Source organism: Notothenia rossii (assembly GCF_949606895.1).
Source record: "Notothenia rossii genome assembly, chromosome: 3".
NCBI classification, from domain to species: Eukaryota; Metazoa; Chordata; class Actinopteri; order Perciformes; family Nototheniidae; genus Notothenia; species Notothenia rossii.
In genome coordinates, this window is record NC_136901.1 from 89911372 (window position 1) to 89983460 (window position 72089).

The window sequence follows — 72089 nt, forward strand, 5'->3', positions numbered from 1 at the left end:
CTGCTTTACGCAAATCCCAGCGTCTGTTTGTACATTATAGAGAGCGCTCATTAGGGCAGCCTCTATCTACACAGCACCTGTCACACTGGCTATGTGAGGCGGTGTCACAGGCGTATGTCTCCGCTGGGTTGGATCCCCCGGAGAACATTAAAGCGCACAGCACCTGGGGAGTTTCAACCTCTACGGCGTTGCACGGAGGAATGACAGTGGAAGACATTTGCACTGCTGCATCTTGGTCTTCACCCTGTTCTTTTATTCGTTTTTATTTGAGGGATGTCTCCCATTCCTCTCTGACACATTCAGTACTGAATAGCCTGTCAGAATGAGTAATGTCGGGGTTTTTAATTGCGTGCCCTCTCTCCTGCCTGTAGGCACTTAGAGAGCTGCCCTTTTTCCCCTCTCTTGATCGTTTTATTTAAGGAGACTCTATCTTTTATAAACGACAGGTAGCCTACCCTCGTTCCCTGATGGAGAATATTCATTTTTTAAATGCTATATTCCCTGGGAATGTGATGCTCCATTTACGCAGGACGAAATGGACATGGGTTATTAACTGAGTAGGTGTGTTTTATGCTTCTGGTAACGGACGGAACCAGTGGGGCGTAGACTACATCCTGCTTCGCCCTTAACCCAATAGCGAAAGCCTGAGAGGGCGAAGCCTTATACGATATAGAACTGGGGTTACGTAATGTAACCCAGCTTCTATGAGTATAGGCGCAGCCCTCTAAGGTTCGGGCCCCACTGGCTCCGCGAATAGCTGAAGAAAAGCTGTTTGTGTGGGAGTAGATGGTAGGGCCTACTTCCTATTTATACGGAAGTGAGCCCGGAGGTGGGGCCCACGTCATAGGTGGGCGTGGATTAAATCTGTCAGTGCTGCACACGTGCAGGAGGGATTATCCAATAGCGATAGCCTTAGAGGGCTGCGCCTATACTCATAGAAGCTGGGTTACATTACGTAACCCCAGTTGTGAAAGAAGCTTTTGGGGGACACTAAAAATAACAGCATTTCAACAGGTTTTTGATATAATAAAAACTCATTTTAGATACCGTTATTAATCAGCTGTAAGTTTTATTTTGTTTGAACTTATTCATTATAATTATTGTAAACAATGCAAACTTAAATTGATTGTAGTCTATTATCAATTCAGGTTAAGAAACTAGTGTTGCTTGCATCCTTTTTTAAAAAAGGCATTTATTTTTATACTCTACTAAAATGCAACAAAAAAAGGGTTTGATTCTATTAATTTTGTCTTTTTTATTGCACTTTGGCAGCAGATTCCTGTGTAGCTTCAGATCTGAGTCGTCTTATTAGTAAGCCTAATTTATACTTTTGTAGCAACACTATTTTTATATAATGGCAAAGAAAGGGTTCAGAGTCTTTTTCTTTTTTTCCTGTGTCATATGTGGCAGCACTGTTCATTGTTTCTTGAAAACATTACCCACTGTAGTATGTGACGTGTGAATAAACTCCAACTCTGTATCAACAACACTGTTGTGTAACTTCAGTTAAATACTTGTATGTGTGTAGATTAGAAAGAGGTAAGATAAATGATCTGCAGTATTTTATGAAGTATTAATCGTACAAAGGTCAGTTTTATACAAGTAGAAGTGTCTTTACCTGGTAGTAGGCTGCCAGTAATGGCTACGCCCAGTGGCGGCTGGTGGAAATGATTTTAGGTAGGGCTATTGTTCATTTCATTTCATTTCAAACCTTTATTTAGACAGATTAGTCCCTTGAGATCATCGATCTCATTTACAAGGGAGACCTGCATCATTTAGTTCCACATGAAACATAAAAACAACAGAGGATATCATATTTACATATTCAACATTTACAAATACCCAGAGTGTCAGAAAGCATTTCATTTAGATGTGCCTTAAATACATTCAAAGAAATAAAAATGCTCAATTTCAATTTTGCCTGTAGACTGTTCCAAGCAAGTGGAGCTGCGCACATAAAAGCTGTCTTACCTAAGACAGTCCTTACTCTTGGCACATCTAACAAGACTATATCCTGTGATCGCAGACAAATGCTTGCAACTTTCTGCTTTATCAATGAACAGATATAATACGGGAGTTTGCCCAACATAGCTTTATAGATAAAAGTGTACCAGTGACTGAGCCTCCGTACAGTGAGTGATGGTAAACCTGCCTTGGTATACAATGTACAGTGATGAGTAAGTGCTTTACAGTTTGTGACAAATCTCAGAGCACTATGATACGCAGCATCTAGTTTGCTTAGGTAGTTGGCAGGTGCATTCATATACAGCAGATCACCATAGTCCAGCACAGGTAAAAAGGTCACAGTGACTAGCCTTTTCCTGGCCTCAAGCGAGAAACAGGACTTATTCCTGAAAAAGAAACCTAGCCTAACCCTCAGTTTTTTAAGCAGGTTATTGACATGAAGTTTAAAAGAGAGACAGTCATCAAGCAAGATACCAAGGTATTTGTAACAGGCAACAACTTCAAGTTTTGTTCCTTGCGTTGATACAATATCTAAAACAGGCTCTGGTGTCTTTTTAGCTTTTGAAAAGAGCATTATCTTGGTTTTATCCACATTTAAAAGAAGCTTTAGTTCAGAGAGCTGAGTCTGAATAATGTTAAAAACAGCCTGTAATTTAACAACCGCCTCCTGAATGGAGGGACCTGCACAATACATCACGGTATCGTCCGCATAAAAATGTAAAGTAGCTTCATCCACATTTTCACCTAAACTGTTGATATATATGGAGAATAAAAGTGGACCTAAAACAGAACCTTGAGGAACACCATTAGCAATGTTTAACCACTCAGAAGACAGCCCATCAAAGTGAACACATTGGGACCTTTCAGAGAGGTAGTTCACAAACCACCCCACTGCATGGCTGGATATGCCAGTACTGAGTAGCCTCTGTTTTAAGACGCGATGATCAACGGTGTCAAACGCTTTGGAAAGGTCAATAAACAGAGCTGCACAACTCTGTTTATTATCTAGCATACTAGTAATATCATTTACCACTTTCATTGTTGCAGTGATGGTGCTATGTTTCTTCCTGAAGCCTGACTGATGTTTAGACAGGATATCATTTATACATAAAAACTCCTTTACTTGTTCACTCACAAGTCGTTCGAGCACCTTAGCCAAAACTGACAATTTAGAGATTGGCCTATAGTTATTTAAAATAGTTGCCTCCCCTCCTTTCAGTAGAGGCAGGACATAAGCAGACTTCCATACTTTAGGAATTGTATTTGTGCTGAGGGAGAGGTTAAAAAGAGAAGTAAGAGGTGGAGCAATAAAATCTGCAGCTATCTTTAAAAAGAAAGGTTCTACGTTGTCCGGGCCAGCCGGTTTCTTAGGATCTAACTTGGATAAAGCTTCATGGACAATACCAACAGTTAAAGGAGTAAAACTGAAAGGGTTTTCCAGACCACATTGTTCAGAGTCAAGGACTGGAGCGTTCACAGAAGCAGAAGCACAGTCAGTGACAGAATCAAACAGAGAGCCACAAGAGACAAAATGCTTATTAAAGCAATTTAGCATGGTGGCCCTGTCTGATATAATGCCAGATGCTGTGGTGAGGTACGGAGGTAGCTCATTTGGGATATCACCAGTGGAAATCGATTTTATGGCTTTCCAAAATTTACTAGGATTATTCAGGTTTTCTGTGGTAACTGACAAATAGTACTTTGACTTAGCACTTTTGACATTTGAAGTAAAGCTATTCCTTAGCTGCTTAAAGCGTAGCCATTCTACCTCTGAGCCTGATTTCCTAGCCTTTGCCCAGGCATTGTTTCTCTCATGAAGGAGACTGGACATTTCAGCAGAAAACCAGGGATTGTTTCGTCCCTTCACTCTAAATTTACGCAGAGGTGCATGTTTATCTATAATTTTTATAAAACCAAGATAAAAAATTGTAATGGTGAATAAACCACACGGGGAACATTTTGAGAAATTACCCCTTACATTAAATTGGCTACACTATTTCATCGTTGCTGTTGAATGGTTGGTGTTTAGCTACGGTATTTAGCATCTACAGCACCTCCGCTTTTAGGGTTGACGTAGACCCAAACGTCACCCGAAGGTCCCCCGGTGTTGTTGCGGGAGCTGCTGCACTAGCTAACGCTCCACTAGCAAAACAAACGCTTATTTCTTTTGCGAATGGTGCGGCGGGCTTCAAACACGTTCCCCTCCACTGGTTTCAACCAAGCACGGTTGAACTGACACTTCCCCATATTAATTTGTAAGTAGATTCGAAGATACATGAGTTTCTGACTGCCGCAAGCTGAAGCTTGGTTGCTAGGTTACTAGCTGGGTGTTCCCCAATAAGGGGCCGGGGGCAACAAAGTTAGTGATTACTGGTTCCATGTTGATTTAATTCAATACAAATTGTTGGGGGGAACTGAAAGGCTATTACCGTACTGGTTACTTTGCAGCCCGGACATTTCCCCCAAAACACATTTAGATGCTATCGCAACACAGAAGTACCTTTCAAATCCGATCATATTTAAGACCTTACATTCAGATTATCAAATGTAAGACTTTTTAAGACCCCGTGGGAACCCTGAGGAGACTAAATACGAACATTATATGCAGACACAGACGTGGTTCAGAAACACAGAAATATTAGAAAATAGACCATTAAGGCTCTATCATCAGCCGACATGGAGTATCATTCCATTGTTACGCTGATGACACCGAATTGTACCTCAGGATCAACCCTACCTCCTCTGCAGCCCTGCCTTCACCCACACTCACTACCTGCCTGGAGGAGATACAGGCGTGGTTGAAGCTAAACTTCCTGAAACTCAACAGCTCCAAAACCGAAGCCATTATAGTTGGCACCCCACATCAGGTTCGGTCATCCACCATCACGACCATCACCTTCTCCGGCCAGGACATTACCCTCTCCTCAACAGTCACCAACCTGGGTGTGAAAATGGATGCCCATCTGACCTTTGAGGCCCACATTAAACAGCTGTGCAAAAACTCCTATCACCTCAGGAACATCGCCAAACTCCGCCCCTCACTCACTCTGTTTGACGTGGAAAAGCTAGTCCACGCCTTTGTCTCCTCAAGGCTGGACTACTGCAATGCACTCCTCATCGGGATCCCTAAGAAAAGCATTCAGAGGCTCCAGTACATCCAGAACAGCGCTGCTAGGATCCTGATGAGGGTGCGCAAATATGATCATATCACCCCCATCCTGAAATCACTACACTGGCTCCCCGTCGAATTGAGGATCGAATTCAAGGTCTCCGTCCTCACACACCAGTGTATCTATGGAACAGCCCCTCCATACCTCAAGGAACTCCTCACCCCCCTTACCTCCGTGCGGACCACCCACTCCAGCAACTCAAACCTCCTCAAACCCCCGAGGACTAAGCTCCGTACCATGGGAGACCGGGCCTTCTGCTCGGCTGCCCCCAGTCTGTGGAACGCTCTCCCCGACCACATGAGAGCATCACAGACCGTGGAGGTTTTTAAAAAAGGCCTCAAAACCCACCTCTTCAATAGAGCCTTTCCCTAGACCTTTTATTTATTTATTATCACCCTTTTATCTTATTTTATTCTTTTTACTTATTTATTTTTATTTATTGCTTTTTATTCTTTTTACGATGTTAGCACTTCGGGATTTGAATGCAAATATGAAGTGCTTTATAAATTAAAGCCATTATTATTATTATTAAAACATCTAGTTTGATGGATGCTGTCAAAACTCAACTACAATAGTGTGTGTGTGTGTGTGTGTGTGTGTGTGTGTGTGTGTGTGTGTGTGTGTGTGTGTGTGTGTGTGTGTAGCACGGGCAAATAGTATCTGTCCTCAGGTGTTTGAAGAGCAAGCATGGGAAACAAAAGACAGTGTTTACCTCTTTGCATCCAGCTAGTCACACACACAGTTACAATCACACTCCCTGTAATTGACATAATTAATAGATAGTTTAGCTTCTCACCATCATTTGCTGTGGCCCACTGATGTTAACGATCGTAACTGAAAGGCTGCCTGTCAAACGTAAACATTCAGCCACGTGACTCACAAACTCTCGCGAGAGTTTTACACAAGACGGATCCTTTCTAGCCATAACCCTGCACCGGGCGCTGATATTGGCGCCCGGTGATCATCAGATTTGACGACGCTGATTGGTTGAAATTATGTTTCGGAGCCATAGCTTACAGATAGCAACAGTCAGCTGCTAGTGGCTGCTGCTACACTGGTTGAGGGCTCCTCTCTTAGCGCCCAGACGAGAAAGGGTAATGATACACAGGCAAGGCCAGGCAGGAAACATGTGACTTATCAGTAACTTTAGACATCGTAACACCATTTTAAACGAGATTTTATTGTAGATTATACATTTTACTGATACCAATTATATAATATTTACCTTGTTCATTAAATCTTTTTTTTTTTTTTTTTTTCTTTAAAAAATATATATATTTTAATTTGTAATGTGGGAAGGGGTGGGGCGGCGCCCCTAGCGCCCCTATGGGCCGGCCTCCACTGGCTACGCCTCTCTATTTGGACTGATAGATCTCGGCAGACTGGCAACTTTAAAAGTAGCTCGGGCACCCCTGGCCTTGTGGTTAAAGCACGTTATTGAATTATTTTTGTTGAATAATGTTATTTGATGAAAAAAATATTAAGAGTACGTACTTTCATAGGGGGAAAGTAGAAGGTCAATGATAGAAATATAGAATCTAAAAAAATCATGAAGATACTGTAAGTGATCTCTACAATAAAACAGTTTAGTGACGGATGTACAAAGATATTAATATGAGGATGTGCAAAACAGACAAACTAATTAACCTTTATTAACTCAAGGTCTTCTTTCAAATAAGAAAAAAGCTTTGGGGGTATCTATCTACAGATAAATATTAAGCCTGACAAAGTACTTAACGTCTAATATATTGCTTCCCTGCGATGTTAAGGGTTAGGGTATATATATATTGTTTGCAGTGAGCTCCGGTGGTGGGTAAGTGGGACACAGCCCTGTTAGACTGCCTCCCCATGGCTGGCATCTGACCACTCCCCTTTTTCCCTCATTGATTTTAGTCATTTTCTATATAAAGTGTTTTTACCAAGAATAAAGAAAATACATGTGATTGAAATAAACTGTTTCATTATAATTGAACCACGTCTCTGTCTTGTGTCAGTCACGAACTTGTAGAGCCTTCTTAGTTCTGAGGTGTAAATTAAATATCCCCTTCTTTTATAGATTTGAGAGAATGGAAGGATAAAAGCATTATTCGGATTTCCAGAAAATCTCCAGGGCGATGTTTAAGTTGCTTTGTATATACCACAACTGGGGTCCGATCAAAAGAGCCATGGTGGGGAATGCCCCACTTCCAAAAAGAATCTCCTAGACCAGGGATTGGCTTGTGGACTCCCTCAGACCCGTTCTTCCTAAGGGGTACTTTAGATCTCCTGGTGGGAAATGCCACCAACTGGTTGAAGACAGGGCTCCAGATTTTGGATGAGCATTATCAGGGCATCCCTGCGGAGGAGGACCAAAACATTAAACCCATTTGATGAGGCATTTTATTATGCACGGAGTCCAGTGCACCAACCTCATCGGCATCAGCCATTGGACTACCAGGGAAAAGCAACATGAAGAGAGGGTTTGGATCCAAAAATTGGGTACATTACATAAAGCTTTGTGTATGATTCACGTGGGAAGGTGGCTTATGTAGGACAAAGCAAATAAATAAGCACAAAAATATTCCAATTAATAAAACACTGCGCACGCACGTCCTACGCCAGTTTCCCTTTATTAATCACAATCAACTCGAAATGCGGCGCAGCTTTTGCAGGCTTCGAATAACGCCAATATATAGTCAAGGAAACGCCCCGTATTAATATTCATTTTCACTGACAGCATGAAGAAGGTCGCAGGAGATGACGACAGAACAGGTAAAAAAGAAATATCACAATGTGTCAGATTTTGGTTCTTTTGGGGAGGTGGAGATATTGTTTGGTGGATGCAGTTTGAACCGGAGTAGCAGCATTAAGGTTGGATCGTCACCAAAATAAATAAACAAGGTATCCGAAAAAAGTTAATAGGCTACACATAACCTTCCTCAGGCAGTGTGTCTGTGCCGTGGACAGGAGACCCCCCCCCCCCCGTTGATGAGAAACTGTAAGAAATTATCAGGGAATCCCCTGAGAATACATTTCTTAACAAGAGAACATAATCGAGGGGTGATCAATAACATTTCCGTATTTATTTATTTACCCAAGTTATGTTTTTGTGTGCACTGAGGAGTCTCAAACAGGTGTTTTGTTAAATCATTTTAAGATTGGCTTTAATACATTTTTGAAAATTAATTCTTTATATGACACATGAGGTAATATTTAAATTTCTGGTATTTTCACATATTTCTCTCCATTCTTCCAGCAGTTTCTCGTCTCTCCCGTTTTTGTGCGTACCGTGCACGTAGAGGACTGCACATTTTCCCGTCAAGTTTGTTTTTTATAAACCGCCAAGATTGCTTAGAAATTGGCGTACGCTATCTTTTCAGCATACGCCACGTTTATAAATGAGGCCCCAGAACATTGATTATAGGATTATCGCTCATGCACATCAATTAAATGAATGCACAGGGAGCTGCCCGGTGTAACATAAGCTCTGTCAGGGTTGAGCGAAGCAGGCAGGACCCAAATGCAGGAACGGATACGAGGTTAACAGAAAATACCTTTATTTTAAGGCTACAAGTAAAAATACAGAGCAGAACTCTCTCTCCCCCCACAGTCAACAACAACAAGGAACTCACAAAGACTAACAGAAAAAGCAGAACCTAAATGCACACAGGACTAATCAAACAAACAAGACACATGTGAGGAGGGAGGAGAAAACACAGGGGCACAAGGTGAACACAATCTGGTAATCAGGAAGCAACAGACAAGACAGGGGGTGAACACCTTTCAAACTAAAACAGGAAACCAAAAAGACAGATCTACACAGGACAAAAATAAAACCGACAGATCGTGACAAGCTCTGTATTATGTCAGTAGTAACAACTTATCCAACAACATTTAGCCTGCAGCAGTAATTTAAATATGATATTGGATTGTTCCATGAAGCTTCCTTCACTTCCTTATTGAAAAAACATGTCAACAGTATTCTTAATCACTTTGACATAAATGTTCTCTACCCAGCTCCCTGCATTTCAAGGATAAACAAATATATTTTATATTAAACACATTTGCTTCTCTCTCCTTTAAGACCCTGATATTTAGGAAGTTTTTTTGAAGGTAGCCAAATTATCTGCAGAGGTCTCCAATAAAAAAAAAAACCTACCTGAATAAAGCAGTTTAACACCAAAGGTCACTGTTTCCCTGGTTGACAAAGGAGGGGCATTGGCTCAATGTTTAGTTAAGAAGATCTGCTAATTCAAAAACTTAGGGTTAAAACTGGATATAAAGTCAAATGTATGATAATGTTAAGGGATACTGAGCCCTAACCAAAACCTAACATCATCCTAAAAAAAACGCTGGTTATATTTTTCAAGGTTTGAAATTGCTCGAAACTTTCTACAGCCCAACAAAGTGCAGTACCACCACAGAAATAACCGAGGTTGAAGTTAACCTTAAATGTTTCCATCTTAAGCTATGTTAGTGAGTTAGTTAGTTATTTAGTTAGTTTCATAACGGACGTAACGTAACAGTTGTAGCTTTTCTCAGACGTTGAAGGATACTGACTTGTGAAAAGTAACTACAATTCTACCCGTGATATACGGTCATTATACCACGGCTAAGAACCAGAATCAGATTGCTTGATTTGACAGTTTTATAATAAGCCTTAAAGTTTCTTTGCCAGTAGCGCCGTTAGCCCTGTTAGCTCCATTTTGGTGAGTAAAGGAATCTGTGGAACAGGAAAATGGATCCTCTAATTATCAGCGAACTCAGTGGGACGGCTTTCTTCATGCTGGTTGACATTTTGATTTGAGAGGAATAATGTGAGCAATCAGGCCTTCCCCTGCTGGGCTCACAACCTGTTTGTGACATGTTTACCCTCGGCTGAGAAGACCTCCACGCTTCTGTTTGGCTCTTTGTGTGCTCCGAGGCTCCGTCACCATTATTGACATACAAAAGCATGTAAACTAAGCATGAATGGTCCTATTAGCAGTGACTCAGCATGTGTCTATTGATGGTGTTGTAACAGTGTTGAATTAATCAGTAAGCTAACTGTCAGCCAGTTACTGACCTGGAGTCAGTGTTTTTTCCTCGTGCTTTTTATTTGTCTTCATTTGAGCAACACTATTGACTCGTCAAGTTTGTACAGGTCGAAATAATTATTATTGATGAGGGTTTTTAACAGAGGCAAAATGAGCTATGAGTTATTTTCCCCCCTAACTTAAACCAGAAGAGGAAAATACATTTCTTTCTGAGCAGAATTAACTTTTCTTTTGAACAACCCGAAAAAATACCCGAAAGGCGCATCAGTGGCCTTTTGATCTCAGGTTTGTTTGATCTGGAGTATTAAAGAATAGCCGCACCACGTTTGTTCCCGTTCTCTTTCTTTTGATGTGTCAGATTTGTTGATGTTTTTCTAAATTCTTTTAGGGGTTTTTCCCTTTCCTGTGGTGTGATATATAGGTTTTTCAAGGCCCCCACACACTCCCCCAACAGCCGGAAATGCCTCCATTAGACTCCTTTGTTTACGTCTGTAACATAGAGTAACTCAGGCATTTATTGGAGAGCGCTCAAACACATTGTACGTGATAAGACTTCTTTAAGTGTTTAACCATCACAACAGAGTCCCATGCATCTCTACCATGGTCGTTGACAGGATTTTGAAATAAATCTTGTGCATCTCCTCACTGCAAACATGTGCTGCTGTGTGATTGTTAGATACAAAAGATTAAAAAAAACCGAAATGTTCCTATTCCTAATTCAAAGTCCTTGAATAGCGCTAAACACAGACTGCAAGTGATACATGCACAGCAGAGTGACCGATCAATCACTTGCACACACGCCAAAAGAGGTGTTTCCTAGCATGTGCATGCAGAAGCAACAAAATAAATATATAGATAAACTCTAATGGGAATTTCCTCGAGACAGAGATAGCTGTCCAGATGAAAAAGAAGCCAATCACTCTGAGCAGATGACCTGTCAGATAGCTCGGTTGTGATTATTTTCTTGTGCCGCCGCTGCTCAGCTTTCTTCAGGGAAAAAGATGCATCAGCTGATAGGAAATATGTTTGAGAGAAGATTGATGTGGACAGACGGAGGTGTCTCTGTTTGGCATACGGGAAATCTGGGTCTTTGAGATACTTGTTATGCAGATAACATCATGTTGCACTGGGTGTCAGCTTGGTTTCATTTCTAAGGTGATGTATTTTATTGATAGTATGAATTCTGGATCCTGATTGGACAAGGCAATCTACACCTCTGTAGAAAGGTTTTAGCACTCAGATCAGATCTGAAAATGTTATCATAAAAATGCTTCATCTTGCAATATACTAATTTAATTTATATAGATATTCTACAACAGACACAGCGTTGGGAGTAGGAGAGGTCGATGAGAGACAGGGCAGAGGGACTGCATGGCTGCAGCTGAAATACTCCTGTCTCTTCAGGTGGACCAATCAGAATGTCGAAGACAGCCAATCAGCTAACGGGCACCACCTGCTCGCTCACTCACACACACAGGCTGCATCTCACTTCTCTTATCTTTTATTTCCTCGCTCCTCGGTCTCGGTATGACCGGAAGTTGATTTGTCTGAGCCATCTTGAGTAGCGTCCCGGTGGCCTTATTTGTGTGTGTTTCAATTAATGTATCATTTAGTTACAAATATATATTTGAACAACAAAGTGGTCATAAATCATTTTATTCATTTATTGGAAACATTTTCATGATCGCTTTTTTCATTTTCATTTATTTTCATTTCCACTCAGTCAGTCATTAAGTGATATTTAAAATGTTAATGTGCTACATATCCACACGAACAAATAAAGTGTGCAGTCCAATGAATGTTAATCTAACTGGGTTTTGAAAGATAACATTTCTATTTTTCTTCTCTCAATTATTTTGTTTATATTGTGCACTCTAATCAATATTAATAACTATTATTCGTTTATACATTTTAAGAATGTCGTTTATCTTTTTTGAGAATTAGTTCTTATTTTATTTTATTTATTTGGGTCTACAACAGATGATACACATGTTTATGTCAGTAAATGTGTACCAATAGAGGCGGGGGTGTTTGTGAAAATAACGGGGACAGAGCTGGCTGCTGTCAGACGATCAGCTGTCCGGCCTATCATATTCTATAGACATGTATATAGACATTTAGCACTACTTTTTATGTTGTATTTTATTGTATATGTTGCATTGTTGGAGGAGCTCAGGTCAAAATATTTTTTTAATTTCTACACTGAAAACATTTGAATGTTTTGAATCATAAAACTGGACAAAAAGGTAATTTATGACAAGGATACAACTCTCTTTCAGAGGACCAAATGAAACCAGAAAGCAAATTCAATATTGTGCCGAAACACCACCGAAATAACCAGACAAATACTCTACCTCGCTCTCAGAGGACGATTCACAACCCCCCTGATGCTATCACCAAATTGTTAAAGGATTAAATGTTCAGATTAATGTGTGCTGGGTTAGTCTCTGCTGTAATTACACCATATCTCCGTGTGTGTTCAGCCACAGAAGGACTTGGAGTGCAGCCCGCAGATCACAAAATGTGGTTTTTCTCTGAATCCTTCGTTAGGGCGGCAGGGAAGACTTAAAAAGGCTCTTGAGTGCCGAACGAGGGGAACACGAGAGAGAATGGACCTGTCAAGTGGAACTAAGCTACCAAAACATGATCCATAGCCACGTCAGAAATCTTGTATATTACAGCCAATTCAATTATGATCGAGAAGCCAGCGTCATTAGTTTGAATCCGTGTGGGAGCGGGTGATTAATGTGCAGCCATGTTGGGTTTGTTTATCCTGGGGCGCACATTCAGTGGGAGTACCTACAATCACTTTAATTTTTATGAGGATATTATTGGCGTAATCTACTTTAATTTAATAATGGAGTCTTGGCATTTTATGTGTTATTGTTGAGAGAACAAAATAGAAAAGTGTTGCAACTCACAGTGTCGAGGAAAAGTCAAATACTGTCCGACAGACTCCAATGTAAAATCTTTGATATGTTTTTGGCATTTCATTTTGGTTCAGTTGTTTTCTTGATGTCCATTGCTGTGATGTTTGTGCCATGCCATTGTTTCCAAAGTCCATTGAGGTAGCAGACTGCCAGACGAATATGCTCTCATGGGACGTTTTCCGGACACATTATTTTTGGGGATAAAGCCGTTGAACAATGGGCCGTCCTCGTGATGTTTTCCCATTAATGTTCACAGTTTTTGCTCATGCTTACCATTGAGCTTTAGACCCAATCAGTTTTGCTGTTTCCCCCCTTGTACAGAGTTTGTTCAAAGCTAATCTAAGTACCTTCTGGCACCAAGTCTAGTCAAAAATATCACCTACCGTAATTTTCGGACTCTAAGGCGCACCTGAATATAAGCCGCAGCAGCTAAATTGAATGATGTGTACATATATAAGCCGCACTGGACTATAAGCCGCAGGTGTTTTAATGTTTAATTACCATATGTAAGGGTTCGTGCACAGAGGGGATTGTCGGGAAAGAGAGGGCTGTTTGAGGAAGCTCCCATTTATTAACATTTCAACAAACAAGTTGCATATTTGCATAACGTATTCAAGTGTTAGCATTTAGTGCAATAGTAGCTACAGGACATGTGCTGTGTAAACTGTACTGTATCACATAGCGTTTCAGACACACAAACTTTTCAACTTTCAAACTTAAACGGTGCGCTCCCAGCGCACGTACCGGCAGTGATCTACAGCAGTGGTTTTCAACCAGTGGTACGGGGACAAACTGTCTCGCTCTCGTAATGTCTGTCTGTCTTGCTCTCGTTCTGTCTCTCGTACCACTCTCGGTTCCACTTTTACTTTTGCGCGCTACCTGTCTCACTCTTTTCCGGCCTCCAGCTTTTCCTGCTGGAGCCCGCCGCTTAAAGGTGGGGGTCCGCGGACCGGCCATAGAGCCCATAGAGTTAAAGGTGGTGGACTGTAACCTGTCAAATCCATAGATTTAGGAGGTCCCCTAGTGGCCGTTAGCTGTAAAAATCCATAGATTAGCCGCACCGTTATATAAGCCGCAGCGTCGAAAAATGGGAAAAAAGGCGCGGCTTATAGTCTGAAAATTACGGTAGTTTTTTTTCTCCCAAGCCCTGTCCAAACTGTTAAAGAAGCCCTATCATGCTTTTTGGGGTCTCTTCTCTGTTTTCCCTCCAGAAGGAGTTTCTCTCCTACACACTTCCCCCCCTGCCTGAAACGCCTCCATTGGACAATGGATTGTTTACTTCCAGAACATAGTGACATCACTATGTAACACTCGCGCTTCTATTGGCTAGCACTCCAACAGAATGTATGTGATGTACGCTTAGGGGCGGGACATCTCTAAGCTGTTGACCAATCACAATAGAGCCAGCCAGCTAACCAATCAGAGTTTTGGGGTTAGTTAGGATTAGGGTTAGCGTAGATGAAAACAGTTTATATTAACGTTTGTACTAGTGTAACTCTGAAACACCTCCATTGGACTCCTTTGTTTTCTTTCAGAACATATTGACATTGGTTTCAGACTGAGGTCAGCCATCTTTAACTTTAACTTCAGTAAGTAGATTAGCCCAACACAGGACAGGAACTTGATGCATTGAAAAAAGAAAAGCATTACAAAAAGTGTTTTAAATAAGACAGAGCTTTTATTATATACTACACGTACTACATTTAAGTCTCTTTTTTTTTTGTGTGCCATCTTGTCATGAAAAAAAGGCATGTACGAAAACAGTTATAGATTTTGTTTATCATTTTAACACATGTGCTACAGTGTAAGTCTGTAGGTTGAGCTAAGAAGAAAGAAACTCTACAGAACACCAAACTATGAGACGAAGACAATCGAGAAGCTTCTGTTGTGTTGTTTCGCTGCAGAACGACAGCTGCTGAGGTGCGGCTGCTCAGCGTCCGGCAGCTGGAGTCTGCTGGGCAGCTCCCTGTGAAGGAGGTTAATTATGTGAATGTGCAGCAGGGCCATAAAAGAGCCGCTTAGATCACGCTCAGCAAACCCTCGTAAAAAAAATGATGTCTGGTAATAACGGTTTGTAATATTATTCAAACACGGTTATTCTTCCATGCTTCTCTGCAGTAGTATGTGTCCCTTCTATCTGTTCCGGAAAACCAAATGCTCAGGATGTAAATAAGAGCTCTTATTTTAATACGATCTGTTTTATCTAAGCAGCCGGAGCAATAACGGTATCAGAGGAGAGCCGTCCTACTGGAATCCACTTCGAGCGATAGAATGACTAACAAAGCACTTACTGTATATACTAACAACGGACTGGCTTATCTAAAGCCAGTTGAGTAGCACTTGAAATATTTGGCTCTATGAAACCTGATAATAATAATAATAATAATAATACATTTTATTTGTATTGCACTTTACATTTGAAACAAACCTCAAAGTGCTACAGTACATAATAAAAAAAGATAAAGAAAACCATTTGCAAGAGTCAAAATATATAAACAGGTTAAAAAACAAGTTTAAAAACACGTTTTAAAAAGGAGAGGCAGGGTTATTAAAACCGGCTTAAAAAGTACTTATTTGATTCGGTTTTCTTCAAGTTTGTATCTTGTTGGTTGAATGCACTTATTGTAAGTCGCTTTGCATAAAAGCGTCAGCTAAATGCAATGTCCACTCTTCTTCTTCTTCTTGTGTTCTTTTGTGCTTATTTGGCATTTTAAAGGCACAGTATGTTTCTGTTCATCCATGCATCAATTTCACAATTAGATTTATTTTTGTTGTATGTTGTATCATAGTATACAGTATTTCATATTATTATATTAAGTTAAATATCACATGTCACAGATGATTTGTAAGGAAAATACATAAAATATTTGTATTGTACTTTCATTTTACGTTTAAATACTTTGTGTTATTATTTGCCTTATATCTCTTAATTGTATCACAGTCTTTGATTTTTAACACATCTTCTTTCAATTCTTATTTGTTGATCTGTAAATTCCCCTTAGACAAATGTGTTTTGTGAAATCTAAATTGATGTGATTTTGATCCCCTTAGGGAACAAGTGTTGCAGAAGTATCTGACACAAGAATAAAACAAGCATTGGACAGGTAAGAGTTCAAATAAGGAGAATAAGAAAAACTATATTTTATATACTAACAGTACAAAATAATGTAAGTTACAGTATATAAAAAAATATATACGATATTACTTTAATTGTCAGATCAAGTCTGAAATTTGACTTGCATCACAGCAGCTCCATGTGTAACATCAACATAGACCAATATCAGGACATAGTACATAAAAAACAAACATTTAACATGACATCACGATCACTGAGAAAAAACATGCTCAAAGAGCTTTCAGCTTGCATTTGATTTGGGATTCAGCTCTGTATTTACAGATATTAATACTTGTGAATATGTTTAAATGTCTATGTGCATGGGCAAATCTAAAGTAGGTACATACTGTACGGTGCAGGTTGTTACGTTTTTAATTGGTAGCATGTCTACGGTAAGCAAACACCGTAGTAGGTATGGTCTCCACCCAGGAGCCAGAATAAATTGAGGCCATTTGTTTTTATCCCCATCACGCGGAGGAGCTGGATAATTAGCAGCTATAATTCAGGAACAACGACCTGGGATCCAGGCAGGACGATATTGAACGGCTCCTCACTCAACAGCACCCATGGGTGAAGTCCACCTCCCCCCCTGAGACAGATTCCGTTTGTTATGAAGTGGCAGCGAGTAATGGCACATCGTTACTCATAAAGGTAAGGGGTGGTAACTAATGAATATGCAGGAACATCACTCACTGGGTAATGAAGTGCAGTTTCTGTGCTAAGTGATGGAGGTGCTAAATGGAGTTTAGTATTAAAGCACATATGGTAAGTTGCTGTTGAAGAATGCAAACACAGACTCATAAAAACCCTACTTCTCCCTTGTTACTTTCCAGTTTTTGTTGTTATTACTTGCTTACTTTGCAGAGTTTTACAATAGACTATATGGCCAACAATACGTAGACTACAATACACCAACATGTGATTTTTTAACATCATTTCCCAAAAGCATGGCCATTAGTACACGGCTAACTTTGAAGGGGACCTATTATGCTCATTTTCAGGTTCATCGTTTTTCTCATACTGCCTGTCAGTTGTGATTGGTCAGCAGCTTAGATATGTCCCGCCCCTTAGCCTATCACGTACAATGTGTTGGAGCGCTAGCCAATAGAAGCGCGAGTGATAGATAGTCATGTCATTTTGATGCGGAAGTAAACAATGGAGTCTTGGCAAACCTCCAAAAGCTTATCAGGGCCTCTTTAAATGATCATAAAGGGAAACAAAACCTGAAAGAAAAACATATAAATATAAACACCTGAATACCAGTCTTGCACAAGGTTTTGCGTCTCCTAGCAACTATAGTTTGTAAAGAAGTCGGCAGCATCGTGCACAACTTTTACTTCTCTTCCCACACAGAAACGTGGAGCAGCTTGCAGCGCCTCGCTCTCACGGACTGAAGTGACATCTCAGTGATGTGCTGAAGCCGTGTCAAACTGTCACATGTCACAGCTTCCTCTGGCACAAACACAATTTAAATTCTGCAGCACTTTCCTCCTCCAATTAAACAAAAAGAGACTTGAAGGGGCTGCTTGAGACAATGACGACAACTTGGCGAGATCAAAGACCGAAACAAAGGTGGTCAAAACACTACAATGTGCTTTACGCAACAATAAAAGGTAAATCATTACGTTTGTGCAGCAAACAGTACAACATTCAGGAATTGAATACATCAATAAAAAACAAATGACAGCCGCTCACAGCTTCTTATTTCTACATTTTCTTTGAAAGTAAGTTGGAGTATTGAGGATGTTGTGATTGACAGGCGGCACTCACAGTGTTCAGGACTGTCTGTCTTTGTGCTGAAGTACAGTATTATTTATTTATCGTCCCTCTGGGGTTAAAAAAAATATATAAAATGGATTCAGAAACCTGGGATTCACAATCTCTGTGTGCATGGCTTTGTAACCTGTTCTAAATCCATGATGATAACCACGATAATGTTTCTGAAGTGGATTAACAATAAGTTACTGAATACATTTAAAGTTGTTATAACATATTACATTTTCATCCACTATGTTATTATTTCAATACGATACTGTCATTTTTCTACGGGAGGTTTATTGTGTGCGTATTTTGTAATATGTCATTTGTGAAATATCTGTTGAATATGTTTATTTAGGATATTTCTGGCACACAGTAGCCATGCATTACTTTTTCACTCAGTCAGCTCACCCAAAAGTGTTCTGACTGATTTGAAAACAAAAAGTGAATTGAATACAGTTTTAACTTCATGTATCTTGTTTCCTGCAGAGGAGCTGTTTGAACAGCAGTGGACCTGCCTGATTAAATTAAGACGTCCTCACTTATTCATCGTCAATTACAGCGACACAGAGCTGTCAGCAGGCTGTGAGCTGGCCGCCTGCCAGATAACCCTTAAAGCCACCTTCACCTGAAAACAACCAGCGGGGGACCGTGTTCAGTGTGACACACCTGCAGAGGGCGGAGGGGACTGACAGACAGCGACCCCTAAAGGAGGGTGGAACAAAAAAAATGTCTTCCTGTGAAATTTGTCCTGTTAATACAAGAGTTTGTTTTTTCAGTCTTACCAATAAACCAATGAGTAATTACTAATCGTGTAAATAAAAACATAAGCAATGCGACAGTGGTTTGGTTTAATACTTTCTATATCACAATTCTCTCCTTTGTTTTGTTGATGCATAGAAGTAGAGTGACCTGATTCTCACAATATTTGGAATAACACAAGTTTCTTCGTATCAAAGTTGTGTGCCACGGAGCTGTGATATGAGGGCCCGGTTTAAAATTGTCTGCATTGAAATGGCACACTGCCTTGGTGAGAAAGAGAATAAACAGAGCGACATTTAGAGGCTTTTCCGCACATCGCAGATTGAGCTCATTGGCAGTCTGCTTTATTTAGAAACAAACACAGACGCCTGCCCTCCTGGAGGTCTCATTCTACAACAAAAATGTGATCATGCACTTCTTCTGACTCTGAGAAAGTATTGCTACATCCTCAAGAATTTTCAAAACTTTTCAACTTCTCTCAACTCCAACAAAGTTCTGATCCTCTTTGGAAACTAGAGGCATTATGAATTTATTTTAGATGCAGATTTTTCCTCTTTAACGTTGAAAAGCTATTTTTATTTAATCAGCTCCAGAGATGGGAAACACGCAGACGGTCCCACCGGTTCCGCTCTGACAACAACAGCAACAACAACAACAACAACAACAACCAAGAATCATTAAAGGGAGGTTTTCACTTTCATGTTCATCTGTCGCAGACTCATGACCCTCACACATCCCCACAGGGACATCTCACACACACACACACACACCTCTGCTCATCCAGATGTGGCTGCAACCCGGTACGACTCGGCGCTTTCATGTGCCGGTAGCCGACAGATCGGGACATCCCTACAGTTTGGATCAGTGACTGGTGGGTGCAGATGAAGAGATGAAGCAAACAGTGCAGTTCAGACTTGTATTTTGTTTTTTAATAGAACATGTTTACATATTTTAAAGAGTCCTCTCCTGCTGATGTTCAGGTGTATATCAGTATGTAGTGTCTCTACTTTAAAGACTCCTCTCCTGCTGATGTTAAGGTGTATATCAGTATGTAGTGTCTCTGCTTTAAAGAGTCCTCTCCTGCTGATGTTCAGGTGTATATCAGTATGTATTGTCTCTACTTTAAAGAGTCCTCTCCTGCTGATGTTCAGGTGTATATCAGTATGTAGTGTCTCTACTTTAAAGAGTGCTCTCCTGCTGATGTTCAGGTGTATATCAGTATGTAGTGTCTCTACTTTAAAGAGTCCTATCCTGCTGATGTTCAGGTGTATATCAGTATGTAGTGTCTCTACTTTAAAGAGTCCTCTCCTGCTGATGTTCAGGTGTATATCAGTATGTAGTGTCTCTACTTTAAAGAGTGCTCTCCTGCTGATGTTCAGGTGTGTATCAGTATGTAGTGTCTCTACTTTAAAGAGTCCTATCCTGCTGATGTTCAGGTGTATATCAGTATATAGTGTCTCTACTTTAAAGAGTGCTCTCCTGCTGATGTTCAGGTGTATATCAGTATGTAGTGTCTCTACTTTAAAGAGTCCTATCCTGCTGATGTTCAGGTGTATATCAGTATGTAGTGTCTCTACTTTAAAGAGTCCTCTCCTGCTGATGTTCAGGTGTATATCAGTATGTAGTGTCTCTACTTTAAAGAGTTCTCTCCTGCCGATGTTCAGGTGTATATCAGTATGTAGTGTCTCTACTTTAAATAGTCCTCTCCTGCTGATGTTCAGGTGTATATCAGTATGTAGTGTCTCTACTTTAAAGAGTCCTCTCCTGCTGATGTTCAGGTGTATATCAGTATGTAGTGTCTCTACTTTAAAGAGTTCTCTCCTGCTGATGTTCAGGTGTATATCAGTATGTAGTGTCTCTACTTTAAAGAGTCCTCTCCTGCTGATGTTCAGGTGTATATCAGTATGTCGTGTCTCTACTTTAAAGAGTCCTCTCCTGCTGATGTTCAGGTGTATATCAGTATATAGTGTCTCTACTTTAAAGAGTCCTCTCCTGCTGATGTTCAGGTGTATATCAGTATGTAGTGTCTCTACTGTGACATGTCTCCATGCTTGAATGTTCAAAAAGCTCTTTATTTTTCTCATACTCCCTGTGCTCTTTTCACCCTCTGTCTGAAACCAGAGCCCAGTCTGCTCCGATTGGTTAGTTGGCTGGCTCTGTTGTGATTGGTCAACCGCTTAGAGATGTACCGCCCCTTAGCCTATCACATACAATGTGTTGGAGTGCTAGCCAATGGAATTGTGAGTACATATATGATGTCACTATGTTCAGGAAGTAAACAAAGGACTACAATGGAGTTGTTTTGTGCACTTATATACTTTAAGTTCCCCTTCAAAATAAGCGGAGCCTACTCTAAATAAGTCAATTTTACTGAGATTTCTCCAAATGTTTTAATAGATAATAAACATTAAATAAATATTATATTTAGCTTAATAAAAAATGTAGACAAAATTAAGCATTGATAAGCTCTATATCTACTACATGTTGGTTTGATCTGTATTAGTAATTGTTTTTAATATCCTAACACATTATTTAGACGACCTTAAAGCCATTTCCTCCTCACTCCCACTGCTGCGTCTCTGCACTCGGCCAAATGAAGACCGTTAAATGCCATTTTGGAGGACAATTCATTCAGTGCCACTTGGCGGAGGTAAGCATGCAACAATAGGCTTGGCACACACACACACACACACACACACACACACACACACACACACACACACACACACACACACACACACACACACACACACACACACACACACACACACACACACACACACACACACACACAGAAAGGTTTGTCTGATGAAATGTGGGTTGTAGTTTCAAGTGTTTTTACTATACAATAATCTGCAGTTATCTAATGCTAAAACATTTATGCATCTTGTTTTCATGTTTTTCCCTAAGTATTGATGCAGAGAATGAGCTGTCAACAGGAGCTTACATTCAGGACACAATAGTAGTGGACTTCTCCTGATTATTTAATTAATTTATAACGACATAGAGAATCAAATCAATATTCACAAGTGAAGTAATAACGATACATACTTCAAAAAGCCTCTGAGCAACGCCATTAGTTCCTGTTTACCATTTCATATAGCATGTAGCTTTGCAGAGCCACAAGCAGCTATTGTTTATGGATTCTCAGGAGCTCTATTTGCCCCAATTATTTGTATTTTTTTAAAAAGGATACCATGAATAAATTGTTTTTTTCATTGGATTGCAAAAGGCTCCACTGAACAATAGAGAAATAACCGTTTTTTTTTTTTATTGAATCCCCCAACACAATACCTGCTGTAGTTGATAAAGGTCGGATATTTTTTACATCAAGCATCACACACTAGCATGCAAATGTAATCATGGTGCAAGCTGTTCCAATTTTTAACAGAGCTTACTGGAAATATTGCAATCTGGCCCTCCATCAGACCACACTGTGCTGCCGAAACCACGGTACTTCTGAAGATGGATGGAAACGGGTTGGAATCACACAACAGCAGCCCGGAGAATAATAGAGTGGATGTTCAAAGTGGTCTAAAGGCTGAAATATCCTTTGTGTTTTCATTAAAACAGCAATACAAATATTTGCCAAATACATTTGTCTGCCGTGACACGCGGATGCAGTGAACCCTGCAAACACTCTGCAGTTTATAAATGGGACGAGGACACACACTCCAGCTGAGGCTGTTGGGGGTTTAATTTCCCGAAACACTGGATATCAGATTTGTGGCTTTCTTATCTTAAATTAATCTAATCGTTTTTGTCATAGCAAAGGGTTTAAGATGTCAGAGTGATTTGTTATAGAGCTTTAATTTCACGCCAGCGGACATTTTATAAAGACGTTTTTTTTCTCAGAGTGAATGAGTCATACGCTGATGACACATCTGGGTCCTTATGCTGAAATTCATCCAGTGATGAGACTCAGGTGCATTATGGGCCCTGTATCCCCCCCCCCCCCCTTCAGTTCCCGTCCACAAGCTGGCCGGCCGCCAAAAAACCACGGAAGCAGAGCGAGATGGCAGAAATTAAACAGGAGAAAATGTAATGGCTTTAACGTGGCACCGTGCCCCGCCATGACAGTTCAATCGGAAAGCGTTTTAGGAACGAGCCTCTGATGGGTTACACGCCGGCTGTGTTTATCTGCCTCTTTGTAAATGTCAAAGACAAAGCAGAAATGCCAGGCTTTTGTGTTTTCCTGGCCACCTCGTATCCTGCAGCAGAACAAAAGGCAATATTTCCATAAACACGGTGCCGATGTCCGTCACGCATGTGACTTGGCAGCATGTGCTGGAAAACCCACACACTATGCATCTGTTGTGGTTTTAAAAGGCTGATCTTTACCACTTCACAAACAGGGAAATCTCTCTGTCATCACGTGTTATTAGGTTCGAGGGTTTTTGCAGACTGAAACTTACAAATTGTAAAGCTCTTTAAAAACTGATTCTTGACTTGAGGCCCTATTCTGCACATTTTCAGGTTCATATCAGTATGTAGTGTCTCTACTGTGACATGTCTCCATGCTTTAATGTTCAAAAAGCTATTTTTCATACTGCCTGTGCTGCAGCACCTCTTTTCACCCTCTGTCTGAAACCAGAGCCCATTCTGCTCTGATTGGTTAGCTGGCCGGCTCTTTCTATGATTGGTCAACCATTTAGCAATGTGCCGCCCCTTTTCCTATCACGTACACCGTGTTGGAGGGCTAGCTAGCAAGGTTTAACACATGGAGGTTTAGCGCAGTTTACTTTTGTTGACATGAATACTTGCATCTCATAAAATAAATGTGGAATTAGCAAACAAGAAACAACATATCTGAATTAGAAATAGGCACAAAGCCTCAAATAAGCACCTCTTCTTGCTTTAAAATGTAAAATGTCCTCCCGCGGAACAACACCCTGAGTTACAAACTTGCTAATAAAAAGGTTAAGACCTGGAGCTCAGAGGTGAAAATAATCAGCTAGTGGCACTTGGAAAGAGCAGGCAAGACAAAAAGGAAACCATCGCTACAAAAATACCATTTAGCTTTATAGAAATGCATTGAAACAGGATTTACATTTATTAAATAAAATGAAACAGCTAATGTATTGCTTTTGAATGAGGTTTTCTGTTAAAGAGAAGGTAGGTGGAAAGACGTATAATTTATAATTATATGAAGTACTAGCAACAGGCAACACTGGATGAATAACTATTAAACATCTAATTTGAGCTGCTTTCAATTTGAATGAGGTTTGAAGGTCTGTGGTTAAAAGGTAGCATGTATTGTAAAAGGCTACCAATCGTCCCAAGGTTTATAAAACCATGAACCGGTTCAAGCTCGCAGGACAAAGAGCTTAATATACTTTGAATAACAAGATCAGGAAGGATGATGCAGCCTTTGATAATGCTGAAAGAATCCATTATCCACGGTCAATGTGGCCACCTTTCTTATTCCATTTTCTTTCAGGAAACAAAGGAATCCTTCAGACGCAGGTAGACTGCAAAGTGCTCATTTTCCATTTGAGTTATGGGGGTGTCACGGTAGCTAAAATGTTACACAATTATGTGTTGAGCAGTCTTTGTTCCTTTTACAAATTGAAATGAACCGCACTAGTCTAAATGTTTCCGAACCCTGAGAAACTTTTGAAAACGCTATGAAATCAATTTGTCTCAGACGGCAAGATTTATTAATTATCTAAAATCTTTGAGTTTCTAGAAGGTATCCAGAGAAAACTTTGGTACAGTTTGCTTAAACCAAGAATCGGAAATTAATAACAAATGCTTTCTTCAATGTCTATACACATATACATACAGTATAGTGAGAATAGTTACAAATCAGATACACACATGGTTGTTTGGATCGTACACTTTAAAGCTGTTTTTTAAAAGATCTTTGAAACAAACTTATTTATCCCAAAACTCTATTAATCCTGGAATAACACTGAATAACACAATTTCTCGTTTGATGACACTTTTTAATGACTACCACTGTGAAGAATTTTAGAAAGAAGTGGATTTCAGTAACGGTTGATCTCAGTTTTTTTCAAAGGAAGGTACATTTAAAATGCACATCTGTGAAACCAATCCTCATTCAAGTATAACTCATTGTAATGTTCCCCAGAATAACAAAGGGACAGCTCATGTGCTATTTTTCCTGCTGTTATATTGTAATGGATGTGATCTTGTCATATTGGCGACTTTTCCTCATCTGCCCTAAGTGGGTGAACGTGGTGAATTATAGGTATTGACTACCATACCAAACACCATCAAGCCTCTCACACAAATGCAATTTCACTGTGCCTATGATTACTCTCATTGATATAATGCAAGCCTTAGTCCCTAAAAACCTCCGTATGTTACAAATGAAGTGATTGTTGGATAAGTCTGAAATCATCTGAAGGGGTTTATTGACATTTCACAAACGGTGAGAAAGTCTGTAGGATTTTTAATTCTCTCTCAACACTCTGTTTTCCTTCTTCATTATTTTCTGTCAACATTTATAGCTACAATGAGGCTCTGAGGAAAGGCCAATTAGTGAAAGATTTTGAATATGTTTAATTATCTGGGTCTAGTCCTCACTTTTTCAAAGGGTTTGTTTGCATGTTAAGATTTGGGTTCAGGGTTTGGGTCTCAGCATGAGTCGTGTTTATACCTGTGTCTAAATAGATACCCTCAAAGATCAGCCAAAAGCCTCTTGTCATAAAAAAAGGGTGAAAGACAATTACTCATACAAATAGGAATGATGCTGCATATTTTCTGAGAGTCTGAACTCAAAGCCTTTCAGGTTTTTTCTTAGAAAAACAAACAAAAAATGACAGAAAATAATGAGTGTTGAGAATAAGGTGTGAAAACCAAAAAACTAAAATGTATCTTAAACTAAAAGGGAACTCAACGACTGCCAAAGACATGTCCTCACTCACACTTTAAAAATGGTTTGTGTATTTTATTTTTATGTTTGTATCTGCTTCAATTTGAATGGGTTCTTCCGTTAAACATGTTTTATGGAGATGACTCAAAATGATTGTGTGTGATGAAACAGACCTGATCATCCCTTTGTTAATGATGTTAATAATTGAGTCGAAAAAAGGGCAATAGTGAGTGAACCAAGTAAACCTTTCCCGTACTTGCCCGGCAAAAAGGTGCTGGAGGACTGTTGTTGTGTCCCCTGAAGCTAAACATTTTAAATGTCTGGATCTCTTAAGAGAAAGACTGGAGTAAGGAGCTTATGGTTTTGGTTGTTTAACTGCAAAGAAACCACATTAATCCAAAACAATCCCTTTATATACAGTAGTCAGAGATATAACATAACCTTACTTCATTCACTTATTGACTCTTGTTATTGATTCGTTATTTTTGCGGTATGTTTGCCAATTGATCTACTTAGGTTGTATTACCATTTTTGCTCTCTGCAGCTGGGTCATCATGTTCTGGTGTCACCATGTTCTTGGAAATCTGCAAGAGAGGACGCCTCATGTAAACCCAGATACTCATGTTTATTAAAAAACACGTACATTAATATACTATACTTCAAATACGACATTTAAACAGACCTGCTTTTTCAGTCTGCTATGTGTTCAACATGGGTAAACAGTGCTCATTTACACCTCCAGCTTTGCAACTGAACACAGATTAAAATGATTGACAGCTATTTACTATTTACTTGCTCTATATTTTTCAATGTATCTGTTTTATTGTGTTGCACTGTTGGAGTGAACCTGTGACCTAAGATTTTCATCGTCATAACTACACTGTTGCTACGTTTGTATGACAAATAAAAACCTCAAACCTATGTATGTAGTCTACACAGATATTTATATATGCAGTTCTGGAAAATATGTAAATGTATGGCCTGGGGGTACAACCTGTAGTATGAACGCATGTGTTTTAATAAGAAAAACAGAATGCTTACATATGTTGCTGCATGAGAAACAACCATGTAAACAGACTTCCTAACAAAAGAAAATATTCTTTAAGAGGTGCTTTATTTAGAAACTATATCTATAACAACTTCAGGAAATGCAGGGTGAGATCATGTTTGTTTTTATTCAATTTTTATATATATTCAATCATTTGAACAAAAGTAGTCTTGTTCAAGTAATTGATGCTTTACGCCTCAGCTTGAGCAGTGACAAACATTTCTATATCTATGCATTACATTAAAAAAAAACACTATGTGCTGGAGGGTCATTTCCAATGTCTCCTAAGAAAAGGTGGTGAGAAATATGGTCAGTGGGGTCAAACTAGGGTTTGCTGACTTGAATCACATCATAATTTCCCCCCATTTCAATACAGTCAGGTGTATTTAAAAACATATATACACCTTATTAGGTTTTTTAATTGTTTCTCCCATGTTCCCAATTACCATATTTCTCTGTTAAGTCTATTTAAAGGTTTTACGATTTGTAATGCAGCTGGAGCTGAATTAACTCTGACTAAAGTACTTGCAAATATATTTTTGAATACTAAAAAGTATAATAAGAATAATTATGTTCCCCTTCACTACCTGCAATCACTCTGCAATGAATATTTCATAATAACCTTCTGTGGTTTCTGTGTAATCAACACATCATCACATTTCACATCCAATTCTCTCTCTGTTCCAGACTTTGTATTGTGTAGCATCGAAAATGACTCGTCTCAAACAGCTAAGATTTATGTTTAAACAGTTTAACAAACAGTCAGTTGGGTTTACCTTGTTTCACCTGAATGTGTGCTATATGAACACAACCTGAATCAGTTCCCTCCTTCAGCCAAGGTCCCACGTGGCTAAAAAGGTCAAAAGTTCATCTGAATCTCAGCGTCTCTTTCATGTCCCTCCTCTTGCTCTGCCCTTGAAGTGAAGATGGTGGGCTTTTTCTTTTGGAGGGCCCATGGGGCAGCAAGGCTTCTGTCTTTGATGTTATTCCCTCTATCTCACACCTGAGACACCTCAAGTTTAGAAGAAAATGACTGGGGAGGTGACAGATGAGATACAGGACAAGATAAGTCAAGAGTCCTGTCAATAGGATGAGACCACTCCTTTCTTTTAAGTACTTATAAAACATGTCAGAACTTCAAGCATAAATTAGACCATGAAAAAAGCATTTGAAATCATTGAACGAATAGAGAGGGAAAACAACTAGATTAACCTTTTAGCACACTTTTAGACAACAATGATTTAAACAACGGGTTATTAAAGTTTCCGTACTGGGTAGTTGATTTTGTAAAAAAAAAAATTAGTGGTGGGCATAGATTAATTTTTTTAATCTAGATTAATCTCACTGTATTCTTGGAATTAATCTAGATTAATCTAGATTAAAATGGCTCATTTGAATTCTGCCGAAGGCATTCAGAATATGTGTGCTACCCAAATAATGACTAAAAGTAAGTCTTTGAGAACGGGTTTCTCAAGCCAGGTGGTGCATTAGACCAGGGGCTCATCTCCAGTTTCCAAAATGCATCACAAACTGCTTGAGAAAGCTGTTCTATGATAATTGGTGATGAAAATAAATCAATGACAATGAGATGTACTTGTGTTTATTAACTGTTTATTTTTAGTTGAACAGTAGGCCTATATAACAGGTTGTAATGAACTGTTTACAGTCAGTAGCTTTGTGTCAGTCAAAGCTCTATTTCTCCTTCTTCCACCAGTCACTCAGGCAGACCAGTTTGTTCACATTTTCTGGTGACAAACAAGCTCTCCTCTTCTGCACAATATGGCCTGCTAAAGAAAAAAGTCTCTCGCATGGGACAGTTGTGGCAGGAGTCCCCAAGTATTTACGGGCAATTTGGGCCATCTTACCATAGACAGCAGTGTGCTCTGACCACCACTTCAGTGGACACTGATCTAGACTGGCACTGGGCTCTACCTTGTACCTCTCCACTGTACTATCTTCTGGTGTCTCCTCATCTGATTCTGAGTCGGATCCCATCAGTAGCAGGGCTGTTTTCTTCTTGGGTGGCTCAGGGTTCTCCTCCCTGAGTGGCTGCAGAGCAGGTTCTTCTCCCTTCATCAACTCACTTAGCTTTGCCCACACTGGCTCCCTCTCTGCTCTGGGCAAGCACTTGAGGTCCTTAAATCGTGGATCTAGAGCAGTCGCCACCTTTGATGAATAAAAAATAATAATTATTGATTGATGAAAATGTCACTTTCCAAATCCAACCTCCATATTTCTTCATGACTTATTCATCTGGCTTTACAGTCTATTATGGTCATACAATGTAGTTATCTTCTGGTCACTCTGACATACCTTAAGCCATTCCAGGTTTATTTTCTCCCTCCGCTGATTGAGGTCCTTGATGAAGGCAGCCTTGAATCGCACAATATAGGCAGGATCATCATCTGAGATGTTCATCGCGTGCTGTAGGTGGCACAGGGCAGGTAGAACCACAGAGCAGGATACATACTTATCTCCACCAAGGAGCTCAGTGATGTACCTACAGACAGACAGACAGACAGACAGACAGACAGAAAAAAATTATTAGTGACAGATTAATTTAACTCAGATTACACATTTAAGGGCAGGTGTTTCTTACATACAAAGTGACATTTAAAAACTTGTATGCCAATTCATGAACACACTATCTTTTTAGACCATACCTGCATGGCTCCAGCAGTTTCTCTAGCTTTGCCAACTTCTCATAATCCGCATTTGTTGGGAGGGCCAGGTTGTGCTTCTGCAGCGACAGCGTTGTGTGCAGTGCGTCTCTGTTGCGCCTCACGCGCTTTATCATCTCAAGAGTGGAATTCCAACGTGTTGGAACATCTTGCACGAGTGACTCCTTAACTTGTCCAAGGGAGGATTGTTGGACATTTAGCTCGTCTGAGTTGGCCGGACTGTGTTTGAAATGTCCGACCACTTTACGGCACTTGGCCAGTGCACCATCAAAACCACCTTCCCGAAATGACACTACAATAGCTCTCTGTACAACATGCGCAACACAGGGCAAGTGCTCGAATGGAAGTATCCTCCCTGCTGCCACCATATTAGGAGCGCTATCTGTTCCAATAGTGCTTATTTTGTCAGTTATCCCCCACTGATTAGCGACGTCGAGGAACTGCCTTGCACACGCTTCTGCAAAGTGACGCTCCTCTGTTTTCATCACACCTAACGGACAGACAAAGTAAATTAGAATAATTTCACTACTAGTAGTAAACAACTAGCAATTATCAAGAAGCAAACATAACGTGGTGGTAATTAAAAGGCTACGAAATTAAATTATGTAATTTAAAATGACATAACGTAGCATACCTAAAGCGAAGGAGTGAAGTTCCCAGCTAGCATCGATGAGGTGTACTGTAACGCCGAGGTAGTTGTCGTTGTTAACGGACGTCCAATGGTCCCCAGTCAGTGCTACAGACCTCGCCTCTACCATCTTCTCAACTTTCGTAGCTTTCTCTTCTGCGTGCTGGTCATGATAGTTCGCCTCGCAGGTAGTTTGTAAGATGGGTCACCTGTGGCCGCCTGGAGAACAAGCTCGAGCCCGTCATCTTCAACCACGCTAATGGGCCTGCAGCTGGTGGCAATCCACTGAGCGAGGAGACTAGTTAGCTTGACTGATAGAGCTGTGCTGACGGGCTTGCCTCGGTTGCACTCAAAGATAGTTGTTTGACGACGAGTCTTCCCCCGCGCTACATCAGTGCTCGGCCCGGCATCTTCCGCATTAGCTAAGGGATGCTTTGCGTTTAGGTGGTACTTGAGACTGGATGAACTCCTACAGTAAACTAATTCCGCATTGCACAAGGTGCAAACAACCTTATTTTTGTCGAGGTTTCCATCGGGAAGCTTCTTAAAAATAAATTTCCCCTGAAGCAAACCCCGCGGCTTCATTCCTGCTGTATCCATGTTAGCATGTCACGTTTAATGTGGCTGATTTGACCGGGGTCAGATCCATAGACCGTAGAAGAAACACAGGTCAAAGACTCGATCTCGCCCCCTACAGTGCAATTCGGCTAGGTATACATCCGCGCTAAATTATCAAGGTGAAAGTCATCATCGCTTGCGTAGTATAGACCCAGCTCCCAACCCAACTTTGAGAATAGATTAACGGCGATATTTTTTTTTATCGCCGACAAGAGTCTCACGTTAACGCAGCACGTTAACGCCGATAACGGCCCACCACTAAAAAAAATATATATACAGTATCTGCTGATTTACAAACATCTCTTTCCAAATACACAGAAACTGTAGTACCACTGTTTTAACACTAGGAACTGGGCCAGGACTCTCTTGAACAATAGATTTGTAATCTCAATGAGACCTATCCAGGTTAAATAAGGTTAAATAAGGTAAAATAAAATAAGGAACATTTGCTTCAATGCCAGGCGCACTTCCTTTGGGGCTTGGTCCCCACAATGTAAGGAAAACCTATTGGACCCCGCAATGTGATGTACACAACCACACACACACACACACATTCTATTCATCATCATTGGTCTTGATTCCTCCTTGAATTCATAACTACAGATGATCCTTCACGTCTTCCATCCAAATAAAGTCTCCTGAGAAACCTGCAGTTGGTCCCTCAGCCTTATTCAGAACGTTCTCCTATCTCCTCTAAGTGTGTGTGTGTGTGTGTGTGTTTGTGTGTGGTTCTGCAGTGAATAATAGGTCCAGCAACATGTGCAACATGAATGTATTCCACTACTTGACAAAGTGTTTTCATTACTTTAAGCAGTGTGTTAGGGTTGGTGTGTAAAGTCTCTTTGTCCACAGCCTTTTGTCTGTGATAATGAGCTGTTTTGTTCTCAGTGTTTATGTCCTCGATCATACATCATCCAGTGTCTCTGTTTATCTCCTAGCAATTCATCTTTGAGGAAATCCTACTTAATAATTCATATGTGGAGTCGTTCCATCAAATAACAGACAGCGGTGTGCATTGACGTGTCAGACTTTAAACTAAAAACATCACACTCTTTGTGGTATTTTTCTAAAATATTTACTTTACTGGTACATTTGCTAATGTATTTATTCATCTATAAGGAAAAGTGTTTTGGTTTTAACTAGATCAGTGGCAGCGTTTTATCTCTAACTTAATCCAGGTTTGAAATTACTACTAGAAAAATGGGTTGTACTGTGAGGTGTTCAGAATAAAGTATTATTGTCCTTTTCAAACTGTTTTTCCTTTTTATTTTAACACACATTTCCCTTACATGATGAATTTGTCGATGTTTGATTAGATTGTTTGCAGTGTTGATAACTGAATAACAAATATCCACCAATATATTTTAGCAGCAGCTTCTCAGGACAAGGTTATCCCAGAGAAAGATCTGGCATATATCTCCATGTTGGAGACAGAATGAGGCAGCTCAGCGGTGGAAAACACTCAGCACGGAGGTGGCAGAAAGGCATGGCACTATTTGGCAAGAACATAACGTCTCTGAGAACACTTTGTTTTCTGAAGCAGCTTGTGGTTGAGTAGGAGAGCTGAGTACATTTCGATCTGTTTTCCCTTCAGCCATTAGCACATTAGCCAAGGCGAGTTTATTTAGAGGGCATCTTTGAACAAGGCATTTCGAAGTGCTTCACATAAGACGTTAAAAGGTATACAAGTGACACAAGACAACTTTTTGTAGAAAACACACTTCAAAAGCTTTTTAATGCTAAAAAAATCACATACTTGCTTCTGTTAAAGCTAAAAATAATTACCAAAGTTGAATCACGGCACTTTAGTGGATGTTAGTTCTTGAATTGCCACATTGGCAGGAAGATGGGGAACTGCTATAGTGCAGGAAATTATCTTAAAGTTAAATTGTCAAAGGAACATTATATTTACTTTTGAACTTTTCTTCTAGCTGAATTTTTTATTTTTATGTATTGGTGTTACCATTTTAACTTTCAAATCTTAACTAATTAAACTGCTAAAAAGTCATCAACACGCTACAGCAGAAAAGGGTTTGCATTAGGTCGATGTATCATCATGTATCAAATGAATCATAGTGGTTTTAAAAAAATCTTTGAATTTAAACGATAACAAATATACTAACATGACTAAAACAGAACAGAAACAGAAATGCACTCTATATGGTGCATTTTTTTTGTATTTGCTAGTGGATGAATGTAAACAGAAGCGACAAAAACAATGGTACATTTCTAACATTATATATTTAAGCAATAGCTCACGACAGGCCGTTGTATATGCTCATTATATCACAGCTAAGGGGCGTGGTTCGGCCCGACGCGAAGCGTGATCCATTATTTGTCTGTTTATTTACATTAATGTGTATGTTGCTGTTTATTGTGCGCCCACTGAAAAACTGTCCAGCATCAGTAGAATGGCTTACGAGGTTACTTGTATAGGTTGAGGTTGTTCTAGGCCAGGGGTGGGGAACCTTTTTCCTCTCGAGGGCCATTTCAATTTTTTCAACATCCTCCGAGGGCCGTACAAATGATTGACCTCTGCTTAAAAATACTAAAATCACAGCCCATTCATTTCTTCTTTCTTTCATGCTGTGCAAAGAAAAAGCAACCTCTGAATCCAGATATCTCCCCATGACTCGCGCATGCATGCACGTGCACGGTGTGGCATGACCACCACAACAGAAAGATATGGACACAAGATGTGTGCAAATGTATTTAGTTTCATATCCATGTGGACATGATTTAAGTGGGGGGGAGACCTAACCTCCTCTAGGGGGGTCCGGGGGCATGCTCCCCGGGAAGATTTGTTTTTAAATATTGAAGTTAAAAGCATCAATCTGGTGCACTTTGAGAGCAACATGAAGAGATCTATGGATACATCTTAACACCCATATGAAACAGAACTGGAAGCAGATTTTCTTTTTCTTTATGGATATTTTACAAATCACTCTCCTTTCAAACTGTATTCTTGTTTATTAATAACAACTTTGTTTTACTGTCATATAGTATTTTATTCCTTTTTACTTTATTCTCTTATTTTTTTATAATGATCATATCAATAATAATAATAATAATAATACATTACATTTATAAAGCGCTTTTCCTGGTGCTCAAAGCGCTTACAAGCAAGTAAAACAAAATAACAACAGATAAATAAAGATAAAATAAATAAAAATGATGATAAAGATGTGCCTTTACCTCACTGGTTGTAGAAAAAGCTTCTTATATTCGTTAGCATAGCCAGGGGCGGAGCTTCCTACCGGCAATATAGGCGGTTGCCTAGAGCGCCACCCAGAGGGGGGCGCCAAAAATTGCAACAATTTTTTTTTTTTTTTTTTTTTTTTTTTTTTTTTTTTTTTTACTTGGCGCAGTTTTGGCGCCCCCCCTCTATATCTGCAACCATTATTCTTACATAAAAAAAAAATTCTAACATAAGGGAAAATGAGCCAAAAATCTAAAACGGTCGGTCGGAGAGCCTCGGCTTTAGGTGTTCACAGTCAGAACATGCTAGAGCGCTGTGCATTGATGGGTATCGGTCAAGTGTTTATCAAATTGAGCGTTGAGGAAAGAAAGACTAACGTTAGAGAACTATGAAGAGGCAAAAGCCATCTGGGGCGCAGTATAAAAACAGAAGAAAAGAAGAAGAAGAGAAACGTGCCAAGGTGAAAGGTATGCAATTTTGATTGTATTGTCAACATTAGCGAATGGATCATGTAATCTTGCTAGTTAGCTAAGCCAACGTTAGATAGCCAGCGTTTGTTATTGCCATTCAGTCGAAACTGTCATAAGGCTATTTTCTTTGTGTCATGAAATAGAAATATTAGTAATAAAAACAATGTTAGTTTTGGTGTAGCGAGCTAGCCAGTGTGGTGGAATGTTAGTTAGTTGGTAACGTTAGCTAACGTTAAGTTTACCTCAGAAAGCACATTGACTATCCGAGTCAAACATTTGCCAAATTCAACCCTGTCATAATGTGCGCTAACGTTAGCTAACTAGCTCAGTGGTTCTCAACTCCAGTCCTGTTGAATGTTTTCGTTCCAACCCAGAACTAACACACCTGATTCAACTGTTCTAATAAGATAGGCATAGCTCTTGATTAGTTGAATCAGACCTGTCAGGCTGTCCTAATGCTTACTAAATAAATAATAGCTACATTTAACAAATGGAAATGATTCAATGTTGATAATACACATTTTGTTATATCATTTTAGATTCACTTTTAAAATATCTGGGACCATCTGCTGCATCAGTTGACAAGGAACCGCCATGCACCTCAGCTGTGCCGGCTTCCTCAGGTGAGTGCAATGTGTCAATAGATGTTCCTGATGATAAATAATTTAATGTGAAATCCAGTCAATATATTTGCTCTTGTGTGTTCTTTCTATATTTATAGACCTAGAACCACATGAAGGAACGTCAGAACAGCAAGCTGCTCATCCTGATGAGATGACCACTGATTCCACCCTGCCACTGACCACTGTGTCTGTTTGTTCTGGTGAGTACAATATGTCAATAGATGTTCCTGATGTGATGATAAATAATTGAATGTAAAAATGACTGTCGTGCCATTTCTAATCCAGCCAATATATTTGCTCTTGTGTGTTCTCTATATATGTATAGGCCCAGAACCACTGCAAGGAACGTCAGAACAGCCTGCTGCATCTCATCCTGATTGCACCACAGATTCCACCCATACACTCTTCTCAGGTGTGTGCCTTATGAATGTAAAGATGTTTAGCTATAAACCTAATTGTCCTCATGCTTTCAAATAATTGCTTTCTGTTTTTATTTACATTTTACACACTGTCCCAACCTTTTTGGAATTGGGGTTGTGTGTGTGTGTGTGTGTGTGTGTGTGTGTGTGTGTGTGTGTGTGTGTGTGTGTGTGTGTGTGTGTGTGTGTGTGTGTGTGTGTGTGTGTGTGTGTGTGTGTGTGTGTGTGTGTGTGTGTGTGTGTGTGTGTGTGTGTGTGTGTGTGTGTGTGTGTGTGTGTGTGTGTGTGTGTGTGTGTGAAGATATTGTGAATATGAGGTGAGAAAATGTGCTTCACATGCCCTCCAGATGCAGCAAAGACAGACGATCCACTACCAACCGATCCTGCTGACTGCCCTTCACATCTCACAGACACAATGAGGACAGAGTTTGTTCGGAGAGGACCATATCAGATAACACCTGATTTCATTTTCCCAAGGAGAGATGATGGGAGAAGTTGCCACCACCAGTACTTCAGCAGGACCTTAGTAAATGGAGAAAGGATCAAAAGAAGTTGGGTGACATATTCAAAAAAGAAGAACAGTCTTTTTTGTTTTTGTTGTCAACTTTTATCTCCAAAACAAATTAATTTAACAAATGCAGGACTGTCGGATTGGAAAAATGCAAGTGCTGCTTTGACCAGCCATGAAAATAGTCCGGAACACCTGAACAATTTGGCGTCATGGAAAGAATTGGCAGTTCGATTAAAACAAGGTACAACAATAGACAAACAAGAGCAGGCCCTCCTTGAGGCAGAGAAGAGTCGGTGGAGAGCAGTGCTGACACGACTGGTTGCTATTGTACAGTCTCTGGCAGGGCGAAATATGGCATTGAGAGGAAAGACAGAAATACTCTCCTTCAAATGGAAACTTTTTGAAAGAGGTTGAGCTTTTGGCGCAGTTTGACCCAGTGATGAAAGACCACATCCACAAGATTAAAAGTCAAACATCCCACCACAGCTACTTGGGCAAAACCATTCAGAATGAGTTGATTGAATGCATCAGTGGAAAGATTCTATCAACAATAATGCAAGAAATAAAGAAATGCAAGTACTTTTCCCTCATTTTAGATTGCACCCCGGATGTTAGCCACACTGAACAGCTGTCAGTAGTCATCAGAATTGTGACACTGGAAGAAGACCCCCAGATTAAAGAGCACTTCATGGGATTCCTAGTAGCAGAGGAGTCCACTGGTGAAAGTTTGTCCGCCCTGATTTTGAAGAGGCTGGAGGAGTTGCAGATTGCCTTTGATGACTGCAGAGGACAGTCATATGACAACGGCGCAAATATGAGAGGGAAGAACAAGGGAGTACAGGCCAGGCTACTGCAGTTGAACCCAAGAGCTTTGTTTGTGCCTTGTGGGGCACATACACTCAATTTGGTCATTGCTGATGCTGCCAAAAGCTCCAAAGATGCCATATCATTTTGTGGCATTGTGCAGAAGCTATACTGCCTGTTTTCTGCCTCTACACAGAGATGGGCCATCCTCAAGAAACACGTCAACCTTTCACTCAAAATGTGGTCAGAAACCAGATGGGAGAGCAGAGTGAAAGCTGTGGAGCCTCTGCGATATGAAGCCGCAGCTGTGAGAGAGGCACTGCTTGAGGTGAGAAACCAGGCCAAAGACCCAATCATCAGGATTGAAGCCCAGTCTCTGGCAGAAGAAGTGGGGTCATTCCGCTTTTCACTGTGCACAGTGGTCTGGTATGACATGTTAAGTCAAATTCAGCAGGTGAGCAAAGTCCTGCAGTCCCAAACAATGCAAGTGGATGTAGCAGTAAGTCTACTGAAAAAGACTGAAAAAGCTCTCAAATCCTACAGAGCCACAGGCTTTGTGGCTTCACAAACATCAGCCAAGGACATGTGTGAAGACATGAATGTGGATGCAGTCCTTGTGCAAAAGCGGCTGAAGTCAACAAAGAGGCACTTCTCATATGAGTCTCCTGATGAGCCATTGAGGAATGCCTTGCAAAATCTGGAGGTAACGTTCTTTAACGTGGTGGTAGATGCTGCAGTGTCAGCACAAAAGGAGAGGTTTACCACTCTTGAACATGTGCAAGACAAGTTTGGCATTCTGTACAACTTCCCAGACCTGCCACACCAAGAGCTGATGAAGCAAGCAGAGGCACTTGCACACACCTTAAGCCATGGAGGGCAATCTGATTTGGATGGGAAGGAGCTGGCTCAGGAGTTGGAAAATGTACCTGACTTGCCATCAAAGAGCATGACAACTCTTGAGTTGTTGAAATTCATACATACAAAGCAGCTCACCGAAATATATCCCAACTTGTGTATTGCTCTGCGGATCAGTGCAACGCTACCAGTAACAGTAGCTTCAGCCGAGAGGAGTTTTTCCAAATTAAAACTCTTGAAAACATACCTGAGGTCCACCATGGCTCAAGAACGCCTCAGTGGTCTGGCTGTAATCAGTATTAACCATGAGGTTGGTGGTCAGATTTCATATGATGATGTGATTGATGACTTTGCAGCAAGGAAGGCCAGAAGGATTGCACTGTAAATGGAAACCAGTAGGAGCTAATATGTAGGCCAACCTTGTGTGATGATAGGGAGTGGAATGTAAATAGTTCTTGAGACAAAGTGAATTTGTAATTTTTATGTATTTGTTTGTTTATTTAGCATATTATATTTTGATTATTTGACATGTGTAACATATTTTACAATACATAATTTTCTTTTAAAGCAAATGTGCACGTTATTTTATTGTTTGTTATTGTTATTATTATTATTGTTTGTTAGCTAAGTTGTTTGTTTTAATTCTTTAGTGTGCACTTTACATTTCTTCTTAATTTTCTTTGAAAGCAAATTTGCACATTCTTTTATTGTTTGTTATTGATATTATTATTGTTTGTTAGCTAAGTTGTTTATTTGTTTTAATTCTTTAGTGTGCACTTTACATTTATTCTTAGCTCTTGTTCTTGCTTGTAATAAATAAAGCTGCAGTACTTTACTGTATAACTGTTAAGATGTTTTGATATTTTTTTTGGGGGGGGCGCAGTGGTGAAGCTCGCCTAGGGCACCAAATGTGCTAGGTCCGCCCCTGAGCATAGCTAGCTAACCAGATGCTAATAACAACAAAGTTATTGACTGTATGATCAGTATGACAGATGAACAGATCACCACTGGGCTTTCAGCTAAAGGCACAGCCACGCAAAAACTGTGGCATGTGTACGGCTCCTTATGGGTACTGCAATTTCTCAAGTGCCGGAGCGGCGTTATGGTGCTCTCTGTCAAAACTGCACCCCTGTCAGACACGTTACGCTCGTGTTCTGTTCAAGGACCCTAATCTTGGCCAGGAAAAACAGGCACTCGCTTTTTTAATTTTTTTGCGGTCTATATTTCTTCAATTTTTTTCTTTTTCTGCGTGTGTTTATAAATTACCTCGAGGGCCGTACCAAATGGTCTCGCGGGCCGTATACGGCCCGGAGGCCGGAGGTTCCCCACCCCTGTTCTAGGCTGTTGCTTGGCGTGGCGAGAATATTGCTCCACTTTCTCCGGTCCCCGAGATTGGGCTTCCAGTAGCTCTGGAGAGAGCTTTCGCACCTGTGGCCACTAACGGTCATAATTTCTCTGCTTTGTTTCAAGACCCGCATCAGAAAGCTTTTGAATGGTGGTACTTTTCCAGTTGGTCTACCTGCTCTTCACGTAGCTCTGCATGTCGTAGTTTAGGTGTGTGCTTTTTTTTCTGGAGATAGGCACTGCTCAATCCGCTCCTCCATAGTAAGACCCCCCCGGAGGTCGAAGTTAATCTTAAATGTTTCCATTTTATGCTTTGTAAATTTGTTTCGTAACGGAAGAAATTTAAATATATTTATAAAACTGACAAGTCAAATCAAGCAATCTGATTGGTCGATAGCGTTTTTGCGGACCTCTTGGATTACAGATTTGAAAACATCGTTGCTTGCTTTAAAAGTAGCACAATTCATTATGTTAAACCTTTGAAAGTGTCTAGATATCCCTGCCCTAATGCCAAAGGAACTGCACACTGAATATGTTTTGCCGTTTGATGTCTATGTCTGGACCGCTGCGTAAAAAGGAGGGCTTCAGCCCCGTTACTTCTCCGCTCCTTTCTTGTTCCAGTTTGAAAAGCAATCTGCGCCCAACTGTATACTGTTTTTCTCAGGCGCGGAGGGATACTGACTTGTTGTGAAAAGTAATTTACAATTCTACCTGTGGTTTACGCTCAGTATATCACGGCTAAGAACCAATCAGATTGCTTGATTTGAATTGTCCGTTTTATTATCACCATGGAGCCAGGCCTCTGTAAAGATGTGGGTACAACACCGTCTGATCACCAATGGCTGGGTTAGCAGTCTTATTTCATCCATCTTATTCACATATATCTACACAATCTATAGAATGGTAGCAATATAAGCAAATACATGAAGAAGCCTGTGTTGTAGTGGTACCATTTCTTTATTCATTCAGGTTATAAGTCATTTTAAGCCAATAACGCTGAAAGGTTGGATCAATGTCATTCATGTAGATTCAAATACATATTCAGAAGTCAAAACTAAAATACAATATAGAATAGTCAGACCTTCAGGTAAGTTAATTAATATCCTTGTGATGAATGTGGTCTTCATGTGTAAATGTACGGCGCCACACTGTCTGCTCTGAAGCTCCCTCTCTGCCTGTTATCTCTTTGTAGGGTAGACTGTTTTTCATTCAGGGTTTCTTCAATATATAGTGAATGTATTTCCTCTGAATAATCACTTTTAACTGTCTACACACGATCAGCGTAAACCCCACTCACTGTTCCTCTTCTGCTGCTTTATGTTGGTCTTGCATTTAATGTACATCCCCCACTGCTGCTTCTTTTTTCTCTGCAGAGAGGAAACTATGAAAGCAGCCACGGCTTCAAACACTGGATTCAGTCTCGGGAAATGAAAGAAGAGTGGTTAGAGAAAATAAGTAAAAATACACACGCTGCTCTTTGGTAAGGGGAAATAAATTGAGAATGAACGTGACCAGAGCCGATGTAGCCTACCAATGCTGTTCTGGAAATGTGTTGACCCCTGATAATGTTATTTCAGGTTAATAGGGTTCAAACAGAGGCTCTTAAATGGACCCTAATGTGTTTTTGTGGATTTTCCCTTTCCTGTAGTTTGTTATAAAGGTTTTAGTGCATGCAAATGGTCTGCAAAGGCTAAGTTTCTCTCCCACACACTCCCATTGGACTCCTTTGTTTACCACTGCCTAACACTGGCGCCTCCATTGGCTAGCGCTCCACTACATTGTACATAATAGGCTAAGGGGCAGTCCATCTCTTAATGTATGTATTTGTCTCTCGCATATCAACATGCCACAGTGAGGCTCAGAATACAAACATGAAACTTAAAATAAACCTATTATGTCCCCTTTAAGAGTGTTTCAAAAAGATGCGTAACACTATAAAAGAAAAGGACCTTTGAATTATGTTTATTTGATCATTTGCTTGTTTAGATTTCTCTGTCACACTGTTAGCTCTTTGGGGCCGAAAAACTGCTGCCAGGATGTCAAAGTCAACTTTATTGTCAATCTTACAGTTTGTGTGTATAGACAGAGAGATCGAAATACCGTTTCCCACAATCCAGAATACAAAAATACAAATATATATGAAAATATGTATAAAAATATGTATATACCAATCAACAGACACATTTATACATATGCACACATTAAGACCTAAATAAAAGCGCAACAATCAAACAAAAATAACAGTCACTTCAATATCTTTGGGAAATGTACATTAGTGCAAGATTGTAATATAAAAACATGCTAAAAATAGAAGCAGTTCTGTCAGGGTTTATCACGGCAAAGCAAACATAGACAGCACTCGGCAAGTTGTGCTAAATAACTATATGTGCAATAACAGCATTTGACATGCTGCAGGGCTCGGGGGCTCGACCGATGGTAATGGCTTTGGAGGCGTACAGGATGTGGAGGTGCTGGTAATCCCATCAGGCATCGGGCCATTATTAAAATGTATTCGGCAGCGCCCTTGCCCAGCTCTGCAACGAGGAGAGTGACCTCTAAATGCAGGCAAGCAATTAAAAGCAAATGAAATCCACGGGAAAGAGCAGATTGGATTATTTTGGTCAGGCTTTTTCTGGCAGGAGGGAGCTGTATGGCACACAGTGGGAAACATATTTTTTCGCCTCAATTACAATGCTATTTGCTATGTCTTTTGCTACGCAGATGGGAGGGAGCCCACCAACATACAGTATATATATGGCTCTCAGGGTTTGCTCAGATTGTTGTCGTCCTGGCTCAGTGAGCTTTGGATTACGGAAACATCAAGCCAGCAGACTTCAAAGCTTGGTTACGTCATCAGAGAGAGTTCCCCACCAGGTGAGCTGCCTCTGAAAGCCCAGACATAGTAAACAGTCTCCTTCTCATCTGTGGGCTGTCTAGCAAATATCCCCTTATACACAAATCCTTCCTCAGCTGTTGCAATTAATATGGAAGCTAAATATTGTATTGCACAGTTTTTGCTGAAGAAAACGTCTTTGGGTGTTATCACCCCGTTGAAAGGCCATTATCAGCTACTCACACGGTGGATCACTAATATGAATAACATATGACAAAGCTCTCTGATGGATTTAGTAATTATGACGGAAATATTGGAGGAATTTGAATCACGTAACATAAAGGGCAAGAACGTTTTAAGTAGGTGGGATGAAATTCCATTGGACTCCTTTGTTTACTTCTGGGTTAATGTGACACTCATGCCACTATTGGCTAGCACTCTCACACGTGATAGGCTAAGGGCGGGACATCTCTAAGCGGTTGACCAATCAGAACAGAGCCAGCCAGCTAACCAATCAGAGCAGACTTGGCTCTGGTTTCAGACAGAGGGTGAAAAGAGGTGCTGCAGCACAGGCAGTATGAGAACAATAAAGAGCTTTTTGAACATTAAAGCATGAAGACATGATTACAGATTAGAGACACTAAATACAAATATCAACCAGAACATGAAAATAATATATCCTTTTTAAACTGTGAAACCAAATCTAATGTCTAGTATGAAACACAAACCCAACAGGTTTACTTTCTTAAGTGATGTTGCGTCTCATTTGTTCACTTATTCGTACCCAAACGATGATATTGATCTCAGATTTTATGTTTACGTTTATGGGTAGGTGGGTGAGGTTTGCCTCTTCTGCAGTGTTGGGTGTAACACGTTACAAAAGTAACGGAGTTACAGTAATGAATTACTTTTTGCTGTAACTAAGTAATGTAACGCATTACTAATGACACTTGGGCAATATACTACCCGCTACAATTCTCAGTAACGCAGTTACAACTCATTTTACCCCGAAATGAAATGGTGTTTTGTTTTTAAAGAATTTACCAACATGGCGAGACATTCCGACACCAGAGAAAAATGGTGCGGGTAGATTAGTATGCCTGGTGTTTACCCTTCATGCTCATCAAGATCCCTCCACTTCGCGTCAGGTTCTCTGATCAGCCCGTCAGGTGTTCTTTTCCCCATAATGACCGCCTCGCTGCACATTATCCCGCTTATTACACGCATATATAAAACTACAGAGCCCATTCCGTGTCCTGTTATTGTTTACTTCCTCTCTGCCTTCTTCTGGTGATTTATCTGACGTCCAGCGCTCCGTCTTTGAACCTCTTTTCCTTTCTCTTTCTTGGTCCTCCTTAGCAACCTTCTTTATAGTATTGACAGTGGTCTGTACTGTATTAACAACGTGTCACATGTTAAGAATTTACAATCAGAATCGAGTATTCAGCTAAGCTGTGTAATAAAAGTTGTTAGTAGCCTTAATGGCCTACACAGTTGTTATGCTTTACCACATGCTCTTCACTGGATGAATAATGAGCTGCACTAAACTACATTTTAGCATTTAAAATACCTAGCCATTCTTTTGCGGTTATTTTGGTGAAAGTAACTCAAAAGTAACTAAAATAGTGTAACTCATTACATTTCAGAGACAGTCATATTTTAATGTAACTTATTACTTAGAAAGGACAGTAATAAGTCATATGTACTGTATTACATTTGGGAAGTAACTTGCCCACCACTGCTCTTCTGTCCCCTCTGCAACATCAGAATAGTATTGATATGAACTGAAAGCAGCCATTAAATGGGATGATAACATTTATTAAGGTGGAAACCAAAAGGAATCTCTTCAACCTTGTATTAGCAGCTTCTGTGACTTTGGCCTAACCACAGGGGTCAACACTTACAAGGCCCCTCCTGTTCTCCATCTGTAGCCTTTGGCGATGATACTGACTCACATATTTTTAAGAATTAATATTGAATATGTATGGCCTCTTTGGTTAGAGGTATGTCTTCAGGGCATATATTCAAAGCCGTATTGTACTTCAAAGCATGCTTATATAGTATATTCTTTACTTGGACAAACCTATTTGCATAGATGTGTGTGTATTTATATTGATTTGGATTCCTATATAATGGCAGGATGGTAGTTTTTAATAGGCAGGAAGGTTGAGCATGCTAATTTATCATATGAATAAGTAGGAAAATGTGTATTTGTATTTTTTACCATGAAACTATGCAGCCGTTCAGACACATCTGTTGAAAATGGAGGAGCCACAGCACAAATCTTTATGCTGTGAAATGCAAATGTCAAAAGAGATTTATTCTGGATGCTGACCATCTTATTAAATGAGCACTGGCATTTCTGTGTAACTGTCATTTGAATAATGCATGTTTAGAATGTCAATCCTGCTGGGTAAGAAAGAGATTATTATAAAGTAGTGATTGCATGATGCAACATTTGCAAGTCTAAAAGAAATCCATGAATTAGAAATGATCTCTTAAGTTTGTCCACTCAGAAAAGCTTTTGTTGGGTGGTGCATCTGACCAGCTCTAACCAACCTGATTCAAACTAGTGTCGTTCCAGTTAAAAATCATTTGAGTCAGTCAGGAGTAGAGTGACTATTCCTGTAGAGATCCCCAAAGAGCTTTCCTCAGAGACAGTAGCAAAACAAGACTGCAGAATATAGACTAAGAAAAGCATCCTAGCCAGCAGAAGAAGGTTTAAAAAAAAAAAACATTACACCATCTCCTCTTTACATTTATATACTGATATTTGTCATATGTTGACATGTGGGCCCCAAACATTTATTCACTCATGGTCCAGAGCTAATATGCTAAATTATAGCATTGAGTAGCAAGCAGTATGATGAAATATGGTTAAATACTTGATTCTCATTGGTCAATTTGGACAATCCAGAGGTTGTTATTTCTTGCTAACAGACTGTTGCTAAGGAGAACAGACCGTTTCTAGAAGAAATACCATCATTTTTAATCAATATTTTTAGTCAAGTTGTTGTTTCATATAGTAGGTAGCTGTGTAATAGAAGTGACTGTTATTTTTTATATATTCATTGCTGTGTGTCTTTAATTTGTGTGCATATCTATAAATGTGTCTGTTGATTGTGTATATGTACATATTTTAATACTGTAGTGCCGAGAGAAGGGAGTCAGAGGCGGTGCATCGAAGGTGCAAAGTTGGCTTTATTAAGCAGGAGAAAAGCACATGTGGTCGGCTTGAAGACCGGGAAGCAAAGAGGAAGAAAGGGGGGCACACAATAAGTAGTCAACATAATATGTGTACGTGTGGAAATAATACCACCAATCCGTAGTTCCATGAGTGATACCCAAGATATCAGCCGGGCCCCGCATCACGTGAAGCGACGTCCGTATGTGATGACGCCGCACAGCTGTTCGTCTGACAGCAGCTCTGTCCCCGTTGTTTTCACACACACCCTCGCCTCTGTTAGTACACATTTACTGACATATACATTTGTATCATCTGTTGTAGACCCAAATACATTAAATAAAATAAGAAGTCATCCTCAAAAAAGATAAACGCCATTCTTACAATGTATAAACGAAAAAAGTGATGATGAAAATGTTTCCAATAAATGAATAAAATGATTTTTGACCACTTTGTTGTTCAGATATCACATATTTGTAACTAAATGATACATTAATTGAAACAAAACACAGTATAAACTGAGGAGTGAGTCCAGTGAGTTTCATGTATTTTCTTCACTCCGCTGGGAAACGGCTCTCATGTAAAGAAGCATCAGATCAGTGCATGCACTGCATCGTCCAATCAGTGAGCGATACAAAGTAAGGGCGCGGGGCGAGTATCTGAGGATTTCATCGGAGGATGGTCTGTTCCTCGATTATCGATCCTCCATTATCGCTCCTTGCTTCTCGATCCTCGGTCCTCCGGCAGAAATAACAGCCATGGGACGGTACTCAAGATGGCGCAGACAAATCAACTTCCGGTGATACCGAGGACCGAGGAAATGAAAATAGTCGCCCTGAGACGCAGCCCTGGCCAGAGGTTTATATATGTTAAGCCCCTCCCCATAGGACAATCAACTATTTATACCTTTAATTACTGTTATTCTTATCTACAAACATATTCAAAATGTAAGGCAAACTAATTAAACACAATAAATCACAGAAACCTTAAACAATAACACTTTTACACTTGGAAGAAAATGACCACCCCTGCCCATGCACTACATCAGGGGTGTTCAACTAAAATGCAACGAGGTCCAGTTAGAGAAAATCTCCCCATGCAAAGGTCCGGAACATCAAAATGTCTAACTTGCTTCATGAATTAGTGTGATATATATTGAAGTAGCTGTAGCTTTATCAACATCTGCATGTAATCAACAACTGACTGCCAATCAAATATAGAAAGTACAATTCAAAAACAACAATATTTATTGTCAATGAACATTGAACTCTACAGATATACAGTAAATACTGTGGATATGTGTAATGTTCCTCTCGGGCTGCATTTAAAAATAAAATAGAGAAAATAAATAAAAGAGCTTTTGAAAATATGTGCATCTTAAAAGTGTTTAATTTTAGATAAATAAAATAAAGTGTAGCAGCAGCTTGAGTTTCCCTTTTTCTTTGTTAACCGTTTCACATCATGACTTAACAGTTTCAGACGATTATAGAACAATATCAGTCTTTACACATCATAACAATTGAACAGTTTTAAAGTTTCTCTTTCTTTCCCTCTTATATTGCAGTCCCTCACTCACTTTTTTTAAATTCAGTGCGAGAATTGAGCTTGAGTTTGTCCTGCCAGGAGTTTGTAAATCTGGGCTGAAATGGTTTCAGGGCCATTCTCATACACATTGGTGCTCATTGGTTACAGTGGTGTAAACACAGGTATGGTGAAAAAAGAGAGAACTATTCGAAGCAGAAAAAAACAGCGTAATATACCGTCTGACAAAGGCCTGTGCTATAATACTTCAATTAACTGGCTATTCTTTGTAATATACTCAGATCAGTAGGAGACAGAGATGTTAAGTTATAAATCAAGGGTTTTTATTATTATTTACAGCAGGGGTGGGGAACCTTTTTCCTTTCAATGTTTACAACATCCTCTGAGGGCCGTACAAATTATTGAACTCAACCTCTGCTTAAAAAAACTAAAATCACAGCCAATTCATTTCACCTTTCTTTCATGCTGTGCAAAGAAAAAGCAACCTCTTAATCCAGAGATCTCACCATGACTCACGTACACGCACGGTTGTGGCATGACCACCAAAACAGAAAGATATGGACACAAGATGTATGCAAATGTATTTAGTATCCTATTCATGTGAACATGATTTAAGTGTGGGGGACCTAACCTCCTCTAGGGGGTTTTTAAATATTGAAGTTGAAAGCATCAATCTGGTGCACTTTGAGAGCAACATTAAGAGATCTATGGATTCATCTTTCAACACCCATTTGAAACAGAACTGTAAGCAGATTTTTCTTTTTGGATATTTTACAAATCAGTCCCCTTTTAAACTCTATTCTTGTTATTTTTAACAACTTTTTTGTTACTGTCATAGAGTATTTTATACCTGTTTTTTTATTTAGTCTCATTAGTAACTATAATGCTCATATCAAGGTGTGCCTTAACCTCACTGAGCTGAGGTTATTTGAGCCTCGCAGGAGAGAGCTCTCTTCCACCTGGTTGTAGAAAAGCTCTTTAAATTCGTGAGCATAGCTAGCTAACCAGAAGCTAATAACAACAGATCGCCACTGTGCTTACAACTAAAGACACAGCCACGCAAACATTGCGGCATGGCTCCTTATGGGTAGGCCTACTGCAATATTTGAAGAGCTGGAGCGGCGTTGGTGCTCTCTGTCAGCACTCATTTCAGACGAGACATACCACGTGAAGACACGTTACGCTCGTGTTGTGTTCAAGGAACCTGTCCTTGGCCAGGAAAAACAGGTACTCGCTTGTTTAATTATTTTTGGGGTCTAGATTTCTTCTTCTTTTTTTTGAAGAAGTCGGACTGACGGACGGACTCCCCCCCCCCGCCCCCAAAACGAAAACTCTTTGGTTCTCCACGAATTACACAAGTCACCCAAATCAGCGTTAAAAAAAGCGGGAGGCGCCGAATAATCCCCTATTAATTTATTGATTATATCTCCGGGTCCGTATAGGTCGGCGTCTGGGTCCGGAATCCGGACCGCGGTCCGCCTATTGCCGACCCCTGCACTAGGCCTACATGGTATGCTCCAATTGAGCACAGGTGTTCCACAGATTAAGCCTCTACTTAAGGCTGCAGTTTTCCGTTGCTCTGTTTGGACTTCACAACCTTGAACAGCATTGTTATGTATGACTTCAAATAAAGCTGTCTTGAATAAATAATGACTTGGGTTTTATTTTATCAATGTCCAGCTAACTTATTAATGTGTTGTTGAAAAGTGCTACATAAATAAACCTTGCCATGCCTTACATCTCCAGACCAACGGTAGGAGTTTGCAGTGACAATCAGTTGTATAAGAGAATTGAGCGTTTCTATTTGGGTTGAGATATTGCAAGTAAAATCTCACATCAAAGATTCACAAACACAGAAAACACTTTTAGCAATCTGCACAGAAAAGTTGCAGTATGTAAATCGTCCCTTTTAGAGGCAGAACTTGTAAAGTGGGAGGAGGAGAGTTTAAGCGGATGCATCAGGGCTATAATTATGTTCCCACAGCCCATCAGTGCCCTGGGAAGTCGATGTGAGAAGCTGATGAAGGACGGTCCCTCCTCACTCACTTGTTCGCTGCATACATTTGAATATGAAACCATTGTGACATCCAAATATTGGGTCTCTGAATGTGTTTTCAGCTTTGATATTCATTACAATTACTGCGGCAGGACACCATGAACCCATAATCAGTCTAGAAATAGATCGAAATGTAGCCTTTTTTTATACTGGTGAAAATCTCATTGAGACACAGGGTCTCATTCTCAAGAGAGACCTGTTTTAGAATCAGCACTTTTGAAACAGGAAGTGAAATGGAGGGATAGGAGGCATGGAATGGGTGATCTGTTTGGTTTTTTGACCAAAACACTTCATAGACATATTTTTTATACTTTTGTAAATATCTGAGACCTATGCTATTGCCTAAAAATAGCGTGATAGCTGACCTTTAAGATATCAAGATAAACTATTTAGAAAACCTATTGGATTCTTTAAAAAAAAACACAATCATAAAGCTTGAAATTTGTCTTTTTTTATCGATGTTTGTTCTGTAATATGTTACCATTCCCAGCCATCAAAATTCTTTACACATTAAACAAAGAAAAAACACCTTTACAAACTCTCAAAGTCACCATTATGTCATTTAATTTAATTAATACAGTATAGATCTACATTCAGGGAGTCAAAGACATTTAACATTTGATTTAATTGTTTATTTGGAAATTGTGAGAGCAAACCTGAGCATCCAGGAGAAAACCACACGCAGGGACATGGAGGAAGGAAATGAGGTAGATGGAGGAATGAAGTGAGGTTCTTGGAGGAAGGAAGGGATTTAGATGCAGGTGGTGAGGAATGTTAACCCTCCTGTTATCCTCAGATTGACTTTACACCCTTTATCCTCGGGTCAATTTGACCCCAGTAAAACTCAAGAAAATTATCATATTCCAAATTTTAACCAAAATGTATGTCTCTGGTGCTTTAAAAAGCTATTTTATATTATCAAGGACAGTTACATGTATTGTGTTTGTGGTCAATATGGAAATATTGCCCTTCCAGTGTCAGATAGGCTACCAAAGGCTTTCTGTTGCTTCTCCTTTTGGACACTACACAGTGTAGGGCAGGGGTCGGCAACCCCTGGCACGCGTGCCGGCATTGGCACGCGGCACCGTAACCAGTGGCACACTAGGAACAAGTGTGCAAAATATTTAAATTGTATTTTCGCATCCTGAACGAGACCGCCGCCAGAGCGCGTCTCCCTGTTACCTGCAGAAGGAAGCCATGCACGCAACGCAGCCCCGCTCTCTTTAACTCCAGCTGACTTTCTGCCGCTTTCCTCCGTGGTGCAGTGCTGATCGTTTCACCACGGAGGAAAGCACTTCACTAATTGCAGTACCCATAAGGAGCTGTACAAATGCCGCAGTTTTTGCGTGGCTGTGTCTTTAGTTGAAAGCCCAGTGGCGATCTGTTCATCTGTCATACTGATCATACAGTCAATAACTTTGTTGTTATTAGCATCTGGTTAGCTAACTATGCTAACGAATATAAGAAGCTTTTTCTACAACCTGTGAGGTAAAGGTAAACTCCAGACGCAAATCTGGATCAGCTCCGTTGTACCCCTGTTTTTAGAGATTTGGGTACGGAGGAAAAGAGGGACGGTTTATTTTCTGACACTTTGTGAGTTCCCTGACACATCGGGGACACATTTATGTATAAAATACATCAAAAAGTGCATTTTGCACATAGGTCCCCTTTAAGATAGATTAAGAAAAGGGAGTGACAAATAGATGCATCTGGAAATTAAAATCACTCCATGTCAGAAATCCAATGGATTTTATTGTTAATATGCAGCAAAATAAAGCTTTATGCAGACGATGTTAAAGTTCTTCTTTTATTAAGTCAACGAACTGGAATATATATTTAAAAAAAACACATTTCCTTATGATTTTGTTCTGCCTTCGATTCTGCCAGAAATGTAAAAATCAGCTAATTTTCATAATTCAGTGATTTCTGTTTCACTCCTCGACAGAATTGAGAGTCAGAAGCCAGTAAATCAATCCACCTGGGAGTGAGCTTCAAGACAATACCTGCAGTCACAACGCTCAATTGATTGGATAAGGACAAAGGTACAAGGAAGATTCAATACTTTTCATGTAGCCTGGAGTATAAACAAAGCTAAGATAGCAGACTTTCACTTTCAAGTCACAAGGGCGAAGGATAACATGCCTTCACTTCCATATAAAGCCATTTAACGACCACAACTCCAAGAGATTCTGCTGTTATTGGTGGTCTGATGGATGAGTACATAAGAGCAATTTAGAAACATTTCCTAATAATTACAGCTCTATCTGTCGAGTGTAAGAGTAGTCTTTTCTTTCTTGGCTTATCTAATCATTGAACATGAGAAATGCCACGTGAAAACGACTAAGATATTTTCATACATTAAATTATGGGTCGAACCTGATTGTACTAAAGGCAAATTGGAAAACATCAAATATTTTACTAGCTTCCACTATGTTTACGTCTTCTTTCCTATAATAACAATATTTAAAGGTGACCTATCATGCGAAATGCACTTTTGTACGTCTTTTATTCATGAATATGTGTCCCCGGTGTTCCAGGGAACTCACCAAGTGTCAGAAAACACAACCCTCTCTATTTCCCTCCATACCCAAATCTCTTAAAAAGGGGCTGCAACGGATCTGATACAGACTGATCCAGATTTGAACACTTCTATGACGTCACAGAAGTGGTGCTACGGCTATTGGGCCAACTCCACCAATCAGGAGGAGGCAGCCGCGGACATTGCCGTTGGAAAGCGCTGGAGACGCTGTAGTACATATGCCAGGCCTGCAGATGGTGCTGTTCTCACAGAATCAGCCCATGCAAAGACACTGTTCAATTGAGCAAAATGAGGAATGGCTAAAATGCATGATCTGTTTGGTATTTTGAAAAGTAAAAATAATAAATATGCCTTATATAGGTATGGTCCTACACTATATTATTCAAATATAGCATGATAGGTCCACTTTAAGAAACATGCAGTAAGAAAGCAGATGATACAGTATGTACAGATACATAGGCAAACCTTAAAAAGAGCACCATTATGAAATGGTTGTTTAGTAAATATTGGAGTATCTTGTGTACAGTACAATTAAAGACATGTTCTTTTTTTTTACCCATTTCAAATTCCATTGCATTCCTTGAAAATGAGAAACACTTTTCCACACTGTAAGGCAATATCACATATGAGCCGACCTACTTGTTCAAGCTGTACATTGACCTACATTTGGCCTGCATTAAGTATTGATTGTGTAAAGTATTTAAACCCATAATGACATGTTGAATGGCTGCGCTGTTAAACTATATGTGTATGGAAAAGGCAGCTCTTTTTCACATCTATTCCCTACAAATTGGGCCTGATGCGTGTGGAATCTGTTGAACCTGGGGCATCTGGTCTAGAATGTATAATAAAGCTCTCTGGCTTTAAGACCTTGCCTTATAAATGATGAGTTTGCAGGTAATGCTGAACCTGGGGCTTGAGAGGCTAAAATAGATGCTGTCCAATGTATCCGAGTGATGGAAGCTAATAAGCCTGCCAGTGTTCTTACAAATAAAAATGTCCAGGTGCATCTATAAATCGGGGCTAAAACATGTCAAAAGTTGAAACATTGAAGCCTCTGGTTCCTCTCTTTCACTCTTGTCACTCCTCAGCTTTTGCCCTCAGTAGGATTTTCTTCCTCCGGTCCTTGTGAGGATTGTTGACAGGCACTATGTCATGAGAGTGGGGTTTGACTAGCCTTCCAGAACAACTAGGGGTGTTATTTCTGCCATTTGAAAACCCACGAGTCCATGCAGTACTTTGTGAAAGTTTGTGGCAGGCTGCTCAATCAGATCCCTGCCTTCTTAGCGGGAAGCCCATGAGAGCTAATTCTGATTTATCTGTTTTCACACATCATTACATTTTTATACTTCGACAGTTTGCTCTGAGGGTGAGTCACTCGTTTGGCTTTCCTCTCCCTTGTATTCTGATGGGAAGACGAAGAAGAGGCAGAAATAGTCCATCTTTTTCCTTGAGGCTGTGCCAATTAGGAAAGCAGGAAAATATGGAGGCAAAATGAAAAGTTCTGAGACGTTTTGGGGGTGTGTGAAGACCACCTACCTCAGCATTTTACCCACCCAGCTGTCTCCTGAAGGCAAGAGCTCATATTATGAAGCTTGAAATGCAGGTTGACAGCAACATGTCTGGCGCAATTACACTGGTCGTGTTGAATTTATGCTGGAGTATAAAAGTCTTATTTCAGAACATGAAATTGAAGCTGTCAAATGAGGACCAGAAATTACAGCCTTATATACGAATTTATATCTAACCTTTCGTTATAGGCTTTATTGCAAAAAGTCACAGTATATGGGTAAAATAAAAGACATTTACCAACCCTATTCACTATTTCTTGGAGCAACCTTGACTTATAAAGGTAAGATACATTAACGTAAAAAGTTTGCAGAACAAACTTTCATTTCAGCGCTTCAGTGTATGTTGCCTGAACGTCAATGCATGCACCTCCAAGTATAATTAAGACCTGGATTAGGTTGGTGAACATAAAATCCTATGGGGCCATAACCTGAGCCAGAGTCTCGTTCGCTCTCTCTGCTGGAGGATCTGTTTTGGAGAGCAGCTATCTGATTAAATGCTTTTGTTTCCCTTCACCTTAGTTTGGCATTCAACACCTTGCACCACACCGTGTTCACACACCCACACCTACACTACTGATTAACACATCCCATCATGGCAGCTCTTTTGTTTAGTTGAATGGTTTATAATAAATATCTTCCTTCCGTTCCACGTTTTTGTTATGGCCAAGAGCCAGGCCATGACAAAAGCTTGTGGTCATGGCCAGAGGTAAATCAAATATGAATTACTGCTCTACGCCTGGATTCACTCACACACCGGGTGGCCCCTCCACACGCAGATCTGCGTGGGGCCTCAACAGGCGGAGGGAGCCTCATCCAATGTGCAAATGCGTGCTCCACTAGCACTCCCCCCCCCCCCCCTCGTCGACACTCGCGACACAGAGGGCCTCATCACATAACTTTGCGTGGGGCCACCAGTTGGCCCGGGCGGGGCAGCCCTCCTCACACATAACCCTTAACAACCTCAATCTTGTCTTGATACTTCGTTATGCATTGGCGTCAAACGTTAGCATTGGACATAAATCCTGTCCTGAAGAATCATCCAACATGTACACAATTCCTATGAGGACTGGGTAAAAGAGCTGTGCAAAGTCAATTGGATTTAAATGAATGTTGGCAATGGCAAACCAAAACAAATCGTAAATAATATTTTCTTCATATCAGAGCAGAGGAATTGAGGGGGAACTAAATGCCGGAGACAGCTCATTGAAAATGGCTGCTTTACAGACCTTTGACCAACTGTATGTTACTGACAGCAGGCCATCTTCAGCGTCAGAGATATCTACTTTCCACATGGTTTTGTTTTGTTTTTGGTAACCGCTCCAAAACAGCTCCAAGGTACAAACCTCAGGAATATCACGATGTCCAAGTATGAAGTTGAATTTTCCTTTTTGCTTAAGAAGGTTCCTAAAGGAGTCAATTGACCCGGAAGTATCTAAATGAAACTGTTAACTGCTGTTCAAGTTATCGAAGATCAGCTTATAACGAAAGCTGTCTTATCATGGAAATGTATCATAAGTCAATAAAGGTTTATCTTGGGTTGATTTTCTAACCGTTAAAATTTGCTTCTAAATGTTCTCATACGAAGGGTGTCGCCTTGACCATCGTCAGGCAATTAGGTTTGTATTTACCGTGTAGGCAAGTTTCGCCCGTCTGGCCAACATTTCAATGGCCTGGAATGTAAAATCCCTAGCTGCGACCTTCCCCTCATCTTTTCTCTTTTTCCTGTATAAAGTGCTTGTTTTTCTGTTTTCAGAACTTTGTACTACAAATCTACAACTTTGGTTTAAACTCGTAGATGTGTTCATTTCTTACCAGAAGGTGATAAAAGTGTGGAATTTCCACCACAGTCTTTTCCTAATTCCTAATGGATTTTCCTTAACCCCATGATGTTTTTCACTGAGGTAGAGGAAAGTGGTTAGGAAAAGATTGACAGTTAGACCTAATCACCAGCAACCCATCATCTATCTCTGGAGTTAAAATGTTGCCTCTTTGACAGCACCAGCTACGTCATCCCAATTAACTCGGGGTCATCATCCATGGCCAGCAGTGTCAGTCAATAGTGCAGGTCTGCCTCAAATAAATTAGTCCTCCAGGTGCCTCTCTGCACACCACATCAAGCTTCACGCAACTAATTGGATAGTTGAATGGCAATGAAATGAAGATTCGAAGTTGAATGTTGTCTTTCAGAAAGTGAATAATTGGAAATGCAAAACAGAAACCCCCAGGAGAGAGAAAGATTTCCACCTGAGTGCCTTTCTGTAACATTTATTAACCTTTATCACGTCAACAGATGATGAACATGAACTTCTCCAACAACCTTTCAGGGTTATCTGTTAACTATGCAGGAGGAAGTCAGGGGCGACAGAGTTCACGGAAATATCTTTGAGAGCCACGGTGAGAAGGTTACTGTCAGAGAGTGTGAAAGTTCCAGCTGGATAATGGCACGTCAGGTTTTCCCTTGAACATCGTCCCGGCTCTTTTTGGTTCCCAGCTGGAATTAATGAGCCTCTGCGCAGATAAAAGGCGGGAAAGATTGATATGCCGCTGTCCTTCATGTATCACTACCTCCCAAGCCTGAATGCTAATCCTGCCTATCAAAGCTGTGCTGGACAACAGAGCAGCTGCACACAAGTTTTAAATGAGAGCTCTCCCTCTCTTGCTGAGTCTTTGATGCCTGAACAACTTCCCAGCCAGACATACTTCAGTGAATTGAGGCTCTGTACTTTTACCAGGGCATGACTGTATTTAGGTCCGACATGATGTTTCAAATGATATTTAGTTTGATGTGCTGCTTTTATACATTCCCTCTGCAGTACTTTGCATCAGAGTCAAGAGCCGCTTTCACACCAAGTAATTTGCAGCACTTAGTTCCCCTATGGAACTAAGAACCGATCGCGTTCACACCGGAATAAGTCTCTGAGGGAAGATTAGGCAAATGAAGCCACTGACGTCACTTCTTCTTCTGCTTTGGATTTACTGGCAGGCTGCAAACCACTTCACGGCGTATACTGCCAGTCCCCGGAGTTGGGGACTGGCTTTTACTGAAGCCTTCCGAGTAAACGGTCAGAACGCAGACACCTCCTCATCACTCCACCGCTCCCATGTTTTTGTTTGTGTTGCCATAAGTTATTCTCTCTCCGTTGGTACGCGGGGCTAATGCTATTGCTAATAATGATAATGCCAGCAAATACAATGGCGGCTTCACAAAACCTTTCCGAGTTTTACGGTGCGTGGTTTGCAATTCGTCCAGCCAATCAGAAATTAGAACTTTTTTCTCCACAGGAAAGTACCTGCTCTCTAGCAGGGACTGAAAAGGGGGGGGGAAGTTCTCATGAACTAAGTTCTCTTTTTGGTGTGAACGCAAAATCCCAGGAACTATCGGAACTAAAAGGGAAAAGTGGTGGTTGGTTGGATGGATGGTTAGATGAATAGATAGATGAATAGATAGATAGATGGATAGATAGATGAATAGATAGAGGCAGGTCCCCGTTTATTTCTACTAAAGTTCCTCAGTGGCAGATGAAGCCAAAATTGCATGACTTGACAGCTTGAGAACAAAAATACCCAGATCTGGGACCATAGACGCTCTAACACAAGTGTTGATCATGTTTCACAGAAATGAATCAAAATCTGCAAAGTAACTCAAGGTATTAAATAAATGCAGTAGAGTCAAATTACACAATTTACCTTTGAATTAGTTGGGTTCAAGTACAAATTAGCAACATTTGCAAAAAGTCCCTCAAAATGTTACTTAAGTACATTTTCTGAGTTACTTTACACTTCTCCGTCTACTTGTATGGATTCTTGCTTTTTGGATGCCTGAATGCACTTGGATAAAAGTGGCCTCTAGATGAAATGTAATGTAATGATTTTGAATATCAGTTTTTAGACATAAAGCCTGACTTTATCCCTTCTTTACCATTGAGATGGCAGTGGCTCACTTTTCCAAAAAGTAGACCAAATGTAACACAGGCCCTCTGGACCCTTTCACAAAGAGACAACATACATTTTAAAAGCCTTGATACAGAACATTCATTTCCAATTTTCCTCTATCATATCTCCCCGCCCTGTTTTGAGTGAGCGTGCTCCGTAGGGAATCCATTCAATTATGCATGGGGACAAATTAATACTCAGAGCTAAAGGTGGTCCTTACCATTAATTCCCCTCCTCTTCATTATCCTGTTATGATTCAAATGAATAATTGAGAATGAAACATCGTCACTGTCACCCAAGATGTCTCTGAGCACAATGTCAGTTCTTAATTTTTAGGCTTTATGGGATGTCATGGGTGAAGCAAGCTGGAGAGAAAGAGGCTTTTAAAGGGATAGATCCACAGCTCGGCTTTTATCCGTCTCATTATTAATTATTTCAAATCTTGTTTTGTAATAGCGATGCTGTTGCCAGTGAAGTGGGGACGCTGATTAGATGAACTATTGATTAAAAGATTCCTCACTGATGTTTTCAAGGCTTTCCCTTTGCATGTTTGCCTAGTGAGGGGGTTTCCAGCCTCAGAAAAGACACACTTCCATTCTGTGCTTTTATGATCGATTATTTCATGTCTGTTTTATTTCAAATATCCATCCTGTTGATCTACATTATGTGAATTTGGATTGTTGAGAATGCATTGTGAAACTAAAGAGGAATGTTCAATCAGTAATGGGAAGTACAGGTAAAAGGTCTTCTGGTCTTCTTTGGTCAAATAAACGGTCCCACATTGACCCAACACTGAGATCTCTACTGGCTCCCTGTAGCTTATAGGATACAGTTCACAATCCTCACTCCCACCTACAGAACATTGCACGGTCAGACTCCTGCATATGTGGCTGACCTAATTCATCCACATACATCAGCCCGCCCACTCAGGTCACACATGCACAATTTACTGTCTGTCCGACGTACCACCTTAAGACCCGCGGTGATAGAGCGTTCAAAGCCGTGGCTCCTCCTCTCCTCCTCTCTGCCCGCTCATCTACGGTCTGCTGACTGTTGACTCCTTTAAAGCTAATTTAAAGCCATTCCTGTTTGGGCAACCAGTGTGCTTGATTTTATTCTATTTTATACTATGTTTTTATTTTGTTTTCAATGCGTTTTATAGTTTGTTTTTATTTTGTTTAGGTGCTTTCATGATTTCTTAACATGTGGCTTGTGTGTTCATTTATCATTGTACGATTCCTATGATGATGTTTTATTGTTTTGTCAAGCAGTTTGTCTATGAAAAGCACTTACTTCTGTGAGTAGTAAGGTTATTACCGCCCATATTTCAGTTAATTGTTGCATTCATAGTAATTATGACCGCGTAGAAAAAAGAACAAGAAAGTGAATTGAAGAAGGGGAACAGGGTGGATGGATGGGTCAAACATACATGATCCTAAAGAGATCGCTTTTGTGTCCCGTGAGGAACCAAAAGTAAAATCAATTTACTAAACTATTTTTGCTGCCGTTGCTTCCTTTCACAACGTGTTTAAAACTGTAACCTTTTGCAACGTTAAAGTCATTTGTGTTTCGTGAGGAATTAACAAATAACCTATCCTTTCTTTAGGTATGAGGACTTGTCGATTAATTGCTTCACATACCATTTTTATTCCAAATAATAGTTCGTCCTTGCCTATTTGATGAAAAAGTCATATTGGTTATGAAATATATAAAACATTCCATTTTGTTTAAAGGAGACCTATCATGCTATATTTGAATAATATATTGTAGGGCCATACCTATACAAGGTATATTTATACATTTTTTTTTCAAAATACCAAACAGATCATGCATTTTAGCCACGCCTCATTTTGCGCTATTTTCCTCTCCTCTACCCTGTCTTTGCATGAGCTGCAGCTGACCACGCACCCCTGCAAAGGAGGGGGCGGAGTTACGGGCGTCGTGTTACCATGCTTTTACCCTGCCACGGCAATCTCTCATTCCCCTGATTGGTGGAGAGTTGCCCATATAGGCGGAGCTCCTCGTCACTGATGTCAGACTATTTTCAAATCTGGATCAGTCTGTATCCGTTCCAGCCCCGTTTTTAGAGATTTGGGTATGGAGGAAAAGAGACGGTTGTGTTTTCTGACACTTGGTGAGTTCCCTGTCACACCGGGGACACATATTCATGTATAAAAGATGTACAAAAGTGCATTTTGCATGATAGGTCCCCTTTTAATTTGAAAAACTGCAATTACTCTGTATGAGTTAAATAATACCCTATGTTTACATATGTTAAAAATACTGTAATAATACTATTATCATTTATTCTACCTTCAATTATGCATATTTATATTGTGTATGGATACTTTATGGGTATATATATATATATATTTGACTTTATTTCTCCTCTGTCAATATGTACGCATTTCTTAGTTACATTTATTATATATTTTACGCAATTATCTATATTCAAGCAATCGCTTTGCTTACATGCTGATGTGACAACAAATATTTCTATTTAATAATCTGATTCGTCCCAAGACAACTGGCTATTTTGCTAAAAAGCTCTTACTATCTAACCATTTAACTCCTTTAATTAACAACAAACTCTAGTATCCATTTATTTGAAAGACATTTTAATTATTTTTGATACATTTCAATGAGGGAACTTTGCCACAGTTACTTGCTACACTTTCTAACTACATATTGATCCATCCCATGTGATTCAATGATACTCAGAGGTACCACAGGCTCTATAATTGCAGCCAATGAGCCGCGGTGGGCGTCGGCCATCGAGGAGTCGCTGCACCAATCCATCATTTTGTCTTTCCAAACCTCTCCCACACCCCCTGCATATCGACACCCCGGGTGATACATGGTCACAGGGTACTCAGAGCAAAGCGTATGGATTTTTTCTTCAGAGACAGCAGCACACATGCCCTTTAAACCACTCCAGTGGTCTGGTAAATAATGTATTCTCCATTTTTCCTATTGGGGGTTCCAGTTAAAGTAGGCCAACATGTCTGACAGCCGCGGTGGAAGACCTCCTCCTTCCTGCCCGTGGTAAATCTGTGCATTAGGACTTCATAGCATTAGAAATGAACTCGCTCTCCTTTTGGCTCTGCAGCTGTGTCTTTGATACTAGGTCTGCTCAGTGTTTTGATCTCAGAACAGAGCAGCCTGTAAAAAGCACTCACATGTTGGCAGAGTAGTTCATTCAGATGGTGGATCAGGGGAAAAATATTATCCCCGATGTGAAGACCCAGAAAAAAACATCTCTGATCACAAGCTGGAGGGAAGTCTGATGTTCCCGAAGAGAGCAAACACCCCCCAGTCTGTCTGCTCCTTACTGCGAAAAACAGAGAAATATCATTACAGTTGTCTTTAGTAAATCCAATATTTCTTACACTGCAATATAACTGAGGATCCACAGTGCAGTTCCTCTGTGTTTTTGTCTGTCTGTCTTCCTGGCTGGGCGTGGCTGACCTACATTTGGATTTCCGTCTCAACACCGCTCCTACTGTTGTTCATCTCACTGATTGCCACTACTCACCTGCACCTGCTTAAAACCCTAGTTCCAATCCTCAGTCTTCACCAGTTCTTCGTTTATTCTTCAGTGGTAACTAACGTCCCGGCCTACTTAGCATTTTTGCCTCGTAACTTTTTGATGCTCCTAGTGAGAGGATTTACCTCCCTAACCCTGCTTTTTTCCTGTTCCAGATCCACACACCTGCTGCTCCACCTGCCACGTCCAGCCACCTCCCTGGTCTGTCCTGCTCATCGTCTCCCCTCTCTGAGCTCCTCGTCCCGGTCTGAACCCTCCAGGATTCTCTTTTCAGCGTCCTCTCCTACTACTTGACTGCCGTGGTCTAAAATAAAGCCCGTTTTTGACACTTCACCACTGTTTCAGTCTTAGTGCTTGCATAACGGGTTCTCACCTCCAGTCATTCCACGTGAAGCCAACGATAACTTTTATTATGGTATTTTTGTACCTAGGGTTCTAAATACTTGTTTTGAAGTACTTTCAAATGTAATGTGTTTCTTTTGCACATATGTCTTAATGTTAAGTATTTTTAGTGTTGTGTCATCGTGACATGTTACTTGTTAGACGCTTTTATCCAAAGTGACTAACATACTCAATAGGCTACTGTGGACAATCACCACAGGAGCAATTTGGGGTGAAGTGTCTCAGGGACACAACGACATGCTGACTCCAGTGGGATTCTAACTTGCTACCCCCTGATTTGAAGTCACAGCCGCATATCAAAATGTGCAATATAAAAAAAAACGTTCACACTATATTGTTTTACAATCCACACATTTCCAGATGATATTATTTTCAGGAGTAGAATACGTTTATTTGACCTTTTCTTGGGATTTTGTCGGTGTTTTTTTTTCATTATGTCCGCCTTCGCTGCAGATTATAAATATTCAAAAAGTATTCCATTATGTTTTCTGATGGAGAAAACACATTTTTGTTGTCCACAGCTGACATTACATTTACCGGATTTTATTCTGGGGATTAATATGACTGCACTCCCTTGATCCTCCTTAGCAACAGTCTGTTCTCCTTAGCAACGGTCTGTTAACAAAAAATAACAGACCCATTGAAAGTCCAAATTGACCAATCAGAATCAAGTATTTAATTGAGCCATGTAATAATAATTCTAAAAGAATACCATCTTAAAACATGTAATCATAAGTATTTGTCTAAACTTTAAACTACATTAATGTATTTTGTAACTCTACAAAAACATTTCCCTTCAGTGTTGAGATATAATGGATAGTCTACTTTTGTCACACTATGTGGATTTCATTCAATAAGAGCTATATGGGGATTATCCTAATGGCGTTAAAAGCCTTCAACACCCACTAAGGCCATTATGGTTGCTATGCACTAGTGATTCAAGGCAAGAATTATGCAGCATGGTGTGTTTCACCTTTTCCCAAAGCAACTAATGAACATATGATCTTTCCCTCAGAAAGTACATCTGCTGAATTCATCTCGTACATCACTAAGAGTATGATTTATGGTTCTACAGTATTAAATCAATCAATCAAACCCTAACCCCACAGATGTTCATTGAACTAGAAGATGACGTCTTAAATCAGAAACATGTTTAGATCATTTTGAATAGACAGCAAATGATCCAACTTCTATACGTTTATTTATTTCAATAATTGGCCTTTAATTTAAACTTGATTTGTGACACTTATGTATAATCATCTTAAACATAATGAACATTTAACAAAGGGCTCAGTTACGGATTGAAATGATTAGATACTAATTATTGAGTGACATTTATCAAAATCATTAATTGTGAACATGCCAGACGCATTCATCTCATTAAGAGACAGTGAATTAAAACTAATAAAATTACACACACAGTGAGACAGAAACATTTATGTGTTTTATGTTTGACGTGTTTGTTGTTGTTTAGTTTTTTACCATGTCCTGAATTGTTAGCCTCTATGTTGCTTGTTTCTAATGATTTTATTAAGTGTAAGGATTACAATTTGTTTTTAAGTTTACAAAATTTGTCTGGGAAATAAAGATTACAAATATCCCTGGATAATCCTGGCGCAGTTGCAGGACTGACTATTAATGTGCACCGTACCTGGTAAATAAACAAATACATAGCTTTGTTGATGGATCCTGTACATTAATACATAAGTACAATCAATAAAATAAATGAATACATTAATTAAAAGTACAAATAAATTGAAGAAATGTGATTACTATTTTGGTACATTGTTAAAATAGACATAGAAAAGGCCATCATAAACAAACAAATTATATGAATCGTTCTTTGGCATTAAAATATATATCAGCACTACAGCAGTTTGATGCCTTGCCGGACACTTTGTATAGTTCCCTTTTTAGATTCAAACGTGCCTGTCAGCTTCCTGCTTGGATCAACATGTCAGCTTCCTCCTTCTCTTGCACGGCAATAATTATTCAATCAGTGTGTGACAAGATATAAAAACTACTTGGCAGATGTCACACACCATCAGGGAGGGGGAACCAGACATTTTGAGGGTCTTTGATGGAAAACTAATGAGATCTCCTCAGAACGTCGTCACAGTTTTGTCACAGCTGGACTCTGAGTGGTTCAGTGCCCTCAGCGCAGATTTTTCACCATAAATCTTGTTATTTTGCATTTATGAATAACTATAGCACACCACATTACTTTAGTTAGACATATGCTCTGGTTAGCTGAAGGGAATTCAAGCAGTGAAGGAAAGTACATTTACTCAAGTATTGTACTAATTGTGTGGTATTTGTACTTTTAATGAGTATTTTTTAAACTCCACTACATTTAAGAAGCTAACATCGTACTATTTACTCCACTATATATATTTGATAGCATTCGTTACAAACATGCTTCTACTGGGACATGTCTCCATGCTTTAATGTTCAAAAAGCTCTTTATTGTTCTCATCCTGCCTGTGCTGCGTCACCTCTTTTCTGAAACTAGAGCCCAGTCTGATCTGATTGGTTAGCTGGCATGCTCTGTTGTGATCTGTTGTGACTACTTAGAGAGGTCCCGCCCCTTAGCCAATCCCGTACAATGTGTTGGAGCGCTAGCCAATAGGCGTTTCAGGCAGGTTGGGAGTGTGTGGGGGAGAAACTCCAACTGGAGGGACATTTGGGATTTGAGCCTTTGCAGACCATTTACATGCAAACAAAAACATTTAACAGACTACATGAAAGGGAAAACCCCAAAAAGCATAATATAGCCTCTTTTAGTAAGCATTTGAATATAGTACTTTTACTTATAACAGAGTGCTTTTCGAGTACTTCTTCCACCAGTGAATTCAAGTGCTCTGGTATAGATAGCTCTAGAGCAGTGGTCGCCAACCAGTCGATCGCGATCGACCGGTCGATCGTGAGTGTGGTGCGGGTAGATCGCGGACCGTTAAAAAAAAAAGTAACAAAAGAAAGAAAATTAAAATAATAATGTTTGAAAAATACGTTTTTAGATGTAAACCTATCATCCACCACCCCGTTAGCAGGTGCCACTTGATTGACATATATTTGAGACACCTCAATAATATAATACATTAACCGTGCTTTACGTGAACCTCATCATGAGTCATGACACAAGAGAGGACGGCAGGACTGCAATTTCCCGTGTTCAGTGAATGCAACAGAGGCTAGTCACCAGACCAATCAGAGAGTTGCATGGAAATACACGTGTGCTTGTGTCATTCAAGCTCGGCTCTGTGTGTGTGTGGCAAAAGCGCATTTAGGGAGAGAGGGGGAGAGAGGGGGATAGAGGGACCGGTGCTAGCGGGGACCGTGATGTTAGCATCTGGTTAGCTAGCTGCACCAACGGACATAAGGAGCTGTTTCCACAACAAGCTGGAGGAGAGTCCTCCCCTGTCAGACTGAGGGGCTCAGGTGAGCTAAAGGACTCTTGAGTGTTTAGATTAGAACGGTTTTGTCACAAATTATTCAAAAGATTATTTCCGCGGCACACCTTCATATGATCATTATAGTTATACAAACAATAAAAGAATACATGAAAAACAGGTATGAAATACTATATGGCAGTAAAACAAGAATACAGTTTGAAAGGGGAGTGATTTGTAAATCCATAAAGAAAAAGAAAATCTGTTTACAGGTCTGTTTCATCTGGGTGTTGAGAGATGTATCCATAGATCTCTTCATGTTGCTCTCAAAGTGCACCAGATTGATGCTTTCAACTTCAATATTTAAAAAAAAATCTTCCCGGGGGAGCATGCCCCTGGACCCCCCTAGAGGAGGTGAGGACCTAGAGGAGGTGAGAACCCCCCTAGGGGAGGTGAGGTCTGCCCCCCACTCATAAAAAATAGCACTTTACCCCTGCCTATATACCGTGAGCTGATTATGGAGCCTTCATTGTAACAGTAATTCAGATGCAATTAGCCTATATAAAAGGGCTCAAATTGGAAGCATTGTCTGGGCCGTCTTTTTCACTCAATTCTGCAATAGGTAGATCTCACCTTTCACCTAGGCCGAGGTCGGAGATCTTGGGCTTAAAAAGGTTGGTGACCACTGCTCTAGAGTTTAGAGTAAATACAGAGCGATGACTTTTCAATATGACAAGTGCATGTATGCCTTCTCATCAATGTTTCAGGAGCCTGTTCCCCACAGAGGGTCGTTCTGCTTCAGGCCAAAAGCACACTGTACTGAAAAGAGATCACAAGCTAAACCGTATGATAGGATCATTTTTTCAACTATTACATTTAAAATAACATTCATTTTATTGATTTTACTTCTAACGTTTAAAGAGTCTGATACAGTAAATACATTTTAAAGAAGGACAGGTTTCCAAAACCCCTGCAGCATTTAATTACACATGAATGTGAAACACTTGATTATAATCAAGATAATTATGGATGAACTGAATATTTATAAGGCCTAAGAATAGACCGCCGCGAAGAGATACTTGCATTTAAGCAAGTACCACATGAGGTTTAAATGAGAAGGCCAATTAAATATCTAAGAGGATCGTCTTCATGAAGGTTAAGTGGGCTTTAAAACTTGCAGGAATGACATTTAGGAACCCGAACTGGAGTCCACATGGGGCAAGAGTATATGTTAGGTCTATGTGTGGTGCAGGAATAGGTCCCAATCCCCGGAAATGAGTCAGAATTGAACCACTTCTGATCACTGAATTAACGCTGTTTTTAACATGTTTTTGGTTAAATCCCTGAAATAAGATCTCAAAAGCAGAATCAGAAATCCTTTATTATATCCGCAGCAAGGACATTTACAGCGCTACTGCAAAAGTGACATTGCAGATACAGTAAAAGGCAAAAAAAAGAGAAGACAAGCAGATGTTACAAAAATATAAAAATAAAATCAAATAAGTACACATCCATGATTAAGCTGTGGTTAACCCAAGCTGAAGAGATGTCACACGTTTGTTTCGTTACAACATAAAATACGAATTTAAAAACGGTGGTTGCTAATAAGGGACTTAATGAGACGACTAAACGCCATCACGCCCAACATTAGCCGCCTTTAGCTTAGCGGTGGTGATGTCATGAGATTGGGATATAGTTTGTTTATAGCCTAACGTTAGGAATTTAGTCCTGCAGTTTCATTATCGCTTCAAAAAATCATAAAGTGGTCTTTAAATGTGCAGATTATCAAGTATCATAGTTGTGTGTTAGCCAAAGATCTTATTTGTTTAACATATAACGAAGTCTAATGGAAAACTCCCATTGGCTTTTGCCGAGGGAGCCCTTGCAATGCTAACTTCCAAGTTGGCTAACAAAAAGAAACCTCACAATCAATGCACACACAACAGCATTACTTCACTCCTGGGAATAAATGACTAATACCTCATCCACCACCAACTCCGGTTCAAGCTCCGTGCAAGAGCTTTTTAGGTTTCACACCGCCCAGAGTCCGACTGGTAATGCGTCATTGCGTCACCGTTTGCTTCATAAAGCCAAACCGCGCGGATGAAATCAGTTGCATTCATTTCTTATGGCTCTATATGCAGCTTTTCCGGATTCATTTCTGTGGTTTAGACTATATTCTTATAAAAAAGTGTACTCGTGTCAATAAAGTTTTTTTTAAAACACAACTGCTTCCAAGGTCGGTCTTATTTCTTAAGGTGGACTGAACCATGAGTGTGGAGTAACGTTGTATCTTTCATTTAAATGAACTGTAACCTCCACCCAGGTATGTAACTGCAGTCTATGGCAGAAACACTGAAACTCTGTTAAGTTTCTCCATCGTTGATTCCCCCCCTGCCCCCGCCTCGACGTAAGCGTGACGTATGCGGTGCTTTTGCTCTGGCCGGACAATTTTTTGGTGCTTGAAACGAACCGGATTCCGGAGCTAAGAGTCTGCTCCACTGCGGTGTGAACAGGTAAACCCGGTTCCTTTCAAGCTCCAGCTCCGAACCGGCCCTGAAACACCGTTGGTGTGAATGAGGTATAAAAGTTAAAGTCATCAAACCCAACATTAGCCGCCTTTAGCTTAGCGGTGGTGATGTCATGAGATTGGGAAGTTATTTGTTTATAGCCTTACGTTAGGAATTTACTTAAAAATCATAGTGGTCTTTAAATGTGGAGATGATCAAGTATCATAGTTGTGTGTTTGCCAAAGATCCTTATTTTACAATACAACAAAATCTAAATGTAGCACTCGTGTTAGCTTTTTTTCGAAGGAGCCCTTGCAATGCTAACTGAAAACCAAACTCAGGAATGCACACACAACAGCATTTCTTCACTCACTGATATATCCTTGGATTTACCCGCTGACCATGCAACACTTCCTGTTTGCAAAATGAGAATCCATCAAAAGCAAGTCTAGACATGAAGCAAGTGATTTAATAATCGTCATGGAGAGGTTGAAACTGGGTGTCCGGACACAACCACAGACGAAGACCCCTCGAGGTTAATCTGAACTTTCAAAGAAATCCAATTAAAACGGCAGCACTAAAGAGACACAGTGGTGGGGCCTCTTGTGTGTAACTCTGCTCCTGTACAAAACACAATAAGGTATTTTCTCACCGTGACACCTTGGGAAATAGAGCCCGGTTGCTTTTGTGAGTGAAAGAAAGAATCGTTGCTTATCTGCTCAGTTTCTTTCTTTTAGGTCACATTGTTTTCTTTCCTTTCAGGTGGAACAAAGATAAAGATAAGACCACAGTATCCACAATTGTATTCTAACACAATACCTCGGGTGGGCTAATAAATCCCACATCTCTTGTTATCGCCTCCCATTGTGAAAAGAGGAAAAAGTAAACCTTCAAAGTACTTTCCTTCATTCATCGTGCAGACATCTTCTGCTTATTGAACGGCATGTGTGAAGAGCTTTGTTGAAAATTGACACATTTGACAAAAATAGCTCACTAGTTGTTGAAATGGTTTCGAAGGTGTATGAATTTATTCTCACGTGAGCTGTTTTTCAGATGCGTTTCTGAAAGGTGAAATACAAATGTGTTGATAATGGTTTCTCTATATTACCTTAACAGCATATGTCCTTTTTAAGTAAAAATACAGTGCTACAAGTTAAAGTACAAAAGAATCAGCATAGAAAGATACTTAAAGTGCTTGTTATGTAAGGCCCATTTCAGGGTCATATATTAAATGACCCAATTATAATTTTTGTTGCATTAATGTCTTCATCACAGCTGGAGAATATGGAGCTATTTTGAATATATCTTTTAATATGTCCTCTCTAAAGTGTATTCTCCAAGAGTGTCTTCGAAGATTACATTTCAGGCATATTGAACTCTGCATGAGGTAAAAGAGGCGGAATTAACTCCTGGCTGGAAGTGAATGTGTGTTTAATCTCAAAAGAGAAATGTATTAGGAGCAAAATTCATTTAAAGTGGGAGAAGAAAAGAAAAGAATAATTAGATTGATGTCGATCAAGCAAAGCCTGGACATCCTCAGTCCTCTGAAGAAAAGGTCTGATCAGCACCTGGAACATCGCTGATAAAGTCTTCAAAACAGAATCCATCTATAATCTAATATTGTCTACACACAATCCATTCAGTCAAACTAATAATATAAATGGAATCTAATACACCACCTCCTTCCACTAGTAAAGGAACATTATGAAATGCAGTCAGATGTTTGCTGTTCTGAAGCAGCTCTGCATCCTTCAACCTGACTGAAGGCGGCATGCTGTCACATGAACATGCCCTCTATTCGTGATTTTTGGGGAGTTTAACAGACCCTGATTATAGTATGTTGCTGGTGTTGGTTGGTGTTGGAGATTTGGAGGATGTTGAAAACCAACCTCGTCTCCGCGTGTCGTTTTATAAGCTGGGTGAATTCGGGAAAATAAAGGGATTAAGAAACACCAGAATACAAGTTAAACAATAATCCTGCTTTTAATGATATACAGTAACGATACAAAATACAAATACAAAGAAATCACGAAGCACTCTGCAGAGTACTCCGGGCTCAGGTTCTACCCCCCGTGTGAGACAGGTCTCAGGAACGGCCGGTGAAAAACAAGAGCGCGAACCAAAGGAAAACACAGTCTTTCATACTAAAACACAGGAGGAGGTGTGTGCCTGCTTTCCCCCAGAGGTCATCTTATTGGCAGAGAACAACACATGGCCTGTCGCACCCAATCAGTGCGACACAGCAGCTTGTAGCCAGCACACACACATCTCCTTTATGGCCCTTTGTCCCTGAGTCCATCTTCCCGCCTCAGGCTGCCACACACAAGTTAAAAGTATGTTTTAAGATATAGTTGTTATAGTTGGCTAAATATACGTAATACATGTTAATTACTTTCATATCAATAACAACGAGGAACACATTACCTATGCTCTCAAGCAGTATTAGAGATGCTTTTCAAATAGTCAAACTTCACACAGGCCTCATATAGCCCTTCCATTTGTTTGAGCTATTGTTCACATCTTTACTTCAAATAAAAGGTTTCACATTGTATATTTCCAGCTTCCTTTACACATACTGCTATTATTAACACAAAGTAACTAACCACACACCTCTATTGAAAACAAGTCGATTCCCCTGACAATTGACCTGCTGAACCTCTTCGGAATGCGTTCCCTCCTCCAACTCTCTCGTCCCTGTCATAAAAAACTGCTTCCATTTCATATAGAGTAATAAAAGATGTTTAAGCTAATTTCTCCACAATGTTTGTAGCCATTTAGTACCCACACATGAAAGAATAAGAACAGAGGTATAGTTGACCAGTAATCATGTAGCACATATATTTACTGCAATGAAAACACACACACATCTGCTTCAAGCCTGTGTAAGCACACCCTTCTTTTACGAGGGAAACATTCCAGCGTCTGGCCCTATTCCCAAATAAGGGTGTCCCATGCTCCCATCTCTTCTCTAAGCACAAGGACTTCACCTCAATATATTGGGGGAGGAAAAAGATACTTTGTCCCTTCAAATTTAAAACACATGAATATATATAAGGTGACATTAAAATGAATATACCAGATTTAACTTTCCTGCCATAACACGCTACTTTAATCCTTCAAATAATTCAAATAATCCTTCATTGGTTGGTTGGTGAAATGTTTTTGTATTGGATTTGTACAGGACTAAAACTACTAGAAGGCATTCTTCTATACATTTTGTTTTTGTAAAAATATTGCAAGGATTCAGTTTTTTTGGGGGGGGGGATTGGTTGATCTTGTGTTGTGTTGGACCGAAGGGTTGCCGGTTCACGTCCCAGATCGGACCAAAAATACGGAGTGTGGGCTGGTACTGGAGAGGGTCCAGTTCACCTCCTGGGCCACTGCCGAGGTGCCCTTGAGCAAGGCACCTAACCTCCAACTGCTCACTGGCGCCGGCTAGACTGGCTGCCTCCGCTCTGACCTCTCAACTGCATGTGTGTATTTGTATGTGCATGTTCTAAAAAGTGTGTACTTTGTGTACTGCATGACCTGTATACAAAAACGCATGTGTGTGTACGACAGAGTGGAAACTGAATTTCCACCTCGGGGGATTAATAAAGCTTCTTCTTCTTCTTCTTCCCGGAATCTGTCAGAGTACAAATGTATGAGTGATTTGACCATGTATTGACTCAACCAGATCGCTGGTACAAAGTCAGCATTATGTCCGGTCAAGCAAGTGAGCAGTTTGATATGTTTCTAACTCGGCTGGTGTAAAACTGGAAGAAGGTAAAACATCTGCATTTAAAGAAAAATCATTATTTCCACAAAGACGGCAAATCAAGATTCGTTTGAGTCTCGTTAGTTATTAGAATTAGAATTGGAGGATGAAACCCTCTTGAATGGTCACACATACGTAGTTATTGAACAAATGACGAGCTCACTACTCGATGATTGCCAATGCCTGAACCAAACAAAGTAAGTGAGAGTGTAAGAATGCTTCATGTGTGAAATGGAAACTGCAAAACTTGGTGAAAATAATATTCTGACAATATTGTCCAGGGACCATTTAAAAAAAAAAAAAAAAAAAAAAAAAGGCTTACAAGTGACAAAATATATCCTGTAGTTTTATGCAAAATTAAATAATTTAATGCCATTATCCTACCTTTACCCATTTCCAAATTACAACCCCTCTTAGCACTCCCTCTCACCATTGTTTAGACAGCTTACTAAGTGGACCATGGTTCTCCTTACCTCCCCTGCCATGCTCAGCTCACACGTTGCCTTGCAGTTCAGTCAACTTCATCCTCTCTGTTTCTATTTTTAGCTCCAAATTAAAATGTGAATATTTCCACTGTTTCACTCTCTGCTGAGAATATTGCATGTGTTTCAGGTGCAGTGCCCTTAATTGAATGCATTCAAGCAATCTCATGCCGTTTCTGACTCGCTGGCTTAATGAGAAGATTTTCGGCTCCTCATAAAAATACTCCCACTTTTCAATGTGTTTAATGAAAGAGCTTGTTCCCACTATGCCACCGCTCCAAGTGTGTTTTTAATTAAAGACAAGTTATTGGGGACTAATAAGGCACCGACATGAGGACTGATGTAAGGTTCACTGGCGTGGTGGAGCTCTGTGAACAGTGACTGTCGAGACCTAACACCAATATTATCTCCATTTCATCTGCTCAATCATTTCTGGGTCAGGAAATCCACTCCAATCCCCAGAAAATCCCCCGAAATATCCGCACATCCATTTCCCCCACCTCGCCAGAGCTAAACACTCGCATGGTGTCACAGATAAGGAGGACAAAAAACCAAGTCCTGCTGTCCCATTTTCAACCCCAGTTGGAATCGTGTTCGCTAATTGTGAGTGGACTGTCCTAGTTTTTAATGAGATATCTTTCTTTTATACACTTGAAAAAGAAGCACCTTAGTAAAATCAGGTAACGTTAGATTTAAGATAGAAAGAAACTCACTTTTTAATGATTAAGGTACTTTCAATGGAGCTTTCTGTAGATGTGCTATGCATCAAAAGCTAGACTGTGGACTTTGAAAATGTTCATTACTACTGAGATGCCCAATGGCATACGATTTAAAAACGCCCTGCAGCATTCATTTGAATATTTGAATGTTGAGTAGTTAACCTTTTAAGGCACATTTATGGCGCATTAGGCTTAAACTAATGGGGAAATCTGCATTTTTTTGCACACATACATCTCTTAGAATACCAAGCATTGACAGGGATTTTTTCTAAAATAAATGACCTTCTCTTTATGCCACTGACTTCTGATTAAACATCATTAGTTGCCATGTGGTCCTCACACCAAAGCCAGCATTTCAATTTCAAAGCTGCTCATTTGCTTAAAGCAGCTCAGGGTCCCTCTGCCTACATCGTGGCCCATCTCTTGACTGTGGAACAAATGAGTGTCTCACATTTAATTTGAGACAATTAGGCCGCCTGCTTTATGTAATTGGTTTTCTGGATGGATCAAACGGTCACAACACAGGCCTGGATGAGAGACAAATGTGGGCGAATTAGAAGATGCAACAAGGGGACTCGGGCCGAGGTGTCCCAGATGTTTCATCAAACAGTTTGGTAATAAGATATTCCAGCGTTTCCATTGGGACGGCCTCAGACTTGTATTTCCTTCTTTTCACAACATGGCCAATGCCTTGATATTCAAAGAGAACACGATATATTTTGAACAACTCTCTGCCACGGTGAAAATTCAGATGTCAGGCTCAGAGCATTGCTCTCCGTTATCACACTTCCGTAGACGACTGGCAGTTCAATTTTACGGCTCAACAGAGCTTAATACAAAGCAGCACTCTCCGGGAAGTAAGGCTGCAT

The 72089-nt window shown here is 40.1% G+C and overlaps 3 protein-coding genes across 3 annotated transcripts; 2 read left to right on the plus strand and 1 right to left on the minus strand.

The window, feature by feature from the left end:
• Positions 1-28193: 28193 nt before the first annotated feature.
• LOC307033257 (E3 SUMO-protein ligase ZBED1-like) lies at positions 28194-30079 on the minus strand. The gene is made up of 4 exons (XM_079671663.1): positions 29920-30079; positions 29268-29775; positions 28918-29104; positions 28194-28770 (listed from the first exon to the last, which is right to left on the minus strand). Exons 1-4 carry the CDS (start codon positions 30041-30043, stop codon positions 28297-28299), a joined length of 1293 nt encoding a protein of 430 aa, XP_079527789.1. The 5' UTR covers positions 30044-30079; the 3' UTR covers positions 28194-28296.
• Positions 30080-34065: 3986 nt separating this feature from the next.
• On the plus strand, positions 34066-35537 carry LOC307031483 (uncharacterized protein). The gene is made up of 4 exons (XM_079668611.1): positions 34066-34197; positions 34740-34823; positions 34922-35023; positions 35149-35537. Exons 1-4 carry the CDS (start codon positions 34119-34121, stop codon positions 35298-35300), a joined length of 417 nt encoding a protein of 138 aa, XP_079524737.1. The 5' UTR covers positions 34066-34118; the 3' UTR covers positions 35301-35537.
• Positions 34191-38330, plus strand: LOC307031482 (zinc finger MYM-type protein 1-like). The gene is made up of 2 exons (XM_079668610.1): positions 34191-35235; positions 35590-38330. The coding sequence occupies exon 2, from the start codon at positions 36193-36195 to the stop codon at positions 37795-37797; it is 1605 nt and encodes a 534-aa protein (XP_079524736.1). The 5' UTR covers positions 34191-35235; positions 35590-36192; the 3' UTR covers positions 37798-38330.
• The last annotated feature ends 33759 nt before the right edge of the window (positions 38331-72089 follow it).

Coding starts and splice junctions, on each gene's coding strand:
- LOC307033257 (XM_079671663.1), bottom strand. CDS start 30,043: ATGGTAGAGGCGAGGTCTGTAGCACTGACTGGGGACCATTGGACGTCC. Junction 29,776..29,919: donor ACTTCACTCCTTCGCTTTAG/GTATGCTACGTT, acceptor TCTGTCCGTTAG/GTGTGATGAAAACAGAGGAG. Junction 29,105..29,267: donor AAACTGCTGGAGCCATGCAG/GTATGGTCTAAA, acceptor GTCTGTCTGTAG/GTACATCACTGAGCTCCTTG.
- LOC307031483 (XM_079668611.1), top strand. CDS start 34,119: ATGAAGAGGCAAAAGCCATCTGGGGCGCAGTATAAAAACAGAAGAAAA. Junction 34,198..34,739: donor GAAACGTGCCAAGGTGAAAG/GTATGCAATTTT, acceptor ATATCATTTTAG/ATTCACTTTTAAAATATCTG. Junction 35,024..35,148: donor CACTGTGTCTGTTTGTTCTG/GTGAGTACAATA, acceptor ATATATGTATAG/GCCCAGAACCACTGCAAGGA.
- LOC307031482 (XM_079668610.1), top strand. CDS start 36,193: ATGAAAGACCACATCCACAAGATTAAAAGTCAAACATCCCACCACAGC.